We start from the raw sequence: 65,953 nt of genomic DNA, 5'->3' as shown, positions 1-65,953 counted from the left end.
CTTGCAGGACACACCAGAATCTGAAAATATGCTTGCAGTGTTGCTGGGTCAGTTCTGACACTCTGAATCTGTGTCTTGTTCTGGATCATAGGAGTCTGTAAGTGATCTGCTGTGGTATATGAGACCCCTAACCCTTTCTCCTTCTACCTCCTTTCCAAGTTCAACATTAAAGCTTTAAAAAGACCAAAAGAGATTGGCGCCCAATTTCTGATCAAAACTCTCCATTAATCGCCATTAGGGATGAGCTGAACATGCGAACAGGCAAAAGATTTGTTCCAACACGTGAACACTGTTAAAGTCTATGGGACACGAACATGAATAATCAAAAGTGCTAATTTTAAAGGCTTATATGCATGGTATTGTCATAAAAAGTGTTTGGGGACCCGGGTCCTGCCCCAGGGTACATGTATCAGTGCAAAAAATATATTTAAAATTACTCGTGGCTACAATGAATTGGCGGTCCGCAATACACATAAAAGTTCATTGATAAAAACAGCATCGGGATTTCCCCACAGGGAAACCCCGAACCAAAATTGAAAACAAAATGTGTAGGGGTCCCCCTAAATTCCATACCAGGCCCTTCAGGTCTGGTATGGATATTAAAGGGGAACCCTGTGCCAAAATTTGAAAAAATAAATGACGTGAGGGTTCCCCTCAGAATCCATACCAGGCCCTTTAGGTCTGGTATGGATTTTAAGGGGAACCCCGCACCAAAATGTTTTTTTTTTTTTTTTAAATGGCATGGGGTTGCCCCAAAAATCCATGCCAGACACTTATCCGAGCATGCAACCTGGCAGGCCACAGGAAAAGAGGAGGGAGCGAGACAGCGCACTCCCAAACCGTACCAGGGCGCATGCCCTCAACATTGGGAGGGTGCTTTGAGGTAGCCCCTCAAAGCACCTTGTCCCCATGTTGATGGGGAGAAGGGCCTCATCTCCATAACCCATGCCCAGTGGTTGTGAGGGTCTGCGGGCAGAGGGCTTATCGGAACCTGGAAGCTCCCTTTAAACAAGAGGACCCCCAGATCCCACCCCCCGTGTGATTTGGTAATGGGGTACAAATGTACCCCTACCATTTCACAAAAAAAGTGACAAAAAGGTTAAAAAAAGATTTTTGACAAATCCTTTATTAAATTCTTCTTCTTTCATCTTCATTCTTCTGGTCTTCCTTCTGTGTTCTTCTCGTTTCTCCAACTTCTTCTCCATCTTTCTCTGCTCTTCTTGTTCCGAATCTTGTTCCGGCTTCTTCTCCGTGCCATCCGAGCGATCCGCCTCTGTAGGAGTCTTCGGCCGTGTGATGCTTGGATTCTTTTGACACTTCTTAAATAATGGAGGGCGAGGCCACCCAGTGACCCCGCCCCCCTCTGACAACACGGCGAAAGCCATAGGGAAGTCCCCATGCATCAGAGGAGGAAGGGGTCACTGGGTGGTGGCAAACAGCCAATGTTTGAACATGAGTTTGACTCGAACATAAAGCTCATCCCTGATCACCATGGACTCAGCCCTGAGGTAAATGCTAGCTCGCCCCCTGCCTCTGGAGGTGTTATCCTGTCTTTAGAAGGACCAGGAGGGTGCTATATAAATAAAATATAGAACAATGATGGATGCCAATTGGCTTGGTTAGTTTCCACTTATTACATAGAAAAAAAAAAAAAACTGTTTGTTTGTGTTTTTAAGGGTACCAACAAGTTTGCTGCAGAAGGGAAGGACCTTTTTAAATATTTCAGAGCCTGTAGTGATTAAAACCCAATACCAAAGGCTGCAGTATATGCCTTCTAATAAAACTTTCAATAAAAGCTATGATGCATAAAAAAAATAAAAAATAATAATAATAAAATGCTCATTTACTATAATAATCAGCTTCATCTATTGTGTCCTCGAATATAGGGTGAGCTTTGCTTTCTGTAAAGTATGAGCTAGTTCAAAAAAAAGCAAAGCAGTCTGTAAAACATAAAATGAAAACCAGCTCCACCTGCTGACTCAAAAGAAAAATGCATCATACTGATCATAATAAACAAAAATATAATTAACCACTTTCAGACCGGACCATTTTGCTGGTAAATGACCAGAGGTCTTTTTACACTTTGGCACTGCGCTGCTTTAACTGGTAATTGCGCGGTCATGCAATGTTGTACCCAAACAAAATTTGCGTCCTTTTCTTCCCACAAATAGAGCTTTCTTTTGATGGTATTTGATTGCCTCTGCGATTTTTATTTTTTGCGATATAAACGTAAAAAGACCGCAAATTTTGAAAAAAAATGATATTTTCTACTTTTTGTTATTAGAAAAATCCAATAAACTCAATTTTAGTCATACATTTAGGCCAAAATGTATTCAGCCACATGTCTTTGGTAAAAAAAAAGTCAATAATTGTATATTTATTGGTTTGCGCAAAAGTTGTCACATCTACAAACTAAGGTACGTTTTCTGGAATTTACGCAGCTTTTAGTTTACGACTGCCTATCTCATTTCTTGAGGTGCTAAAATGGCAGGGCAGTACAAAACCCCCCCAAATGACCCCATTTTGGAAAGTAGACCCCCTAAGGAAATTGATAAGAGGCATGTTGAGCCCATTGAATATTTTATTTTTTTGCCTCAAGCGATTGAATAATGACAAAAAAAAAAATTTTTTTTTTTTTTTACACAAAGTTGTCACTAAATGATATATTGCTCACACATGCTATGGGCGTATGTGAAATGACACCCCAAAATAAATTCTGCTGCTTCTCCTGAGTATGGGGATACCACATATGTGGGACTTTTTGGGAGCCTAGCCGCGTACGGGGCCCCGAAAACCAAGCACCGCCTTCAGGCTTTCTAAGGGCGTAAATTTTTGAGTTCACTTCTCACTACCTATTACAGTTTTGAAGGCCATAAAATGCCAAGATGGCACAAAACCCCCACAAATGACCCCATTTTAGAAAGTAGACACCCCAAGCTATTTGCTGAGAGGCATGTTGAGTTCATGGAATATTTTATATTTTGCCACAAGTTGCGGGAAAATTACAAACTTTTTTTTTTTTTTTTTTTTTTTAACAAAGTTGTCACTAAATGATATATTGCTCATGCATGCCATGGGCATATGTGAAATGACACCCCAAAATAAATTCTGCTGCTTCTCCTGAGTACGGGGATACCACATATGTGGGACTTTTTGGGAGCCTAGCCGCGTACGGGGCCCCGAAAACCAAGCACCGCCTTCAGGCTTTCTAAGGGCGTAATTTTTTGATTTCACTCCTCACTACCTATTACAGTTTTGAAGGCCATAAAATGCCAAGATGGCACAAAACCCCCACAAATGACCCCATTTTAGAAAGTAGACACCCCAAGCTATTTGCTGAGAGGCATGTTGAGTCCATGGAATATTTTATATTTTGCCACAAGTTGCGGGAAAATTACAAACTTTTTTTTTTTTTTTTTCACAAAGTTGTCACTAAATGATATATTGCTCACGCATGCCATGGGCATATGTGAAATGACACCCCAAAATAAATTCTGCTGCTTCTCCTGAGTATGGGGATACCACATATGTGGGACTTTTTGGGAGCCTAGCCGCGTACGGGGCCCCGAAAACCAAGCACCGCCTTCAGGCTTTCTAAGGGCGTTACAGTTTTGAAGGCCATAAAATGCCAAGATGGCACAAACCCCCCCCAAATGACCCCATTTTGGAAAGTAGACACCCCTAAATTTAGGGGTACACTAGTGAGACTAGGTAATAAATGGCGGGTGCCCTGAAACTATAAAAAAATAACTAACCAACCAGCGTCACCTGTAACAGTTATATGGTGATCACTGGTGAAAGGGTTAACTAGGGGGCAATCAGGGGGCTTTATGCGGTAGTATATGGGGGTCCCTGGCGCTATAAAAAGCTGCAGCGAACCTAAATACCTACCTGCCTAACTAGCGTCACCTGTGACACTAATACAGCGATCAGAAAAACGATCGCTTATTAGGCTGGGTTCACACTGGAGCGATGCGGGAACGCCACGAATGCGCGGCGGGTTCCCGCATCGCATGCCTCCCGGCGGCAGTTCACACTGCCCTATGCGAACTGCTGGGAGTGTCAGTGAAATGTTACTGACACCCCCAGATCAGTTCGCATATCGCAGTGCGATCTGCAAACTCGGATCGCATGGTGTGAACACCCATGCGATCCGATTCTGCTGCGGGCCAAAAAAAGGGTCCCGTGCGAATTTGCGGCGCGTGCGGCGAATGGCTGAACTCGAATCGCACAGAGATCGGATGTGATTTGCACTGCAGTGCGGTGCGAATCACATCCGTTCTCATAAACCGCTGCAATGTGAACCCAGCCTTAGTGACACTGGCGACGGGGGGTGATCACGGGGTTAAACCTTTATTGGGGGGGTTAGGGGGGTACCTTAGAACTAAAGGGGGCTAACCCTAACTGCCCTAACAGTTATTAGTCACAAATGACACCCGCCGGGTGATCAGGGGGTTAAACCTTTATTAGGTAATAAATGGCGGGTGCCCTGAAACTATAAAAAAATAACTAACCAACCAGCGTCACCTGTAACAGTTATATGGTGATCACTGGTGAAAGGGTTAACTAGGGGGCAATCAGGGGGCTTTATGCGGTAGTATATGGGGGTCCCTGGCGCTATAAAAAGCTGCGGCGAACCTAAATACCTACCTGCCTAACTAGCGTCACCTGTGACACTAATACGGCGATCAGAAAAATGATCGCTTATTAGGCTGGGTTCACACTGGAGCGATGCGGAAACGCCGCGAATCCGCGGCGGGTTCCCGCATCGCATGCCTCCCGGCGGCAGTTCACACTGCCCTATGCGAACTGCTGGGAGTGTCAGTGAAATGTTACTGACACCTCCAGATCAGTTCGCATATCGCAGTGCGATCTGCAAACTCGGATCGCATGGTGTGAACACCCATGCGATCCGATTCTGCTGCGGGCCAAAAAAAGGGTCCCGTGCGAATTTGCGGCGGGTGCGGCGGGTGCGGCGGGTGTGGCGGGTGCGGCGAATGGCTGAACTCGAATCGCACAGAGATCGGATGTGATTTGCACTGCAGTGCGGTGCGAATCACATTCGTTCTCATAAACCGCTGCAATGTGAACCCAGCCTTAGTGACACTGGCGACGGGGGGTGATCACGGGGTTAAACCTTTATTGGGGGGGTTAGGGGGGTACATTAGAACTAAAGGGGGCTAACTCTAACTGCCCTAACAGTTATTACAGTCACAAATGACACCAATGCAAAAAAAAAAAAAAAAAAAAATGACATTGGTGTCACTGTGACTGGGGGGCAGGGGTAATTGGGGGGGTGATCGGGGGGTAAAGGGGGGGTGTGAGTGTGCCTGGCATGTTCTACTGTGTGTGTGAGTGTTGGTGCAACTTACTGATCCGCTCTCCTCCGTGTCGGAACGGAAAATACCGACACGGAGGAGAGAATACATCACTTCCTCTCCTGTGTTTACATTACAGGAGAGGAAGTGATGTCACCGGGGATTTCTATTCGTCGGGAGCGATCGCGAGGGGGTGGCCATGAATGAATGGCCGTCCCCTCGTCCGGGATCGCTCCCGTACGAATTCCGACCGCCGCAGGCACCGGGCGGGGGCCCGATCGGGCCCCCGACCCGCGGGAGGCAAGGGACGTACATGTATGTCCTTATGCCTGCCCGTGCCATTGTACCGACGTACATCGGCGTGCGGCGGTCGGCAACTGGTTAAAAAACCATAAAAAGCCATACACATTCCTTTTAAAGAACAATAATGATTTCTATTTTATATTGTCTTTATTAGATTACTAATCATGCTCCATAGTTAGACTAATATCCATCAAAGTCTGCCTCTCAAATATCCTGTAGTTCAAAGTATAAGTAAAGGCAAAACTTTTTTTTATAGTGTTGGATAGAGTGGCAATGGATTAGAACACCTGTCAATTTTTATTGCTGTCTGTGCCCCCATTAAGGATAGTCACCCTCTCTATTTGTCCTGTTTACCATTACCATTGAAAGTAAAAGAAAAACTTATGCTGGAAAAATAAACAACAAACCAAAAGTGACACATTACCACCAGAAGTCATATTATGGCCAATGTCCCAGCCTGGCAGATTTACCCTCCGTTTGTGTGCTGGTATTGTCCGTGGGGTAGAAAATGATAGAAAATCCAACTTGCAATACAGTGGAAGTTTTCCAACTTAAGACAACTACAGCTCCTCACACACAGGGCCATCTAGGAGCAATGTGCCCCTCCCAGTGTTTGTGTGTGGACAGGTGCAGCATCTAGCTCCGCTGCAGGCAACCTGTCAAAATCAAGAGCATGCTGCAACTGCAAAGGGTTAAACTCTGCAATCAGCGATACCCGTGTTTGGGGCCCTGTGCAATCAGGGCAAACACACCGAACGCAAAAGGCCTCAGACATCTCCCCTCAACTTGTGTCTTTGGGACAGGAGGGGCCCCTCCACACCAGCAGGTTTGTGTATTATGCTCTGTATAATGTATACCCACCTGCTGAGTGTTGTGTAGAGGGGGTGCGAGGCATTAGTACAACACATCACACTGCTTACCTCTTTATTTAAATTTTTATTGAACAAAATGTCATACAACTTCAAGGAATGGGTGGCATAAAAGCATGCAATCTGTCCTACTTTTTTGCAGATGAACCCCAACGCAGTACAGTGGACATAAAGCAATTTGCCTTGTCAATGCATCTGGGCTGATATGAATGAGCCCCAAAGTGAACGCTCCCCCAGGGAGCCCAGGCAGCCAAATACATGAATACATTAAAAAAAAAAAAAAAAACAACAACACCTCACTTGGATATACTTTAAAGTAACCTCCTGAGGAAAGTGCATGGGGCTACACAAGGCCTGAGGTAGTGCACAATGAGGTAACCCATGGTAACCATATTGCTGTGAAATGTGATTGGTTGCCCTAGATTACCATTACTCTGATAATGGTATAAATACAACCATATGGTACATGGGCTCTCTTAGAGAACAGTAAGGCACTTAGACATCTACCTCACTGCTCAACAATTCACCACCAAACCACACAACACACCTGGCGGATGAGAGGGAGGGCCCCAACTCTCCAGTCCTTTGTCATCAGGCTTGCTGGCCAGAATAGGCAATCAGAAAGCGGTAAAGGCATGTTCTGTTCTGGGTGCAGCGCTCAGCTTCTAGAGCTGTCCCCTACAGCGAAGAATAAAGGAACAAGTTCGGCACTAATAAGGCGCAGGGCGAGCACAAGTTAGGTGCTAATAGGATGCAAGGCAGGTGCAAGTGGGCCTCAAGTTAGGCACTAAAGGGGCACAGGACGGGGGCTAGTGGAGCCCAAGTTAGGCGTTAATAAGGCGCTGGGTGGGCACAGGATGGTTGGTAATGGGGCACCCTTTTAGCTCAGTCCAGTCTAACTTTTGCCCCTTGTTCCCCATGCTACCTCTCATATTTCCGTAGTAGCTGACAAACCCCACACCTCCACCCCCAGGACAGAATATTAGTGAGGAGTCTACCTTGCCGCTTTCCGATTCAGTGGGTGGCTAGAAGTTAGGTGCTGGTGGGTGAGAGGGAGACCAACTCTCCGGTCCAGTGTCTTCTGCTTTGCTGGCCAGAGATAGCCAATAAGGATGTGGCAAAGGCATAATTCCTGCACATGTCCTTTTCAGGGCTCAGCTGCTACAGGTGACTTGTCAGTCACAGTGAAGAGCAAAGGGACAAGTTAGGCGCTAAAGGGGTGCAGGACAGGCACGGGTGGAGCCCAAGTAAGGTGCTAATAGGACGCAGGGAAGGTGCTAGTGGACCTCAAGTTAAGACGCTAAAGGGGCGCAAGGCAGGCGCTAGTGGACCTCAAATTAGGCTGCTTCCACACTGAGTTTTTGAATTGCTGTTGCGTTAAATAAAATAAAAAAAAGGGGCAGACAAGCTGAAAAATGCTTACATTTAAAAATTCTATGTTCACACTGGAGCGCTGTGCTTCAGTTGTGGTGTAAAAAATTCTGCTTGCTGTAGTTTGCCGCAAGATTGGTGCAGTCAAAAAACCGCACGCACATCCCCAACAAAAACGTATTTTTGGAGTCACATGTTCTCTGAAAAACACTCCACAAACACTGCAAAATCGGTTTTGCTGCAGATCAGTGTGAAAGTAGGCTTAGGTGTTAATAAGGCATTGGGCAGGCACAGTGTGGGCACTCTGTTAGCTCAGTCAAGTTATGCCTGTTCCACTTTCACAGTAGGTGACAAGCCCTGCCCACTACCTCTAGCACCTCTGCCCCAGGACAGAATATGGGTGGGGATTCTGCCTTGCCACTTTCTGATTCGCTGGGTGGATAGAAGTAGTATATGGGATAGTGGACCATGATTGGAGGAGAAAAAGCATGCGACTTCTCCAGTTGTCATGTGCACAGAACTCGGCCTGTATTACAGTGTATACATATATAACATTCCCCCATAGCAGCCCTCACCTTCCCATCATATATGTGACAAGCAGCACACATGCCTCACACTTCCCTCATGTACAGACATCTACTTAATGATAATGTACTGATCATACAGATGAATGGCTTGCACATGACTATGGGAGGCAGCAGTGAAGTGTGCCTTTCCGCTCTATGGTTGATGCAGTGATGATCAGATTTCCAGCTTCATGGGGGTCCTTCAGACCAAAAAATACATTAAATATATCACCATCATCCACAGCAGTGTTTCTCAACCTTTTTTCAGTCAAGACACCCTTTAAAATTCTGCACAACCTTGGAGGTACCCCATTCTAAAAATGTAAAAAAATAAAATATTTTTACATAATACAGCAACACCCACAAGCGTAGGACACTTAACGTTAGGGATGATGCAAACATACCTTTGCACGCTGGTACTGACTAGTATTCCAGTATTTCTTTTCTCAGTTTCTCTCCCTGACTCAGCTAATGTGAGAGGGGTAAATAAGGAGATGTGCAGGGACCCAACATCTTCCTTATCAACCGATGTCAATGGTTGTTAGGACATTGGCAGCTTGAAGGTTGTAATGGTGCACAATGAAAACCTGTGGCTTTGTGTAACTAAAAGGCAGGCTTGTATTCATTTTTTGCCAATTTTTAAGCATTTTGCCGAGGAACCCCTGAAGACACACCGGGGTGTCCGAGCCCCCTGCTTGAAAAAGGAAGATCTACAGTACATATCAAAAGATGATGAGATTTGAGAAATTTCTGTGCACAAGGGAGAAGGCCAAAATACAATATTGAATGCCCAAGATCACTGCATTAAAAACAGATATGATTCTGTGATGGAAATCACTGCATGGGTTCAGAAATGGTTCCAAAAAAAATAAATAAATATAAAAAAAATCACTGCATGTGAACATAGTTCGCCAAGGAGCCATTGAAAAATGCAAAATAAAGCTCTATCATGCAAAGAAGCAATATCTGAACATGATCTTAAAACACTGCCGCTTTCTATGGGCCAAAGCTCCTTTAAAAAGGTCTGTTGCAAAGTGGAAAACTGTTCTGCGGTCAGACAAATTGAAATTTGACATTCTTTGGCAACCATGGGCTCTGCGTCCTCCGGACTAAAGAAGGGAACCTTCTGGATTGTTAACAGCGCACAGTTCAAAAGCCTGCATCGCCGGTGGTTTGGGAGTGCACTAGTTTGTATGGAACAGGCAGCTTGTACATCTGGAAAGGCACCATCAATGCTGAAAAGATATATCCAGGTTTTAGAGCAGCATATGCTCCCATCCAGACAAAGTCTTTTTCAGGGAAAGCCCGGCATATTTCAGCAGGACAATGCTAAACTGTATACTGCATCTATGACAACAGAATGGCTGCATAGTAGAAGGGTCCAGGTGCTTAACTGGCCTGCCTGAAGTCCATACCTTTCACCAACTGATTTATTTAGTTTAAATCTTGAAACAAAAAAATACAACAAAGACCACCCAGGAATGTTGAGCAGTTAGAAACCTATATGAAATAAGAATGGAACATTTTGCTTTCAAACCTTCAGCAACTGGTCTCCTCACTTCCCAGACATTTACAGAGTATTGTTTAAAAGAAGAGGGGATGGTACACCGTGGTAAACATGGTCCTGTCCCAAATTTGAGACGTGTTGCTGCCAATTTTAAAATAGATTTTTTTAAATGGTGCTTTTTCTACTAAAAATGGGTTTATGAGATTTGCAAATCATTGCATTCTGTTTTTATGTACATTTTACACAGCGTCCCAACTTTTTTGGAATTGGGGTTGTATTAAAAGCAGATGCATCGACTATTTTCTCCTTTCTCACCAGCCCTTTATATATTAAGTGTTACCTGTACATTTTTCTGAACTGTAATATAATTTAAAAGGAAAATGAAGTCTAGTTCCTTCTAGAAAATAGGAGCAAATATGAAGTTTTATGTCACTGCTGACAAAACAACTGTTGTTGAATAATTTATCCACAAGGTAGCGTGGTCATGATTGCTGTAGAAATAGGTCATACAGAGGAATAATATATATACACAAGTTGAAATTTGGTTTTCAAATATTAAAAATCACTCAAATTTGGTTGGCAAAATTAAAAGTGTAGAGTTCAGAGTTCCTTTATACACTGTCAAGCATCCAGGTGCTTGTTAAGCCTCCGTATCTTTTCCTTTTTGTTTTTATTTCCATGCTTTTTCCAAGGCTTTCCTGATATACTTTCTGTGCTGGCTGTAGTTAATGGCATAGGGCCACTACCCAGCTTGTACCCCATTACACACTGCACACCTTTGGTCAGAGCACGGACATTCGCCTGCAAATATATAAAAAAAGGAAGTCACTACAGGATAAAATGCTATAATATGAGCAAGCAACTAGCAGGCTGATTTCCAACATTTTCATATTATCCAAAGCAACTGACTTCTAGACATAAGATGATAACTGATCATTCTTTGTTCACTTTTCCTAAAATACAGTTTATGTATAGCTGACCATTTCATGACCTTTTACTTTAATGATATACACAGGATGCCATTGCTAAGCACTCCTTGCAAGAACTCTTATTGCTCATCATGCTTACTCAATATATTCAATACTTTGGGTCACTGACCCAGAACAATCATGCAGCTCCGGTGTTCAAATTTTACTGCAGTGTGCTGCAATGGTTGCTAGCAGTCACGGACTCATAGTACAGAATCCAGCGCTGGCCAAAAAGATTAGCATTAAAATCCTTCATAACTATCAGTACATGTTTGCTGGGAACCTTCTCAGTGATCACTCCTGTTCTGGTCATAGAAGCACAGCAAACTGCACAAAGGAATGCAGGATGTCAAAGTTATAACATGAAATGATCTTCTTGAGAGACACTGAACTCTGCCAACGAAGTTAGGTTTAAAGTACCTTTGAGACTTACTTTTAAATTCCTTGCGCTAACTTAAAAAAAAAAAAAAAAAAAAAGTGGTAAAGTATACCTTAGTACTGCTATTGGAAGCAAGGACTCACATACATTAAAATTAGGAATTTTGGTGAAACCAGTGCATGCAAGCCGTTGCCAGTAAGGAGGAGGTCCGGGTATGGATCAAAAGCATAGTGAGATAAAGACTGACTATGCACACAGATATCAGTGATGGAGTCAAGCCTGCTTTGCTGCTTAAGCTTATAGTGCTATTGACCTGTTGGATGTATTAAAACTACTTTACTGTAAGCATTGATAAACTCCAGCTGCATGCTGCTACTTTTTATTTTTTTTTCCCCTACCCCACCTGACACTATCCCATCTGTCTTAGGACAGTTTCCCAAAAACAGCCTGCCCAAGCATCTCAGTACACTTGATGCTCTAAAGTTTACTAGTTTAATAGAGGTTATCTATTGATCTACCTCATTGCTACACGTAATGGGACTGGACTTTCTATAATTTGAGGATTTAACATGTATTCCAGCACCATTATCTACCACTGTTAGCTCTCTAAATATCTGCCTGTGAGCAGTGCAGATGTCCATTTCCATTATTAGCCAAGTAGTTTGCTGCCTTAGTGATTATAGCTGGGGGATCGATAAGGATTTAATACAGACAGGCCGAATGTTGGGAGACATTGGTCAGTTCAATAAAAACCATCTGACATTCAGCCAGTGCGTAGGTCTGCTGGCTCCTGTCAGACAAGCAAGCTGAAAAACCAGCAGCTGACCATCTCCCGATCAACCCGCTGGGTTAAAACGGAAAGAAAAACTATTAGTGTATACTAGGCTTAAAGCTGGATATATGCAATCAAATCCTTATCAGATTAGAAAACTTGAAAACCAAGTGAGCCTCTACCCAAAGCCAGCCATAGGCAGATCGAAACTTGGCTGGTTGAGCAGGACAGTTGTACGGAAGTCAATCCATCAATCAACTGCAGTACAACCAGCCCGTTGTGTTCTTCTTGTGCGATCACTGCCGGCAGCTACAAACTCCCGCTGTCAGAATACAATAGCATACTGACTGTGTTGATGGGGGAATCAAGTAATCCAGTAATTATTTCCTTCAATCTGTGGTTGAATGAAAAAAATTAGTATACTGTATGGCTTAAGTAATCCATCTGAAATATATCCAAACAGGCACCCTTCCCTCTACACTTGTCTTGGTAAGTAGTGTTGATGCGATAATTTAGCATGTGACTAAGTGTTCAGTTTTAGTAATGTGGATCTGCAGTTGGTCCACAGTAAAGGCAATTGGTGCAGGGCTCCAGCTGTGCTACAAAAAATTATTTTAAGATAAAATATATCTTAATTTTATGGCCATCTTAATTCTTTGTAGTGATAGACGAGAGGAGGTCTGCACTATCCTAAAATTAAAAGATGGGAGGTAGGAAGTGTAATTACCACCATTATACCCAGGGTTATACAAGCCAAAGATCATGCTAAAAGCATGCAGGTTGTAAGAAGCCAGGTATACCACTGATTTAATGACAATTAAATACGGTTTAATTTTGTTTATCACTGTGCAGCAATTGAACTATTTTCACTGTAACTGCTCTGATCCCCTATCTAAAGTGCTAAACGAACATTTCTGTAAAAGTGAAGTGAAGATAGAGATTCATGAATCATACCTGATGGAAAAAGTTTTTGTCTACTACGTTTTCAATGTGTCTGACTTTCTTGCTGTTGTGAGCTCCTGTCTCAGCTCCTTCACATGCCACTTTTCTTTCCTCATACGCAGTGTGCCGAGGCTGGAAATCTGATGCTTTTATCCCAGGAGGAGAGTGACAATACAGAAGCTTGCCCTAACACAGAAATACAATGTTTAAAAATGGTCCAGAGAAATAATATTTTCCTGAATGTCTCATTTTATTTTAAGGCTTCTAATAAAAATGTGAGTAACGTACACTGACATAGTCCTTCAATATGTATCGTGCAGACCTTGGCTGATCCGGCTGTCCGTGTGCTGTCATGAATCCCCTCATATCTGCAAGAATACATTTCCATTACTAGTGTATATCAACAGAATTATCAGTTATGCCCATCTACATGAAGAAAATCTGCACTAGGAGAATGTCTATGTGGGATCTTTTGAAAGGCCATTAAAATAGCCATCCTTCAAGGCTTCCCTATCATCCAGTAGCTACATAAGCAGACATGCTCAAATAAGAGGAATGTGCCTGTTAAAACAAACAGAGATAGTATTGAAAGTAAAGCCGGCCAATAGATGGATCAAAACGTGGCCAGTTCAGCAGGGATTGCCGAATTTCAATCCATATATGGGCAGGCTGGTTGCACAGATCTCTTGATTGTCTTCTGTATAACCAGCCTGTTGGAAAAGCTTTGCTTGATCAGTGCCACCAGCTATAGCCAGCAGTGTTGAAGAGTATTCTGACAGCAAGGAAGCCTCCCCACTGTTAGAATATAATAGCTCTGTGGGAGGGATTCCCCCATCTACTTGAATGTATGGTTGGGGGAATCAATTCATTTTCTTTCGTTCAATCCACTGGTTGAACAAGAACATGAATCAAGTATGGCCTGCCTAAGGAAATAGCATGTCTTCTTATGTCCATGTGTATTTAAAGCCAATGCTTGCCAGACCTTTGGCTAGTTCCTCAACTTTATCTCACATACAAAAGATTCTTCTATTTATTCTAAACACTTTATCTGCTAGAAGAGTATAGTCCCATAGAAGTATACAGGGCCCACCCCAGTCACAGAGGTACACAGGCCCCAAAGACTTATATCGGGCTCTCCTGGAAAGGTGTAGGTAAGAGACAGATGAAGGTGTAGCCTGACAACAGAGAACTTGCAGCACTGGATGTAAACAATTCCTAGGAGGTCACACCCGTAGAATCAATGCAAGTATGCATTCTTGGAGGGGGAAGTGGGATCAGTTCAGTCAGCCTAAAAAGGGGAAACCGGATAAGTGCACTTATCCTTTAAATTAGCTTTCTTAATGAATAACCAGGGGAACCGCACATTTCAAGGCCAACAAAAAAATAATTACACACCACACTCTATACCTACATTCATATAGAGAGAGCGTGTGTGCGTGTGTGTAAAATCTCCCCTTGATTTTCCATTTATCAGGGAACAAAGAGATACTAAAGGGAATTAGATTATCTAGAAGTGTTTCAACTCCAGTCCTTAAGTTGCCCCAACAGGTCATGTTTTCAGGCTTTCCATTATTTTGCACAGGTGATTTGATCAGTTTCACTGCCTTAGTAATTACCACAGCCGTTCCATCTGAGATAAATCCTGAAAACATGACCTGTTGGGGAGCCTTGAGGACTAGAATTGAGAAACATCTAGAAAATACACTTACAGGAAATTATGATCAGCTGTAAAACACTAGATTTATGGACAGACTTCCAAAAACATTTTAGCTTGAAGAAACATTTGCAAGCAAGAGCTTTACGTAAAGCACACATCCCCTCTTTATAAAAACAGTGGCTCAGCCTGCTGAATCAAAGTTGTAACTTACACCCATAAGCAAAGAGCAGCTCTTCTGAGGTTGGAGCACGGTCCTGATCTTCATCTTCCCTAGGTCTGATAATATTGATCCCATAAATGGCCTCGAATACGTCTCGTGGGATTCGCTGAGCGATGTATGTTAGTTAAGAAATACTGGACCTCAATAAAACAGGAAGTGTATAACAAAACTAAGATTCAAAATAGTTATGGTGCAGGCATAGCTAAACAAAACAATTAGTAACTACATAACCCAAGGTACAGAGGATATAAAAAGTCTACACAACCCTGGTAAAATGTCAGGTTTTTGTAATGTAAAGGAAATGTGCCAAAGATAAATAATTTCAGAACTTTTTACACCTTTAATGTGACCTCTAAATTTTACAACTCAGTTGAACAACAAACTGAAATCTTTTAGGTAGAGGGAAATAAAAAAAAAATAATAATAATATGGCTGCATAAGTGTGCACATCCTTAACCACTGAGCCGCTTTCTGAGATTTGGGGTTTACAAATTAAAAACAAACATTTTTTATTTATTTTTTGCTAGAAAATTACATATACATACGCACAATAAAAAATAAAATAAGACAACAGTAAGGACCAGTTCACACCAGATGCAGTTCCGTTTTTTTTATGCACCAATAGTCAGTTCCAGTCAGTTTCCGCACCAGACACTAATCGGCGACAAACCTATCCTTAAAAATCTCCATAGGCGACGTTTAAAAAAGAGGAGGTCTAGGGCTAGAATTATTGCTCTCGCTCCAACGACCGTGGCGATACCTCACATGTGTGGTTTGAACACACTTTTCATATGCGACTCACGTATATGTTTGCTTTTGCATGCGATCTCGGCGGGACTTATGCAACCACAATATTTTAGTTTTTTATTTTTAAAAAGATTTCAATTTGTTTTTCAATTGAGTTATACAGTTATAGGTCACATTAAAGGTGGAAAAAGTTATGAAATTATTTATCTTTGTCTCATTCTTTTTACATCACAGAAAGGGGTGTGTAAACTTTATATCCACTGTATAATGTTATATAATAACCATAACCATATTTTTATTACTAAAAATGGAGTGAGCACCTTCGAAGAATGCAATGAAAAATATAATCGTCTTCAATGACGGCCATAAATTGAAATCTCCAATAATGAGTTTTCCTAAAAAAAGCCATAATAAAAACAGTTTCTCTTACAGGAGATGGGCCAAGGCTGCCAAAATAAAGTGCACCTGTGTTCAGACTATGGACTGTAAAGTATTTACATATTTCTTAAAGAGGAGGGCCAGTTTAAAAAACAAAACAAAAAAAAAAGTTTAAGTCAGCAGCTGCAAACACTGTAGCTGTTGACTTTTAATACCGTATATACTCGAGTATAAGCCGAGATTTTCAGCCTCTTTTTTGAGGCTGAAAGTGCCCCCTCGGCTTATACTCGAGTCACCGCTGTCTGACTGCTCGATCAGCGTATCGAGCAGACAGACAGCGGACATTCTAAAATTCAAAAGCCGCGCCTCCGCCTTCGCCTGTGATAGGCGGAACACTGAATTTCCCAGCAGTCAGTGTTCCGCCTATCACGGACATCCGCTCATCCTCGTACTACGGACGAGGATGAGACGATGTCCGTGATAGGCGGAACACAGGCTGCTGGGAAATTCAGTGTTCCGCCTATCACAGGCGAAGGCGGAGGCGCGGCTTTTGAATTTTAGAATGGCCGCCGAGAAGAGCGGCGATCCTGGAAGGACGGAGGAGGCTCGGGACACAGGCTCGGGACACAGGCTCGGGACACAGGCTCGGGACACAGGCTCGGGACACAGGCTCGGGACACAGGTAGGCTGGACACACACACAAGGCTGCACGGACACACACACACAGGGATGGATGGATGGATGGACGCACACACAGGGATGGATGGATGGATGGACGGACACACACACAGGGATGGATGGATGGATGGACGGACACACACACAGGGATGGATGGATGGATGGACACACACACAGGGATGGATGGATGGATGGATGGATGGATGGACACACACACAGGGATGGATGGATGGACACACACACAGGGATGGATGGATGGACGGACACACAGGGATGGATGGATGGACGGACACACACACAGGGATGGACGGACACACACACAGGGATGGACAGCCATATCTCACCCTCGGCTTATACATGAGTCAATAAGTTTTCCAGTTTTTTGGGGGTAAATTGGGGGCCTCGGCTTATATTCGGGTCGGCCTATACTCGAGTATATACGGTAAGCACATTTACCTGTCCAGGGCACCCACGATGTTGGCCGCCCGAGGCTGACCCGTCCCTCGGTCTCGGCGCCGCCATTTTGGCTAAGGGAAACAGGCAGTGGAGCCTTGCGGCTTCACTGCCCATTTCCTACTGCGCAGCGCTTTGTGAATGGGGCGCGCTGTGTTCTGGGACACACAGTTACACCCATTACCCAGAAGACGCCGCACGGAGGAAAGAAGACAGAAGATCTCTGCGGAGGAGGAAGAGGCAGATTAGGATGATGTGCCTAGCAACAGGCATTTCTGGCAAGTTAAAAAAAACAAAAACACATTTTGTTCATTTTTATTTTTTCAGATTTTTTTCTAAATTTTTTATGTATTTTTTTTTTCAGGGTGGCCCTCCACTTTAAGTAGCAAATATATTTAAAACAAACCATCCCTGACCTCTCTAGCTGTATAAATGTAAAGCAATTCATTCTCAAGGATCACAACAAAACTCTACATTTACGTACAAGCATTTACAGGAAATTTGGAATAGTTTTTTTCAGACATATTCAGGCTGCAACATTTTTGTTTTCGCCAATGGAAAATTAGTTACTAGGAAGAGGCGGGAATTGTTATATAGGTTTGAAAAAAACTATTTTCCAGATGTTTTTCAGGTACTCTCATTGAAGTTTATGGGGCCAAAAATGCTCGATTCTGCTTCAAAGGGTAGCTTATTCAACTTTTTGAGCTTCAAAACGTCAGAACTAAAAGGCACCTTATTTCTGATGCCTAAACAGGGACAATTTAAAAGCATTACATTTTGTTGAGCATTTTGGATCTTTAAGGCTTCATGTACACTAGCCTACACTGGCAGCTCCTAAGCTTGAGTTTAGGAGCTTTTGGCGTTTTTTTTGCCAAAGCTCCTAAGCTCAACTCCATAGAAGCCTATGTGTCAACGTACACAGTCTTTTAGCAGAGTTTAGGAGCTGCCAAATTTAGGTGCGTTTCAACCTCCCTCTTCTGAATGTGCAAATTTTGCATTCAGGATAGGAATGTTTTCACCATCGGCTGTGGCAAAATTGCGCAGCGAATTTGCATTTTCTCACGGCCGTGGTAAATTTAGGCCTGTGTGCTAGTTAGTGTACATGAAGACTAAGCCTCAATCTACAATCAGGGTTTTAAGTTTGTTCAGTTTGTAACAGCTTAGATAATGGGTGCTCAACATGTTGCCCTCCAGCTGTTGCGGAACTACAAATCTCATCATGCGTTTGTGAGTCATGCTTGTAACAGTTCAGCCTTGCAATGCCTCACGGGACTCGTAGTTCCACAAATAGCTGGAGTGCCACCCATGGCTTAGATAAACCTGCTGTGCTTACATTAGAAGGCTGGCAGCCCGACAAGATTCTGCTTGAAAGAGATAAATGGAAAAAAAGCTGCAATTTTAGCTTTGAAAATGTATTTCTACGCAATGCCTATAGCTAAAGAGGTTAATGTTTTTGTTTTTATTTTAAAGTGCTTTTAATGCTGGTTTAGGATATGCAGACGCACCTTAGTGTGAATACTCTAGGTACAGATTCACTATATTCAAGTAATCTCATCTTGACAGAATTATATAGGACGCTGTTGCTTAGCTTAATTAAAATATGCTAGCCATCTGGTTATTTATTGTGCAGCTCTTCAATTCTGTAGAATCAGTAAACTGTAGCAAGTATGCAGACCATAAGTTTTGACTTGCAGTGCATGTGTTGCTGCCGGTAAGTGAAACAGAAATTGCTGAACCCAGTGGAGAAGACTAGCATTTTCAGGGAAAGGTAAGCAATGGTAGACTAAAATATTTCTCACAAATTTGCATGAGCTAACAAAAAAAAATAAAAAAATAAATTAAAAAAAACACCTTTCTAGGAATTTTCTCTGATCAACTTCTAAAGTGGAACTACACTTCATCTGAGCACCACGAACCAAAAATGCTATTCAAATTCATATACCTTTCCTAAACTAAAACTACACTAACACACCTCAACTTCTAACTTAAACATTACAAAGGATATTACTGTGGTATGGGTGGGGGGGTTATTTGTTTTAGTTTAGTGTAGGGGCCCTTTCACACGGGCTGTCCAATCAGGTCTGCCTGTAAGTTTTTCAGGCGGACCTGATCGGATGCTCTATTCACCCCTATGGGGCAGTGGATGTCAGAGGTGACGTGTCCGCCGACACCCACTGCCATCCGATCCTGTTCGCCAAATCCAGACAGATGGCGGTCCTATTTTTCCAACCGTCTGAAGGATCGGATGAAAAACAGACAGATGGTCTATTTTCATTCGATCTCCCCATAGAGGAGAGCAGGACTCTGACATGTCCATCTCAGCACAGTGAGCAGAGACGGACCAGTCATCTGCCTGCTCAGCGGATCGATCCCCGCTGAGCAAGGGGAGTCTGTCAAACGGATCCGCTCCGTGTGAAAGGGACCTTAAAGTAAAGTGCTCCTTTCATGATTTCTCTTCAACAAGGCACCTTTGCATTGGTAAACGTCTACCAGACTACCTACAAAAAAAAAGCACTATCTCTACAGAAACAGACTACAATATGTCCAGTATTTGCACATGCACCATCACTTTCAATTAACACTGCTGATCTATACAAAGAAGAAATATGAAACACAGATTGGAACGCCACTATGACAGATATGGCTCTTAAGCACATTTAACCACTTCCCGACCAGCGCACAACGATGTACGTCGACAGAATGGCACGGGCAGGCATATTGGCGTACAGGTACGTCCAATATTCAATGCCGCCCTGCCATTGGGAGCGCGCCGCCGGCGGCGCGCTCCCGCACTGGTTGGGACCCTCGTGAGTCCGGTCGCGGGACCCACGGACTCGATCGCCGCGGGCATCCCCGCGATCGTCTCACGGAGCGGCCGAATGGAGGAAATGCTGTGTAAACAACATTTCTCCATTCTGCCTAGCAACTAGTGACGCTGATCTCTGCTCCATGTGATTGGAGCAGAGATCAGTGTTCACTAATTGAAAGCCCAACCCCCCCACAGTTAGTAACACACCCCTAGGAACACTTAACCCCTACACTGCCACCCACTGGTTAACCCTTTCACTGCCAGTGTCATTTACACAGGAATCACTGCATTTATATAGCAGTGATTACTGTATAAATGACAATGGTCCCAAAAATGTGTCAAAAATGTCCGATGGGTCCCCCACAATGTCGCAGTCACAATAAAAATCGCTGATCGCCGCCATTACTAGTAAAAAAAAATTAATAAAAATGCTATAAAACTATCCCTATTTTGTAAAAGCTATAACTTTTGCGCAAACCAATCAATCGCTTATTGCGATTTTTTTTACCAAAAATATGTAGAATACATATCGGCCTAAACTGAGGGAAAAAAATGTTTTTTTTATATATTTTTGGGGGATATTTATTATAACAAAAAGTAAAAAATAATGCGTTTTTTTCAAAATTGTCGCTCTATTTTTGTTTATAGCGCAAAAAATAAAAACTGCAGGGGTGATCAAATACCACCAAAAGAAAGCTCTATTTGTGGGAAAAAAAGGACGTCAATTTTGTTTGGGAACCACGTCGTACGACCGTGCAATTGTCAGTTAAAGCGACGCAGTGTCGAATCGCAAAAAGTGGTCTGGTCTTTGACCAGCAAAATGGTCCGGTCTGCAAGTGGTTAAGCTGGGAGGCTCTTGCTTTTACACCTGTCGCAAGCCAGAAACACAAATTTGAGGGATGTCCCAGATGGCTAGAGGAAAAAATTTACAAGTTTCTGCACACAATTTTTAAGTGACATTTACATGGTTGTATTTTTTTGAGATAAAGAGGATTTACCAATACAAATTCAGTCAGTGCCATTGGCTTATAATAGCCCCCTAATAGGGTTGGGGAATGTACATACATTACGGCACACCGTTAAAACACTACAGTGTGTTGTATTGCAAAAAATAAAAAAATAATATAGCGCACGTCAGTGTTTTCCTGAGTTTTGGTCCATTGCTAGCCCATTTATTTGAAGGAGCCGACCCCAATAATCATGTCTATGCATCTGAGGGAAATAAACTTTGCTATGGTAATGATGGTGCTGCAGGATGAACACGCTTATGTCATCAGCACTTGAGCCCACCCACATCTCAAGAGTGAATGCAACAGACTGCTGTGCCTGTTCTGAAGAGGTCTGATGTAGGCCATGAGTAATGAACAAGTGTGAGGCACAGGACAACCATATCCACATACACAGTGACCCGATGACTGCCGTAAAAAAACTTATAAACTAAGTGACAAGGTAGATATACATTATAGATATTTTTAATTTTCAAAAAAGTAAAGTAAAAAATTGGTTGGACATAAAAAAAAAAAAAAATAATAATTATCAAACTAAAAATGTCAGTTTAGTATTGCTGTGAATTGTTTGTTAAAGGATATGAGAGAGATTGGTGGGATGTAGTCTCGCATTTGGTCAATTGGCAGAATACCACTACATATCATCTCTGCTTTGGTGGAGACAAAGGATGGCATTACAAGGCCTGGGCAATCACAAAGGCAGAGGCCAGGCTCCACGTACAGCGTCTACAACAGAAGAAAATGACATTCATTTACACACACATATATCTTTGCAAGCAAAACTGCATTTCAAGGGTAGGCAAACTTTGGCCCTCCAGCTGTTGTGGAACTACAAGAACCATGAGGCATTACAAGACTGACAGCCACAAGCATGACACCCAGAGTCAAGATGGAAGACTGAAGTTTGCCTACTTTTACTGTATTAGGATTAATGTCTAAGGTTCCATTCATACCTGTGTGCAGCGATTTACTGCCATTTTTCAGTCATTTTTTTAAAAAGCGTTTTAAAAACATTTTACATCTTCAGACATTTTTGTTTAGCCAATAGAAAGTACTAGGAGAGGGAGAGGAAATTAGGGTAGGAGAGCTATTTGAGTGTTTTATGCTAAAAAACAGGTGTTTCTATTGAAGTAAAAAAACACTTGTAATCTGCCAAAAAGAAGCTCATGTACTTTTTGAGCAACAGGCGTTTTGCTTCAAGCAACAGAATGCTCATATGTGAATATGGGCCATTTAAATAAATTAGATTTAGCAAGTTGAGAATTTTTCTGCTTTTAGCTCTAACAATGCTCAGGTGTGAAAAAGGCCCTTAAAGTGGTTGTAAACCCTTACAAACCACTTTGACCTACAGGTAAGCCTAGATAAAAGGCTTACCTGTAGGTCCAAGAAATATCTCCTAAACCTAAACGGTTTAGGAGATATTTATTAAAAGACAGTCACCGAGGCACGCGATCATCGTTAGCAGCATGCCGCTGCTAACGCCGATATGGCGTTAGTGGCGGCTCCCGTACGCATGCGCGGGAGTGACGTCATTGCTGCTCCGGCGCTGTGAGTGGCCGGAGCAGCGATACCTCCGCATTACAGGGGACAGCGGTGACTTCGCTGGCTCCTGTGACAGGTAAGTGACACATAATGGACTACTATGCGATGCATAGTAGCCTATTATGCTTTACCTTTGCAGGGAGACAAAGAATAAGTAAACCCATCAGGGTTTACTTCCTCTTCAAGTTCTCTTAAATATCTGCACCAATACACTATATAAAGTAACATAAATAAGACAAATATAGACTAAGCATGTCCTACAAAGCAAGTGATTAGTTGAAGGGGAAGGGAGGGTTAAAGCTAACTGGCCATATCAAGGAAAAAATAAAAACCTAAAAGCAGAGGTTACATACAAAAAGATCAGTAGATCGATAAAGAGAGTTGAACCCAGGGCACGGGCACCCTCATTAACCAATACTGAAGGTCGGGAATAAAAAGGGGTTTGAATTAAATGCAATTTTGCTAGAAAAGGAAGTATTGGCCAATACTTCAACAGCTTCCATCTGTGGGTTAGCCAATTGTTTTACTAAAACTGGAGCTGACAGAATCTGCAGTAGTCATGCATAGAAACCAATTGCCTTCCAGCTTCAGCCTGTTCTAGCTTACTTTTTTGAAGCAACTGAAGCCGACTAGTTACCACCCACATCCATGGAGCTTCAGTTGACCAGGTTTGCGACCGGGTCACTTTAAAGTATTTTTTGCTACAGTTGCTATGATAGGAAAGGTCATGGACAGAAGTGAAAAAGACAAGAGTATCTATGCAAAGCAATTCTGTACAGCGTTCGGGAACATACAGATGGGTGCAACTAATCTTCAAGACAACAAATGGGTCTGGTGCCATTTTAAATACATAACTAAGTGTTACTCCAGCAAACAATGACTGCAAAGGCTATAGTCCAGATACCATTCATAACATAATAGCCTGAATTTGGTTCACTAGACCTGTGTGTGCAGCAGTTTGTAAGACTGCCCATAACTGGACTCACAGAACCCACCCCTTCCCATATCCAGAAGTCTGTTCTGCAGAATAAAAAGTCTCTGACAAACAGAAACAATTTCAGTGGGTTACTTCCTAAATCCCTGCGGCTTGAAAAATACAATATATCCTCTCAGGCAGAATAACCTACTTTTATATATTTCCCCATTTTATGTGGTTCCACAAGGTTTAAAGTGTAGTTTTTATGAATGTTTTGTTACAGGATTGTCACTTAAAAAGGAATTCACATCAAATACCTGAAAGTGCTTTGTATGTCCTGGAGTTGCTGAAACAGAAACTTTTTTGTTCCCCAGGATTGTGTTAATGGTTGAACTCTTGCCAACATTGGGATAACCCACCTAGCAGGAAAAAATATATATTATTTCACTGTCCCATAAAAAGTATGACTTCACTGGCTGCCTCTAAAGTTGGCAATACACTGATCAAATTTCATCTGCTTTCTTAAGAACCGGCCAAATTCACTGAGTGGGTTACCCTGTTGGCCACCTCTCGCCCTTCCATCCTTTGACTGAAGGAGCTGGGATGAAAATGTTTCGGCCAAAGAGCAGTTGCTTCCAATCCAATGCAGCAGCTGTACAGGTATTTTGATAGCTGTTGAAAATACCACAGCAGATTTGTACATCTGTGCTCTATAGCATGAATAGAGGTATTAGATTTAGCTTAGCCCACAGGCTGAATGCAAAAAAAAAAAATCTAATCAGTGTATGGCCAGCTTTCCATCAGTCTAAAGAGAAACATTAAGGTGGCAATAGGTAAGAATTTTATTAAAAGCCAGCGTAGACCCGATAATAGCTTAGCTTCTGGCCTAGGACCCTATGCTCCAGTACTTTGCGAGTGGACTGCTTCATGGTCCTGGCCATTAATTACAGTTATGTTAGAGAAAAATAAATTACTACTTCAGTAAAATTAGAGATTTTTTTCAGTTCATTGCCAAATCATGCATTAACAAAATGCATGATTTGGCAACGAACTGAAAAAAATTTGTATGCATGGCAAGGAGAAGGGTAAAAAGTGAAGGATTAGTTCTTCAAGGTTCTTGAAACCATCCGTCAACCTCTACATCCTGCTACTGTAACACAGAGTGCAAAGTTAAGCTGGCCATGCACTAGTACAAATTTTGCTTGAATATTTTTCAATTTAAGAACAAACGTTAATTTGATTTTCTAATCGTTACCATAGTCAAAAATCAATGTTAATTTTTGACTGCAGTAATGAGAGCATTCAAAAAGGATGGAATTTTTTCTCGAATGGACAAGAATGTATTTTTTGTTTGGGAAGCTCCATGCATTCCCAAATCAAAACGTTAAAAGCAAAAAGGAGCCTAAACAAAAATAGAGCATGGCAGCAGCCTTATTTAGAAAATGTATTTTCTTTTTAGTGCTGATTTTAGCTGCACAGCAAAAGTTACATGGCCAAAGAGAAAAAAAAAAGGAAGAAGACAGATTTTTTTTTTTAAATCTATAAAGACACACTACTATTCTGAAACAATATACATTGAAATATTTTCTTGTTGACCACCAGTCTAATTAGAATCAATCACAATTTAATACTGCTTACATTTACTGTGTAAAAAAATTCTCTAAACATATAGAATACTGGAAAAATAAAATTCACAAATAAAAAAAAATAAAAGACTGCTCACCAGTCCTACAGTGACCTGTTCCTCTTTAACCCTATTGCCTGTGTGAATAGATTTGAAGATCTCCAGCAGTTCATCACTTTGCACCAAGTGACTATAGTTATGGACCTGTGTTGGTTCAGTACTTCTAGGCTCTGGGTCAGGTAAGATCCTTTCATTTTCCCCCTCTGCATCTTCAGAGCAGGTCTGCCAGCCTTCATCATCTTCACAGTCCTCATACTCATCATTTGAGCTGTATTGATCAGAATCTCCAGTTTGGGCTTCGGTGTCACTTAATTTTTCTTCATCCTCACTGTCTTCCTCATCTGAAACATGGTCCTGCATCACATCTTCTGGCTCAGCACCCTGCTAAAGAGCATACAGAACATTAGCAACAATCACAAATGCAATGCATTACAACTGCCAACCGACACAGGAATAACAAGGGGGGATTTCGCAGTGGAAAAAAACAAAACAAAAAAACCCCAAATGCACTGCAACTGTGAGCTGGTTGAACTAAATGGAAAAGTATGACAGACAGTGTGGGGGTGGGAGGGTTAGAACCTTGGTTTAGCCACCTGTTTTTACTACCTCTTGGTCGCCTGTAGGAAAGAAACCCTGAAATATTTTCTGTAAACAGCATCTCCGAGACTAAATGGTTAGTAATAACTTTGAGAACAGAAAAGTATCTACAGTAACAGTGCTACAGTCTCAGTGGTGCCAATCATAAATAAGACTTAACACTTTAGATCTTCTGCTTTCTTGTGACAGGCAATGGGCTAATTTGTAGAAGTAATACATGCTAAAAAAAATAAATAAATAAATAAAAAAATAAATAAATCAAGTAACATACCGTGACAACTTCAGTAAGTCTCTGTGCTTCTACCAAGGCTGACCAGAAGACAACCTTTATTCCTTCCTTCTCAAAATACGTTGCCCAGGCTTGACGCTGCTCAGTTGTTAACAGGTCTGCCTTGTTTATAAGGATGATATTTTCTTTATGAGGACTTATTTCTTTCACGTAATGCTCCTGAAGAAATTGAGAAGAATTTTGTATTAAAAAAAAAAAAAAAAAAAAAAAAAAAAATCGGACACGGTGACCTGCTGTGCCCCTTGTGAAGGTTAATGTAGCTGTAGGGACAGACTCTGACAGAAGACATTACACAAACCAATCCAAATTGGTATAATCCCTTAACCTATATACCATGGCTCATACCTTGCCCTCACTGTACAAAGAAATATCCTATGACAATGCTGAGGTGTAGATAGTGTGGAGATCAATTTTAGAAATCTGAAGGTGTCAATACACATACTGTTAATTCAAAAATGTCCATTTCATAAGGATTAACACCACCATTCTGAGCCTTTAAAAAAAAAAAAAAAAAAAAAAAAAAAAAACACACACTCAGATTTGCTAGTACTAGTAGTTAATATCTATCATTTTCGACCTGCACAACTAGACGTGCAAAATCCGAGAAGGTATTCTGTTCTGTAACAAAGCACAGACAATTTCTAATACAGTGGAGAATATCACAGGAACATTATTTTATTGTTAATGAAACAGTATCAGTGATCTCTTAAGATAGCAGAGCACAAAGTGCACCAAGTAAATTCTAAACTCTGCAAAATTCTGATGTACACTGGAAACAAATTCAAACTACTCTTTCATTTTAGTAGAAGACTCAAAATTACACAAAGCAAGCTTGTTAGAGCTTATCTGGATCCATGCCTATTAACAAGCTGCTTAAAAAAAAACAGTAAGATGTGGCATCAAATACCAAATCATCTTTTCTTTTAGGTTCCTGCAGTGAACAGAAACAAATGAAAGATGCATGTCAAACCAGGATACAAACTCACCAAATCCTGGCACCTAAACAAAAGCGGGTTTCGGGCATCCACGATCTGTACCACAACATCACTGTTGTAGAAAGAAAAAGCAGATAGAATTTCCAGTAAGAACACTTGTACCAACACACATTTTAAAACGTATCTCATATTTAAGAAAAAGTCCTAGGGACTAGAGCCCTGTAAAAAAAAAAAAAAAAAAAAAAAAAAAAAAAGGGGGGGAACATGTTTTTGTTTTTTGCCCCCTTACCTTTTCTTAATGGTCTTAAGCACAATTCACATGCCTTTCACATACCCACCCAGCAAGTCCGGTGCTGTCCTGCTGCAATTTTCCCTGCTGCTGTTACACACTGGGGTTTGTTTGTTTTGTTTTTACGAAAGGCACATCCACTTTGCACTGCAAGCGCACTTGGAAGTGCAGTCGCTCTAAATCTAAAGGGTACATCTGAAATGAGTGGAAGCTCTGCTTATTTTATCATCCAATCATGTGCAAGCTAAAATGCTGTTTTTAATTTTCCACGCATGTCCCCCTCGGATCTACAGTGACTTTACTTCCATGTGCACTTGCAGTGCAAAGTGGATTTTCCTTTAGTAAATAACCCCCACTGGGTCCTGCGATGCCGTCTTAATTGCTTAAATAGTCAGGAGGAGAGTGCCTCTTCCAGGTTCAGGCAGTCCAACCCCTTGATGATGATGCATCAGAGGGCTTTAGCCCACTGGAGATGTCATTCTTGCTTAGGCAAAAATGGGTGCCAGGTGGAGAAGGTGAGGGGCAAGGTTGTGTAGGATTGAACCGAAAACAAACAGAAAACAAAACAACAACAAAAAAAAAAAAACAAAGAAAAAACAAACAGAATACAGTGTTTGCACCAGACCACAACCATGGCTTCCAGTGTCAAGTGAAAATCACATACTATACCAGTAATTTTTGAGTTGAAAATTATAAGCTGTCAGACCCAAATGCACCGAAAAAAAAAAAAAAAAAAATTATATATATATATATATATATATATATATATATATATATATATATATATATATATATATATATATATATATGCGCAAGCAATGGCCCACTGCTTCTCCCAGCCAGAGCATGGTAAAGAGCTCAATTCAGCCTCGGATTCCATGGAGAGAGCAGGTCATCCTCTAATGATGAACAACGTGATGAACCCCGAGAGCGAGGCTGGGATTTATTCTCTGAATAAGGACAATAAAGCTTCCCTTCTGGAGTGGAAGCAAAGGTCAGGTGCAATATTAATCTTGTACAGGTGAATGGTCAGAGGGATTATGGTGACCCTCCTGCAGACTGGGTGGGAGAAGCCCCTTCACTTGGGACAGAAATAGTTATCAACAACATCCCTCAAAAAAATCTAAGAAGATAAATGAATGACACTTTTTATGACTGCTGAAACAATGTATACGTTTTGTCTCAGACTGTTTTAGGACAGTCTGGGATCCCAGAATAATGTAAGCATTGTCTATGTGTGAATTTCCATTGTTGAGTTGAGTTAATTGAGTCACCTATTGTTTCAGTCTGTTGGCTAATCCTCTTGGAAGTTCCTACATGATGGGATTAGCCTTGTATCAACTTTAACTAGTTATCAAACCATTATGTGAAGTTTTGGGTAATATTTGGTTTCATTATTCATGTGGTGACTACCTTACTTTTGAAATGTATAAAGCCTTTATTTCTGTTCAATAAAGAGCCATTCCTTTGGTTTTACCTCAACGTTTTGTCTATGTACGATGCTTGGGGTAAAAAGGGCTTGTGTAACCTCCTGGTCTGCTAGAAGAGTTTGGAGAGCAAGCAGCACTGTTTGGCAGTAGCAACCAGGCAGGGTGCCAGTGTTCTGTCACACTGATCAAGCAAAAGTCTGTGCTCAACTGGCTTCAGCAGAGCCCAGGGATCCCATTAGGGGGTCTAATGAACTCCTGAGGTCTCCTTAAAAGAGAACCTGGCACCTGAACTAGGCTATCACACAGGAAGCTTATCAGCCCTCTATCAATTAAAGCTTAATACCTAAATGTATTTTTTTAAAGCCCCCTGCCCCTAAACACAAATGAATGCAACGAGTGTATGCATTAAACAAAAAAAACAAACAAACACACACACACACACACACACACAAACACAAACACTGGAGGGGTGTTAAGTGTCACTTTAAGCTGCAATTATATCTCTAACCACATCCCCTGGGATATGCAGACAGCTGTGACACGACTCACAGAAAGAATGTGGTTGTGATGGACAACCTGGATTCATCTTCTTTTAATTAAAGAAAGGCAAAAACTGGAGCTTGTGTACACTATTCACATACCAGCTGTAGTTCTTAATTGACAGGTGGTCTTTGGAAACATTGGCAAAGAAAATAATTGCTTTTTCTTATATTATACTTTTCTTCCTTCTACAAGAACAGGATATCAAGCACTTTTATTTCAGACTAACATTACCTCCTTTCAATAACTCTCCAGAGCTGACGCCAGAAGTCTAGATTGCGTTCAAAAGGTGTGAGAATTAACTTCTTCTCTTCTTCGAGTCTGTTATGGTAAAAATGAATAAAAGTAAAACTGCATCCTTTAGTCCATTCAAGTATCCATTAAAATCATTAAGTATATTCTAATAGCTACAAGTATAGCGGCTAGAAGATTGTTATCATATCAGTTTGGCTGGGACAGTGGAGATTTATAAATCTGTTCTATTATAGAATGTTGCCAAGCCAACATGTTTTCAGGCACAAGAAGCTGCTTAGAAAAAAAGAGCACAGGGAAGACATTTCATTTCATGTTGCTGTTTTCACAGTCCAATGACTAGGCAGGTGACAAGAAGTTACATTAGAGCACCTTCCGGGTTATGCAAGGGTTTGAATCAAAAAACTAGATGTAAAGAATTACAAATCCTTTTTGCAGGTAAAATAGTTCACATACAGTTAGGTCCATATATATTTTTGGACACAAGCACAATTTTCACACTTTTGGCTCTCTATGCCACCAAAATAAAATTAAAACAAAACAATCCAAATGAATTTAAAATGACAGGCAGCAGCTCTCCGCTCGGGTATCTGTGAGAACCGAGCCATTGGCAATGTTCAATCGCTCGGTTCTCAGTGCAGAGGTGGCAAGAAACAGATGCAGCATTGGAGTGAACTGGAACTCTACCCAAGACAGCTTCAATATACCATATTCGTATATTAGTGTTTTTTTTTTTAATTCTTCGGGCTTATGAATGGTTTGAACCTTGTGGTGAACCCTCTGTATTTGCCGTTGTGAAGGCTTCTCTTGATTGTAGACTTTGACATTTAATACACCCACCTCCTGGAGAGTGTCCTTCACTTGTCTGGATGTTGTGAATGGGTTCTCCTTTACCGTAGAGAGGATCCTGCGATCATCCAGCGCTGTTGTTTTCAATGGACGGCCAGGCCTTTTTATGTTGCTGAGCTCAAAAGTGCATTCTTCTTTCCTCAGAATGTACCAACCTGTTGATTGGGCCACTCCTAATGGTGCTGCTATCTCTCCGATAGATTTGTTTTGTTATTGAAGCCTGAAAATGGCCTGTTTCACTTGCATGGACAGCTTCTTTGAACATATGATGTAGGTTCAAAGCAACAGATTCCAAATGCAAATACCTTAACTTAGAATCAATTCCAGACCTTTTTCCTGCTTAATTGATGAAGAAATAATGAAGGAATAGCCCACACCTGGCCATGAAATAGCTTTTGATTCAACTGTCCAATTACTTTTGGTCCCTTGAAAAAGGAGGGGGGATGGTTATCCCTAAACCCTTCCTCAGATTTGGATGTACATAACTTCAAAATTAAACCTGAGAGAGAGTGCACTTTCAGTCCATATCAATTATATAACTACAGCTTGAATAGGTTTTGGTAAATACCTGAGAAAAAAAAAAAAAAAATACAATTGTGCCTGTGTCCAAATCTATATGGACCTAAATGTATATATTTAATGGTTTAGTTGAGATTCTATTTCAGAAGGATCACTACAGCCAAATACCTGCCCCTTTATACAACTACATACGTAGCGAGCTCGCGCCTCCACTTCAAGAAGTCCTCTCTTTCTGCTAGCTGTAGATCCTCTGCACTGGTATTTTCATCCCAACGTGGCCTTAAATTGTAAAATACAAAACAGCAATAGTCAACGTCATTCTTAATACTCACACAGCTATAATGTCTCCATAGCCCAACTACATAAGGATGGTACAAACCCTAAAAACCTTTACACCTACAAAATAATTTATAAATAAGGAACAAAAATGAAATGCATCGGTCTGTTGTATAAACAAACGCCAATGATTCAGATCATGTACCTACCTCCTTGGAATACATAGAAACTGTTTATACTCTTCATGGAGTTTATCGATTCTGTTAGACTCTTCAGATGTTAGCAGACCAGTTCTAGCTTCAGCTGGGACAAATTTAATATTCAATTTCTCTGGAAAAGAAATGTAAGGATAAGCTCCATTAAAAGAAGTAGAGAAAAGTGTGAATGACGGGCAACATGTCATTTTAACATTTTCTTTGTACACAAAATCTAACAAACTGACAAGATACTAGAAAATGGTCAAATATGCAAGCATAATTAAACATTTTTACAATGACTATTGGCTTATCTTCAGGCCTGACCAAAAATGTTCAGGGCTCCATCAACAGGCATGATATGATATACACCAATAGGAAGGGAGAGAAAGCGCAGTACAGTGTCTGCATATAGTCTAGGTGCTTAGGAAAAACAATACAGGTTGTACAATTTCCTATCTGAACATTTCCATGTCTCTCATTTTGTGAGATTCTTTATCACTTTTGGTTGTTTGTACAGCACAGGGAACAAGGGGAAATCTCCCCAATAGAAAACAAATTGCATATAAAAAAAAATAAAACACTTGTATTGGACTTTTTAATATCACAAATTCAGATGATCAATTTATTGTTTGCACCTTTAGCGCAAGAAAAGCTCAAGAAAAATGCACACCTTTAAAAATTCGAATCATGTCTTCACACCGGTCAATTGCGCTTCTGTTGCGGTGTTAAAAAAAAAAAATCTTGCTCGTTTGGTAAAGAAAGCACCAAAAATACACCTCCTGGGAAAATGAATTGGAAATGCAGCAAGAACACAATAACACACCCGTGTTACGTTTTTGAGTCACATGACCCACAAAAAAAAAAAACAAGCACAGAAAACTGCAAATATCATGTGCGTTTTTGGCACCCTTTTCTCCATTGGCAAAATGCCGAAAACACAATTTTTAGACGATAGGTTTCAGTCACAACGAAATTTTAGTGGATCTCAATAACAAAGTATTGCCTACCCTTACTACCCACAATCCTCTAATTATAGAAGCCGTACCATAGCTTTTCCAAATGAAAATCTCTCTATTAACCTCCCTGGCGGTATGATTCAGTCTGGAATAAGGTGCTGAAAGCGGTACAATTATTTTGCATGGAAATCTGGCGTTTTATTTTGTAGTCCTGTAATTCTTAGGAATAACGCTCTTAAATCTCTTCAAACCAGAGTCTAGCAGACATCCCGGGTATGATAAAGTTTATAGAACAATAAAAATTATTCAATTTATTATGTAATCGAACCCTAAAACACTGAAAAAGGGACACTTTTTGGTTGCTATGGACAATCTCCAAATTCCAGGCAGGAAAAACAGTATTTATAATATACAAGTGCATGCAGGGCACTGCACAGACCACTAGGGACAAAGGGGGTGTGTATTTTTTAATACAGCACTGTAATCTGTAAGATTACAGTGCTGTGTGTGTTTTGTGTCTTACTTTTTTGAATTTTCCGCCGTTCTCTGCTCCTGTGCGCCGTAACGTCGCAGGGAACGGAGCTCGGCGGCATTCGGCACTGTGAACCGAGCGGAGGACAGCTCGATCCCACAGCGCGGCGGACATCGCTGTATCCAGGGGACAAGGTAAGTAAGTCTCACTGTGTCCTCCCCTGCATCCAGCAAAGTGATCCCGGGTCTGGTTCAGGGTTACCGCTCCTGCTAGTAAATTCCCAACCCGAGCCAGACTCGGGATTACCGCTAGGGGGGTTAATGGAGAATAGGTAGATGGATGAAAGGTTTACCTTCTTCCATTCCTAGAGTGTTTCTCATTAAAACAAATGCACACTTTCACATAACTTCAAACAGATCTTCTTTATCTCAACTATACACTATAACAGACAGAAGATCAAAAGATCCCTAGTTTCCAGATCCTGCATCAACAAAAAAATAAAACACAACCCACCACACACCCACTGCCAGCTATAAATTACAGGCACATACTATACCTGTAGTAGCAGTGTCTCTGGCCCATTCTAATGGACTTGCGCTTCCCTTCCTGATATCTGAAAATCCCTACTGGTCATTGAGGCTGCCCAGCATAGAAAGTGGCTAATAGGAATGCATTGGGAGCAGGACGGAGCCCAATCCACACTATCAGGTAGCTAATCCAAGCATGTACTTTATACCCAACAGCTTAATTGTTTTATCATTGATTTAGTGACAGAATCAGTTTAAGCATATTTCACTGAAGGGTTGTATGTATGGAACAAAAATCTAAGCACTTTAGAAATACTGTTTTCATGTCTCATCTTTATTAAATTTAATTTACATATGTCTAGTCTTTTTTTCTGTGCTATACAAGGACATCAGTGTACATTAATGGAAAGAATGTTAGAACTGCTTTGCTCACCTGCAACAAATTCTGTCCCTGCCAACTCCGCTGTGGCAAGAAAGTCATCAAGAGAGCTTTGTTCTGTCACTGACTGCAGATTAAGCCTGCCCCAGTCATAGCCATCGTTCAGCTCACTCGTGTGCAGCTGCAAAAGGACACAATGTGGGTTAGAAAGAAAAATGCAACCTGTAAATGCATCCTATTACAGTACATAAAGAATTATCCCTGACCCCAAGCATATAATGCCTCCGCATTAATATAAAATACTATTCTATACTTTGTGCACAACTGTCTAGTTACTCAAATTCACTCAGCTGTGAAACATGTCAGTACATTGCTTCTAGTAACACGGTTTTGGTATCTAAAATTCTATTACATTGTTCCATTAAAAAAAAAAATCCCTGGAGATCATTGGAGTTATGGATTAATAAGCAACCCCAATAAACAAATTGAAATAAATCAGTGAACTGCTACTGAAGACTCAGTTCACCTGTGCTAAAGGCAAAAATCTGCTTTACTTCTTGTAAACATGGCCCAAGGTAGCATATTTTCAGATGCACTCAGGTTATATCTGACTTTATGAGGTCATTCTAAATGACTCTGCATGTGCTGCTTGTGCATTCACATCAACTTATACAAGGAGAAAAGCAGTTGTGATGAAAATAAAGGCAGCTATTTCCTCAATGGTAGCCATGCATGGCTAGTCAATTATGAGTTACAGTTAAATTACAGGAAATGAGCTTCCTTGTAATAAAAAAATATATATGAAGGCACACTAAGGCTGGATTCACACTTCTGCAAAAAGCACTAAAACTGCATATTTGCACTACAGTCCATTTAACATGGTTTCCTATGGAACACGTTCAGTAGTGCAAATCTGCAAAAAGCTTTAAAAATGCATAGGTGTGAATCCAGCCTAAGTCCAGCGAGGTGCATGACACCTTCTGGGCATAGCTCTATTATTTTATATCTGACAGCTTTATAGTACTCCTGGAAGACATCCACCGCTGTAGATCCGAGAGTTCAAAGCTGATCCTACCAAGCTCTGCATCTTGAACAGGAGAGTCTCTGCAGCTGCTGTGCCCTCCCCACCTCCTGCCCATTTACAGAAGCTTTTGTATTATGTGAACACATTTACTTGACTTCTCTGAGTGGACAGCAGAGGGGCAGGGGTTGGCAAGCTGTGTGCCCGTCTCCTCTCTCATAGCCCCAAGTGTCTCAAAGTGTATTTTCCAGCAAAAAAAATAAATAAGTCAAATAAAAATAATAGAGATAAGCCCTGGAGATATCTTGCCGCTATTTGGACTTAACTCATAGTGTGCCTTCACTTTTCACAAAGTGGCCGAAATCCTGGAATTCAGCTTTAAGGCTTTCAAGCATTGTTTGCATATATATCTGTCTTTTTCTAAACACTAAAGAGTATTATAGGCATCTCTGCAGACAGAGGAACGTGTCACAAAAAGTGACATCCTAACTCACTGGAGAGTTTTCCCCTCTGCAGGGGCCTGGAGCTTGTTGACATGTCTGTTGAGCTGCATTTTTCTGCACCCCACTACAAACAATGTTACCGAATATTTAAAATGTACATTCTATATAAAAACCACACACTTCAGAAAAGCAAGCAAAGAGTAGACAATACTTTGATCTCAACCTAGGTTATTTTCAGGGACATGCCGCAGCTGTAATGTGGAATAAGAAGCTCATAGGGAAGGCACACCTGATGAGGGACTAGTCCCCACAGCATCTGTTGGGTGGGCAAAGCCTGAGAGACTAGTTCCCCAATCAGATGTCTTGTTTTTGATTGGCAGTGGGTGGATTTAAAAGTCATGAATGGACTGAATGGCATCCATACATTCGCTCACTGCCATAAAGAGATAGGTCTAGACATGTTCGAACACGGGTTCAAACCTATCCAGTCAGGAAGATGTAAAAGCTGACAGCCAATCATAGCCATTGGAGGCATTCCCCACCCCACAGCTATACACACCTCTTGCAGATGTGCGGCTGCAGGGTATGCATCTGCCAGCTATGATTTCAGGTGGAAAAGCTTGGTCAAGTTTGGACTTGTGTCAGAACATGCCTGAGCTCATCCCTAACCACGTAAACCAAAAGAAAAGCAGACCTGATGGGGAACCAATCTTTCAGGTCCCACCAGGCTCCGTCCACCTCAGTACAAAACTACTTAGCCATGTGCCTGTGTGTTGGGCGCATTGACCAGGGAGCACACTTACAAAGGGGGGCCCCCCCCAATATGCACATTGACACATACATGAATTGAGTGCAAGTACCAACAATTTCAACATGCAAGCTCAAGATAATTCTAAAGGGTTTCTACGATACCATTTATGAAGTTTGTCCATAATATTTCAGCTTCAATACATTTGATTATATGCAATTTTTCTTTTTTTAACATTGACTGTGGTAAATACACAGTTATTTATAATGTAGCTTGGCATTAGTAAGACAAAGGGACTGTGCAGGGAAACAATACATAAATAGGGACTGTCCCCGCAAAGGAGGATCAGTTAGTAAAATAAAGATCCACAGAGGATGAGCCTAGCTATAAAAAGGGGCGTCATGTTCTATATGCTCCCATCAGAAGCATATCAGAAAATGACAACCCCAGAGAGGATGAAGCACCCTAAATATAAAAAAGGGATGTCATGCTCTGTCTGCTCCCATCAGATGCATATCAGAGAGTGACAACCTCACAGAGGATGAAGCACCCTAAATATAAAAAGGATGTCACGTTCTATATGCTTATATCAGAGTGAAAACCCCACAGAAGATGGGGTACCCTAAATATGAAAAAGGCATCATGGTCTCTCTGCTTCCATCAGATGCACATCAGAGAGTGACAACCCCACAGAGGATGAGGCAGCCTAGATAAAATGGGGTGCCATAATGTTATCAGCTCCCATCACATATAGGGTTGCCACCTCTACGGGAATGACCCAGACAGCCAAAGTTTTGACAGCTGTGCCCAGTTTCTCTCCTCCTGAAACCCAGACACAGCAGTATAGGCTCCAGCCAGTGTGGGAAGTGGCCCCGCCAGCGCCGTCAACACACCCCCCCCGCTCCTGTAACTGACTGCTCTCTCTCCCGAGTTCCACCAGCAGCGTGACCCCCACCCCCCCTGTTCCTGTCGCTCGATGCACACTCTCCCGCCCACCTACCACCCCTGACGGCTCCTGTCCTGTGACTTCAGTGGTGAGCGTTCCCGCCCATCCACCTCGCCCCCCCGTCAAATGTGCCAATGCCGATTGGCAAATGCAGCCTGCCCTGAATACGCTCTCTCCCGCCAGCAGCATGCTCCCCCCCACCTTCCCCCGCTCCAGCAGGGCTAATTATTTTTGGCAGCTTCACTGTCACATGGCAACATTGGTGAGTCGGTCTCAGTCTGGTCCCCCCTGTCAACGCAGCGCTAGGCTAATGAAGCCTGAATGCTGCAGCTCACTGTGCTCTCTCTCCCACCAGCACCAAGCCCCTAATCTGGCCGTCGGCAGACAGAAAATTGACATCTTTGCGGTTTGCAGGCATTGGTTACTAGGACCACAGGTGTCCTAGCAACTTGGATGCTTTTGTATGTGTAGCGTTACCAGGAAGGTAAGGGGTTTTTGTCTCACTCTAACGATAGAGTGAGACAAAACTTACTGATATAAAGGGACTCAGAGCTAATGGGGTCTCTAAAGGGAGGGGGGGGGGTGCTTCTAATATAAAATGGACTATAATCTAATGGGGTTCACTCTGTAAGAAAAGGTGCTGATCAGTGACGTCACTACAAGGGTGGGCCTCATTCACACCATAGTTGCCACTGGTGCTGATATAAGGTGACTCTGAACTAATGGGGGAGGCTGACTGCTGATGTTACCACCATTATATCAGTCACCTTATATCAGTCACCTTATATCAGTCACCTTATATCAGTCACCTTATATCAGTCACCTTATATCAGTCACCTTATATCAGTCACCTTATATCAGCACCAACCCCCCCCCACCCCCCCTTACAGACCCTTATTAGATTAGAGTAGGGAAGTTTTTGTTTGGGGTTTTAATAGAAAGCTCTATTTATATGAAAAAAAAAAAAAGAAGATAAAAATATATTTTGGGTACACTGTTGAATGACACCCAGCATCATTCGACCCACTGAGCCCAGACTGTCAAAAGGTACAACATAAAAGAAAAACAAACAAATGCTCCTGCGCTTGAGAAATTGTTGTGTGGCGATTTGGAAATTAATGTCTTCCCAGTTCTAGCCACCACATTGGCTGTGCTGCCACTCTGAACGGGTCAGGGAAACCCAAGCATAACTCTGAAAAGGAACAGAGGGCGCACCAGCCTAGTGCATTCATTAATTAGAAGATGTATAAATATACTCACAAAGCTCTAAGGAAGAGAGGGACCCCCACGAAACACGTCAGTTTCTTTTGGACTCTCCATCTCACGATTGTGTCTGGCCAGCGGATCATGCTGGACCTTACATTTTGCTTGATTTTATTATTCACTTGTGAGTGTGTTTTATACATATTTTAAGCAATAAATGAACACAAAAAAGGTAATGCGCCCTCTGTTCCCTTTCACTGTCAAAAGGTACAACCCGAGGCCAGTTGTAGCTTTTGCCGTCCGCTGGTTTGTGCGTCCGCCGGTTTGTTCTTGGGGTCTGTGCGTTGTGATTTCATCACAAAATATACACACAGTGTTATACTACAGAAAAAAAAAAAGGTGGCAACCCTAATGACATATCATTGGGTGACAACCCTGCAATGAATGATGCAGCCTACAAATAAAAGTGGTGTCATGTTCTATCAGCCCCCCCCCAACCTGGCACACATGTCAGAGGGAACACTTACCCATGAGTCTTTCACCCGCTGCCCTCTCTGGCTCTGAGTTCGGTCTCGGATCAGGGCTCTTCCTAAACCACATGCTGCTTTTTTCTTCCCCATCCCTATCACATAGGATTTGCGAAAGGAAACACGTGCCCGGAATCAAATTGGAAACACACACACAAGAAGCCACAAGGGTGTAACAGGAAAAGCGCTCCCCGTGTTTTGGTACATGAGCTCTGAGTTCCCCCTAGCTTCCAGGATGCCGCGGGTTCACCCAATCAGGAGAGGGCGGGGGTGTGGTTAGGTCGTGCTGATGTGTGGTGACTGTGCTCTATAGGAAGAAATGTGTGCAGTCACCTGGAAACTAGTCTCCATAGAAAAGCCCTTTGACTGCCATGCTGTTCCAATGACATGAACACTTTTTGAGTGACTGATGTGGAACAAGTAGCAGCCCACAAGTTGTGACTTTAGCTGCTGCAGACTTGTTGGTCAGTGACAACAGACATTAGGACTCAATCACACCAGTAATGTGTCCCATACACAAGAACAAGATATTAGCTGTATGTCCTATGCCTTCAATTCACAGCAATGTGCTGAAAACAGACCATGCTGCATTCTCACACAGGCTATTCTAAGGCGCTGTAACGTGTAATAACAACACACAAGGTGTGCAGAATATAGAGGAACACAGCAATGGCTGGTGTGACTGCGCCCACTTCAATACCAGGCACTTCCCCCCTTCCTGCCAGGACAATTATCAGCTTTCAGCGCTGTCATACTTTGACTGACAATTGCGCGGACGTGCAACACTGTACCCAAACTACATTTTTATCATTTTGTTCCCACAAATAGAGCTTTATTTTGGTGGTATTTGATCACCTCTGCGGTTTTTAACCACTTGCTTACTGGGCACTTAAACACCCTTCCTGCCCAGACCAATTTTCAGCTTTCGGTGCTCTCACACTTTGAATGACAATTACTCAGTCATGCAACACTGTACCCAAATGAATTTTTTGTCCTTTTTTTCCCACAAATAGAGCTTTCTTTTGGTGGTATTTGATCACCTCTGGGGTTTTTATTTTTTGCACTATAAATGGAAAAAGACTGAAAATTTTGAAAAAAAACGCATATTTCTTTGTTTCTGTGACAGAATTATGCAAATTATTAATTTTTCTTCATAAATTTTGGCCACAATTTATACTGCTACATATCTTTGGTAAAAAATAACCCAAATTAGTGGATATTATTTGGTCTTTGTGAAAGAGAGTCTACAAGCTGTGGTGCGAATCGCACAAAATTTATCACATCTGATGTACTGGTGGCCTATCTCACTTCTTGCGACCCGAACAAGTCAGGAAAGTACAAATACCCCCCAAATTACCCCTTTTTGGAAAGTAGACATTCCAAGGTATTTAGTAAGAGGCATGGTGAGCTTTTTGATGTTGTCATTTTTTTCCCACAATTCTTTGCAAAATTAAGATTTTTCATTTATTTTTTTCTCCACAAAATTGTCATTGTAATAGGTTATTTCTCTCACGTGGCATGTGTATACCACAAATGACACCTCCCAAAAAAATTCTGCTACTCCTCCTGAGTATTACAATACCACATGTGTTGGACTTTTTCATAGCCTGGCCACATAGAGAGGCCCAACATGCAGGGAGCGCCGTCACATGTTCTAGGAACATAAATTACACATCTAACTTGTTGACTATTTATTACACTTTTGAAGCACCAGGACAATGACACGTGACACTGATGACAGATGGCACTGATACGTGGCAATGATGACACTTATACGTGGCACTGATGACACGTGGCACTGATGACAGATGGCACTAATATGTGGCACTGATGACAGATGGCACTAATATGTGGCACTGATGACAGATGGCACTTATACATGGCACTGATGACACGTGGCACTGATGACACGTGGCACTAATACGTGGCACTGAAGACACGTGGCACTAATACGTGGCACTGATGACAGATGGCACTAATACGTGGCACTAATACGTGCCACCGATGACAGATGGCACTAATACATGGCACCGATGACGCGTGACACTGATGACAGATGGCACTGATAAGTGGCATTGATGACACGTGACACTGACAACAGATGGCACGTGACACTGACAGGTGGCACTGATGACAAATGGCACTGATACGTGGCACTGATTACAGATGGCACTAATACGTGGCACTGATGACAGATGGCACTATGTGGCACTGATGACACGTGGCACTGATGACAGATGGCACTGGGGACAAATGGCACTGACAACAGGTGGCACTGGGGGCAGGTGGCACTGGGGGCAGGTAGCACTGGGGGCAGGTAGAACTGGGGGCAGGTAGAACTGGGGTGGATGGCACTGGGGCAGGATGGCACTGGGGGAGGATGGCACTGCTGGGGGAGGATGGCACTGCTGGGGGAGGATGGATGGCACTGCTGGGGGAGGATGGATGGCACTGCTGGGGGAGGATGGATGGCACTGCTGGGGGAGGAGGGCACTTTTTTTTTTAACTTTTTTTTCTTTCACTTTTACAAAGGAAAGCAGAACGGCTGCCGCTGCAGCCATTCATCTCTCCCCTCTCACACGCTGTCTGTGTGAGGAGGGAGAGCGGCGCTGAGAGATGATCTCATATGTTTACATATGAGATTATCTCCCATTGGACACGCCGATCGCGCTGTAAACGGCCGCTGTGATTGGCCGTTTACAGCGATCTGTGTTTGCCTGTCCCCGGGGGACACGGCGAACACAGAACTTCCGCGATGCGCGCCCGCGGCGGCGCGCATTGCGGAAGTAAACATTAGGACGTCCAGGGACGCCTCCCGGACGAACGTGCCTGCCCTACGGCCGTCATTCGGCTATAGAGCGGGCGCGAGGTGGTTAATTTTTGCTCTATAAACTAAAAAATACCAACAATTTTGAAAAAAAAAACCTGACGGGCACTAATGGTACTGGCACTGATAGGCAGCACTGATGGGCATTGCTAGGTGGCACTGGATAGGCAGCACTGATGAGGAGCTACTGACAGACATTACTGAGTGCCACAGATTGGCACTTTGATGAGGTTTTTATTTTTTGTTAAAACTAAAAATGTGAAATTTGTGAAAAAAAGAGTTTTTCTTAGTTTCTGTTATAAAATTTAGTTTTCTCCTTCACTGATGGGCACTGGTGAGTTGGCACAGATGAGGAGGCACTAATATGTAGAATTGATGGGCACTGATATGCAGCACTGATGGGCACTGATAGGCAGAACTGACAGGCAGCACTGATGGGCACTAATAGATGGCACTGATGGGCACTAATAGATGGCACTGATGATGAGGTACTGATAGTCATTACTGATGGGTACTGACTGGCACTTTGAGCACCGACTGGCACTTTGGTGGGCACTGATTGGCAGCTGTGATGGGCACCTCCGAAGTGGGTTGAGCTGATAAGCAATGCACTGATTATCAGTGCACACCCCTCTCCCCCGACAGGAGAGCCGCCGATCGGCTTTCCCTGTCAGCGCGAACCGAGGAAAGCCGTTTACCAACACTTTCTTGTTACACGCTGTGATTGGTCACAGCTGATCACATGGTAAAGATCCTACGTCATAGGCTCTTTACCACAATCGGAGTTGCGGAGTGTCTGAGTGACACACAGCACCACCGGTCGCCGCAATGCGAACCCCCGCAGGCACGGCTTATCCTGATGGATGTCATATGATGCCCAGTGAGGATAACGCAACTTCCCGCCCGGCCTATAGCAGAATGACGGCTGGGCAGGAAGTGGTCAAAGGGTAATTTTACCATTACCAGAGAATTGTCTATGTAGGTAAGAGGTGACTGTAGATAAAAGCAAACTGTTCTTTTTTGACTAATGCCCTTGCTACAGGTGTAGGCCAGTGGTCTCTAAACTGCGGCCCTTTCCTTGCCTTTACCCGGCCCTTATTCCTGCCACTGACACCAACAATGGGGCATATTCCTTCTGCTGACACCAACTATTTCTTCCCCTAATACCAAAGATTGGGCATTTTTTACTCCTACTGGGAACATTCTGGCCCCCCTAAAGCCTGAAGGACAGTAAACTGGCCCTGGCTCTAGAAAGCCTGGTTGAAAAACTCCCAGAGAAGGCATTAGTTATATTCCTGAGCTTCCTTGCTGCAGGCTTCATACAGGCTACACACAAAACAATACAGCACTAGAGCCGCTGGCTTTGCACACACTATCTAATTTGCATTATTGAATACGGTTACCACTTCTTGTTCTTCTGAAAAGAGCAGCTTTATTTTTAATTTATCACACACATTTTTAATAGGTTTGGAGGGTTACCTGCTAAGTAATGGAAGTAACAAATAAAAGCAAACTACAGACACACTTTAATTAATTTTAAACCCTATTAATTCATGTAGAGTAGGTGCCCCCGCAGTTCCCCAAATTAGCCACTAGGTGTCACCATAGTTAGTGGAAGGAACCCTTTGAGCTTCAGTTCACACCATGAACTGCATGTGATCGCAGAGGAACGGCACCTATTCAATTCACATGCGAATCAGTGCACTGCCATTTGAGCCCATTTATTTTGAATGGCTTCAAATCGCACTGTATCACAGAAAAGTTGTGCATGCACCAATAACGGAACTGCTCTGCAACTGGATTGCATGGTAATTATGGCTTTTGTGACCTGCATTTGTGGTTTGGCTAAGATTGCACTGAGACCCACTGCAGATCACAAGGGCAGTGCAATTGGAATGTGGTGCAGGAAACACGCATGGATCACTGGGTTCCCTACACCACATTGATGTGAACCCAGGCTTAGTGTGTGTAGGCAATGTAGTTGCTTAGGTAGCTTCTACAGGTCCCCAGAGTAATCAGTGAAGTGTTACCATGTACAACAAGACTTTGTCAGCCCTGCCCCTGCCAATGTGGGACATCCTTCGTTCTTCTCAAGACCTTCTGCTTTCTAGCTCCCTGGTCACCTCCTCCCATGCTCGCCTCCAGGACTTTTCCAGAGCCTCTCCAATCCTATGGAACTCCTTACCCCAATCTGTCTGAATATTTCCTACTCTATTAGCTTTCAGCCAATCCTTGAAAACCCTCCTCTTCAGAGAAGCCTATCCTACCCACGCCTAACAACTGTTTTTTCTCCATCTGATCATCCCCCAGTGATTACCTTTTGTTCCACTCGACCATCCCACCTAGATTGTAAGCTCTAACAAGCAGGGTTCTCTGATTCCTCCTGTATTGAATTGTATTGTAACTGTATTGTCTGCCCCCATGTTGCAAAGCACTGCGCAAATGCGCTATATAAATCCTGTATAATAATAATAATAATAATCTTGAGAAAGAGGGCTCTGTAAGTGTAAATTGCAAAAGGGGGTGCCCTAGGGGATTTTATGGGCAAAGGATGTTAACCAGAAAAGGGAGCAACAAGCATATAAAAATATACAAAACGTATTAAATACAAAACACTAGTAAAGTATGTACATAGGGTATATTAACCTAAAAACAAATTAGTCAGACTGAATAGTTACATAACAGCTATATGCCAAAACACACAGTTGACCTCACAAATTGATCTCACAAGTGTAAGAACAACTACTGTGTTCTTACATTTGTACAATTGTTCATTTTCTCATCTTTTTGATATCTTTGCTATTTCATTATCAGACAAAAAACAGCTTGTTTGTAATCAGCCCCTGAAGAAAGAATTTATTACTCATACCTGTATTCTGAAACATGTTGTGACTTCTATGCACACGCACTCCATTTGACCTCTGACCGTGAGATCATCTGTGTGGAACTCTGATGCAAGGGGGGGTTGGGGGCTCTCTGGGGACCCTGATGTAAAGAGGGGGCTTTCTGGGGTCCCTGATCTAAGGGAGGGCTCTCTGGGGACCCTGATGTAAGGGGGGGGCTCTCTGGGGACCCTGATGTAAGGGGGTTCGGGGGCTCTCTGGGGACCCTGATGTAAGAGAAGGTTCTCTGGGGACCCTGATGTATGGGGGGGCTCTCTGGGGACCCTCATGTAAGGGGGGCTCTCTGGGGACCCTGATGCAAGGGGGGTCGGGGGCTCTCTGGGGACCCTGATGTAAGGAGAGGGCTTTATGGTGTCCCTGATGTAAGGGGGGGCTCTCTGGGGACCCTGTTGTAAGGGGGGGCTCTCTGGGGACTCTGATGTAAGGGGGGGTCGAGGGCTCCCTGGGGACCCTGATGTAAGAGGAGGTTCTCTGGGGACCCTGATGTAAGGGGAGACTCTCTGGGGACTTGTTTACATCGGCAGACCACCGTTCTGCCTCTGTTGGAAATGATTGTCGGGGCGGGTCCGCCAGACCCACTGATTAGCTCTCGGTGTGTCCAATCACAGCGGCAGCGAGTCAAACAGCATGCAGATCCGCAAGTGCAGGATCAAATACCTGAATGTGATTCTGCACACAGGAGACACAGGCCCCCAGTAAATGTACGTGGTTAATGTGAGTTTATTTTTTATTTTGAACATACAGAGAAATTCTGTGACCAATGCATCTAATGTAGCAGTTCACTATATATTCCTGGGGCTTTGTGAGCGTGTGGCTTGTGTGTGGGTGGGGACAAAGGGGGCCCCATGATCCCCTATTGCCCGGGGGCCCCATGAGTTGTCAGTCCGCCCCTATACATACTAGGTGGAGTACAACTGGGGGAATCAATGGTGGAGAAGGATCTGGAGGTTTTGGTAGATCATAAGCTTAATAATAGCATGCAATGCCAAGCTGTGGTTTCCAAAGCGAGCAAAGTCCTTTTTTGTAATAAGAGAGGTATGGACTCCAGGGAGAGATCATTTTGCCCCTGTACACATCATTAGTAAGACTTCATCTGGAATATGCAGTTCAGTTTTGGACACCAGTTCTCAAAAAGGATATCAGGGAACTGGAGAAAATGCAGAGACGGGCAACCAAACTGATCAGAGGCATGGAGGAGCTCAGCTATGAGGAAAGATTAGAGGGACTGAATTTATTCACTCTTGAGAAGAGGAGATTAAGGGGAGATATGATCAACATGTACAAATATATAAGGGGTCCATATAGTGAACTTGGTGTTGAGTTATTCACTTTACAGTCAACACAGAGGACAAGGGGTCACTAGAGGAAAAGAGATTTAATCTCCAAATATGGAAAGGTTTCTTCATAGTAAGAGCTGTGAAAATGTGGAATAGACTCCCTCCAGAGGTGGTTCTGGCCTGCTCAGTAGATTGCTTTAAGAAAGGCCTGGATTCTTTCCTAATTGTACATAATGTAACTGGGTACTAACATTTACAGGTAAAGTTATTCCAGGGAAAATATCATTGCCTCTTGGGGTCAGGAAGGATTTTTTCCCCTGCTGTAGCAAATTGGATCATGCTGTGCTGGGGTTTTTCGTCTTCTTCTGGATCAACTGTGTGTATAGGATTGGGTATATGGGACTGTTTGATATTTTTATTTAATTATTTATTTTTATGGTTGAACTAGATGGACTTGTGTCTTTTTTCAACCTGACTATGTAACTGGCACAGTGGTCCAGGGAATTGAAAGCCTGGCTCTTTTCCACTTCTTTCCTTAGGTTTGCGTGACAGATCTGAGTGAAATTTTGATTAGTGACCACTTTGACCAATACAAATTACTCTGATGTATCCTGAAAGCCCTAAGGAAAGAAGTGGAAGAAGATCAGGGCTTCACTGGCTGCATGAGCAGTGCCAGCTAATTACCCATCAAGGTAAGTTCAGCATAAATGTGTGTGTGTGTGTGTGTGGGGGGGGTAGGGTGTTAGTTCACAATTTTTTGTGAAAGGGTGAACCTATAAGCCATACCATTCTTAATAAAACTTGCAATAAGTAAGCACACTTTAAATTTTATTTTAAAACACAGTCATTAGGATTTATAACATATAAAAAGCACACTGCCGATTTCGTGACTTCATTTAGAATAACTTAAATTAAAAAAAAAAAAAATAAATAAAAAAAAAAATCTAACGCGCATTTAGGAACCCAAAATAAATTTTCCTTAATGAGAAAACTGGATAAAGAACCTAGCAAAATTGATGAGTGGGTGGTAAGCATAAGCAAGGTGATTGCTAAAAAAAAAGAACATGACCTGGAACACTCATGAGTGGGCACACATTTGCAAGTTAAACTAAAGTCACATTTTGAAAATGGGTTTGATACATTATTCTGTATGGTGTCTGTAACAGCTGCTAAACAAACTGTGTGTTGAGCGGCCCACCCTTTAGATGATTTGCTCTGGATCCACTAATGTCTTGAACCTTAGGTTCACCAATAAGTTTTTTAGTGCGTTTTACAGTTTGCAGAAATGCAATGCAGTCCATTTACCATGGTTTCCTATGGTGCAAGTTCACATCTATGCGTTTTGCAGCTTGGGCATTTTTGGAAAGGGTCGGGGACTTTTTTTCCAGTGATTTTCAGGTAGTAGACTTCAATAAAACCACACCAGAAATGCAAATGTTGTGTTTGTGGTGCAATGTTTTATGTGTTTTGCGTTTTTTGTTTTAACACTGTATACAGCTGGTTGCTATAGCCAGCTGCCGCATTCTTAACAGCTGTTGAGTCATCAGCTGCCGGCAAAAAAAAATTGGTGTATACATATAGTATGGATCCGGAGGGTGATAGTCCCCCCCCCCCCTCCAAGCCAACATTTTTTAAAAATGCCCCCCCCCAATCCATTCAGACCCGTATCCAAGCATACTGCCCAATGGGTCAGGAAAGGGAGGGGACGAGCGAGCACCCCCCCTCCTAAACCATACTAGGCCTCCTCCCCTCAATATGGTGGGCTGCTTTCTTGATGATGACAAGGGCCTCTTCCTGACAACCCTGGCCGGTGGTTGTCAGGGTCTACTAGCGGGGTGCTTATCAGAATATGGAAGCCCCCATTACCAAGGGGGCCCCCAGATCCCGCCCCCCCATGTGAATGGGTATCGGGTACATCGTACCCCTACCCATTCACCAAAAATATGTGAAATGTTAACAAACTACAAGAGCCGGTTTTTGACAAGTGCTTTATTAAATAAGAAGCCCAGAGACATCTTCTGCCAGAGCTGTCATCTCCTGGTTTCGTCATCTCCCGCTGCCATCTTCTTCTTGTGCTGTCTTCTCCCTGTCTTCTTCCCCGCTGCATCATCTTCTTCCTTGCTGCTGCCTACTTCTTCTTCCTCCTCCTTACCACCGCCCTCTTCTTCATCGCCGCTAGTTACCTGCTAAAAAACAAAACAAATCTGGTCTTGTCCTGAAGCTGTCTTTCTCGGGGGCTCGGGGCGCAGAGTCCACCCTTTTTTGAATCCTATTAGAGCCTCTGGATCTAATCAAATGCTTCAAAAAAAAAAAAGAACCCACACTGGAATACATATGTCCAGGTGCCCCACATGTATATTAGGTGGCCAGACGCATGGATTAGGGGGGCGACGCCCCTGAGCCCTGAATGGACAGGCCTCCACTGACTGCATTCCTGCTGTGAGACGCATCTGTATTAGGTGTGAACCCAGCCTTAGGCTTTCTTTCTTCTATTTTCATCTGGCGATCCAGCCAGTAAGTCTATTGCTTTACAAAAGAACAAGCTCTCCTGCAAATGTAGAGGGTTGAGAGAGACCATTTACCGCTGGCAGGGGTAATTACAATGATTAGTTATTTATTTATGTAAAACCTTTATCCAAAAGAAAAAAATAGTTTCTGTAATTGCTTGCGCAACTGCAGTGTGAGCTGGAGTTTGGCTTCACCTTGTTAGTGTACCTAAATCTGTTAGTATCACCTAACACTCCCCTTCCCACTAAAATGATAATGCTGCTGCCCAAAGGTGTCCTTGTGCTCCTTCATCCAGAGTGTAGACACTGTAATACAGAAAAAGTGTTACTGACCAGATCTCCAGCTGAAAACAGAGAGAGAAAAAAAGAAAAGGAATGAGGCCATCACATCTAACGATTGGTAAGCTGCAATATATTACTGTATTATTGTTTTAGTTTTAAAGCGGCTGTAAACTTTTTTTTTATAAAAAAAAAATTAGACACTTACCTGCTCTGTGCAATGGTTTCGCATTAATGATTGGCCCAGAGCCTACTCTTCTAGGGTGCCCTGCCAGTGCTCTCTGCTTTTCTCTTCTGAGTGCCTCCATAGCAAGCCGCTTGCAATGAGGGTTCTTGAGCGGGCACACCTACGAGCCAGGCTGTGTGCATCTATTGACACACATCACAGCTTGGATCTGTCCCTCCTCACAAGATTTGATTTACAGTATCAGGAGCCAATGGAGCTTGCTGCTATCAGCAAAGCATGCAAAGCCAGGAAGAGGGGAGAAGAGCTGCTACAGATGGGACAGCGCTGGATTGAGAGAAGACTCGGGTAAGTGTTAAAGAAGGAGTGATGGCAGAACTGAATTGAAAGCTTTTTTTACCTTAATGCAATGAATGCATTAAGGTAAAACACCTTTTGCCTTTAGAATTACTTTCATACTATTTTAAAGCTGAATTCCAGGAATTCAGCTCCTTTGTAAAAAGTGAAAGCACACCAGTGGCGGCCGGTCCAAAAGGAGTGCAGAGGCACCACCCCCTCCAAAGTTCCCAAAGTCAGTTTGCTTATAAAGAAAGCTAACTATAGAACAATTTATTTTTAAATAAATGATAATATGACTAACATTTTTTAACATCTTAAAGATAAAAAATGTTAGTCATATGATTTATTTTAAATGAAATCGTTCTATGTGTGTGCCCTCACTGCACTGTGCGAGGCACCAGACTAATGTGCTTCTATGATGTCCTGCAAATTTTGACAAACATGTGATTAGAGCCTGAGGCTATAATTAGCTTGTATTATGTTGTCCCACTTTGGATTTGTGTGAATCAATATACGCCATTGTGTCACTTCCAGTTTCCAGCTTCTCATCTCGGCCAATCAGGAGGCTGAAGAGGGACAGAAGCCGCCGGTTATCAGGGGAGCCATGACAGCCCAGTGTCCTCTAGGTGAGTGCGGACCTGGAGGGGTTTATTTGCGTCCCCCAACAACTTATAGCTCCAGCCACCACTGAAGCACACTAGTTAAGCCAAAGGATCTGCATGACTTCGCCTGGACTAATCTCTATTATTTATATCTGACAGGTTTATGGTACTCCCAGAACCTATCACTGTATTTCCAGGAGTCCAACGTTGATCCTCGTGATCTCTGCATTTTCAACAGTAAAGTTGCTGCAGCTGTTATGTCTGCCCCTATCCTCTTCCTGCCCAGTCACAGAAACACATTCACAAAATACAAAGGCTTCTGTGAATAGGCAGTAGAGGGGAGGGACAGGCATAACTGCTTATCGCCTCACAGATCCTGGATTGTCTCTTTGACATAGCAATAATTCAGAGGTAAATAATAGAAATAAGTCCAGGAGATGTCATGCACCTCCTTGGACTTAAAGACGACGTAAACCCTGATGAGTTTACTTCCTCTTTGATTCCCTGCAAAGGTAAAGCATAATGGGCTACTATGCATCGCATAGTAGTCCATTATGTGTCACTTACCTGACACAGGAGCCAGCGATGTCACCACTGTCCCCTGTAGTCCGGAGCCTCCATCTTCTCGGTGGGTCTCGCTGCTCCGCCGCTGTCATTCAATGAAGCCGCAATGACGTCACTCCCGCGTATACGCACAGGAGCCGCCACTCGCGGCATATCGCCATTGACAGTGGTGCGCTCAGTGTGCTTGCTCGCCGCTGTCTACGGTCTGCGTTTTGGCAAATATCTCCTAAACCGTGTAGGTTTAGGAGATATTTCTTGGACCTACAGGTAAGCCTTAATCTAGGCTTACCTGTAGGTCAAAGTGGTTTGTAAGGGTTTACAACCACTTTAATTCATAGTGTGCCAAGTGCAAAAACAGTGAGAAAAGAGTGGTAGTTTGCTAGCCACTTTAAACATACAAAAAGGTGCTGGTGCTAGTAAACCTTAAATGACAAGCAGTAGAAGTTCTCATAACATTTGGACAACTGACAGGTAATGTGAATACATTGATTATCTCATGACAATGGCACCTGAAAGTAGATGGGGTATATCAGGCAGCAAGGGAACATGTTGTCCCTGAAGTCGATGTGTTGAAAGTAGAAAAATGGGCAAGCCTAAGGATTTAAGCATCTCTAAAACTGCAGCTCTTGTAGGATGTTCCCAGTCTGCTGTGGTGAGGGCCTACCAAATGTGGTTCAAGGAATGAAACCGGTGAACCAGCAACAGGGTCATGGGCAGCCAAGGTTCATTGATGCACGTGATAAGTGAAGGCTGGCCTATGTAGTCTGATCCAATACAAGAGACACTGTAACTCAAATTGTTGAAAAAGCTAAAGCTGGTACTGAAAGAAAGGTGTCAGAGCATACAGTGTTTTGTGTATGGGATTGCATAGCTGCAGACCAGTCAGGGTACCCATGCTGACCCGTGTCCACAGTCAAAAGTGACTACAATGAGCACGTGAGCATTAGAACTGGACCACAGAGCAATGGAAGAAGGTGGCCTAGTCTTATGAATTCAAGAATGGTTTGAGAAACACAATGAGTTTGAGATGTTGACTTGGCCTCCGATTTCTCCAGGTCTTGGTCTATTTGAGCATCTGAGAGATGTCCTGAAAAACCAGGTCTGATATGTAGGCCTCACCTCAGAACAGACATGACAACAGCTTGGTGCCAGATACCAAAGATGAGGGCTGTTTAGTTTAGTTTAGGTTTAGTGGAGTCCATAACTCTATGGCTGTTTTGGTGGCAAAAGGGGGACCTATTCAATATTAGGTGGGTGGTCAAAATTTTATAAGTCATCAGTGTAAATGCCAATGAACCTTTCAAACAAATCAATATAAAGTTCTTTTTTTTGTGTGTCAGTCCACAACCAGAAAAACAATCCTATATAAAGTGTATAAAGTGCAAATTATGTGTCCAAAGAAATTCATCTTCTAGATCTGAATCACAAATTCCAAAATGTTTGTGTCACTGTGAATCTACTCTTCCTCCTGTATTCCTCCTCTTAGGTATAAACACTCACCAAATGAGTAGACCCCTTAAAGGAAAAGTTCACCTTTTGTAATAAAATTATAAATGCACATCATTTTGCAGGTAAAAAAGAGTGCAATTATAATTTTTTGTACACTGCAACCTGTAAAGCATTGCGCCTGTAATCAATGCCAGGGGCCTGCAGACTCTCAGTCGGCTGTCTGCCCATACCTCCCGACGGGCAGACAGTTACTGAAGAGTAGGGATGAGCTTGGTGTTTGTCCATTCGGCAAATTCAGAACTTTGTGGACCATTCGCACCATATTTGTGTGGCGCGAACGGCCCACAATGCACTACGCCATCGCAGTGCATTGCTGGCTCATGATTGGCAAAGCATACACTGTGACCCTGCATGCTTGGCCAATCACAGTGCCGGCAGCGAGGAGAGCCATAATTGGCCACAGGCAGTTAAAGTGGGTGTTGTGTGCCTCCAACACAGTATACACCTGAAGATACCCCTTATTGCTGGTGTTCTGTAATACAGGCATCTGCAGCAGTTAAAGTGGGTGTTGTGTGCCTCCAGCACAGTATACACCTGAAGATACCCCTTATTGCTGGTGTTCTGTAATACAGGCATCTGCAGCAGTTAAAGTGGGTGTTGTGTGCCTCCAGCACAGTATACACCTGAAGATACTCCTTATTGCTGGTGTTGTCTGTTGCATAGCTTGCATATTAGCCTTTAAAATTAGCACTTTTGATTTTGAACATTCGAGTCCCATAGACTTTAATAGGGTTCTAAAGTTTGTACGAATTTTAGGTCCGTTCGAAGGTTCTGGTACGAACCGAACAGGGGGGGGGGTGTTCGGCTCATCCCTACTAAGAATTGGTAAGCTGCAATATAATAAATGTTTGCTTTTAGGGTTAATACTGCTTTAAGGCTTCCGGCCACATGACGAGGAGGTAAGCACGTTAAAGTGGGTGTTGTGTGCCTCCAGCACAGTATACACCTGAAGATACCCTTTATTGCTGGTGTTCTGTAATACAGGCATCTGCAGCAGTTAAAGTGGGTGTTGTGTGCCTCCAACACAGTATACACCTGAAGATACCCCTTATTGCTGGTGTTCTGTAATACAGGCATCTGCAGCAGTTAAAGTGGGTGTTGTGTGCCTCCAGCACAGTATACACCTGAAGATACCCCTTATTGCTGGTGTTCTGTAATACAGGCATCTGCAGCAGTTAAAGTGGGTGTTGTGTGCCTCCAGCACAGTATACACCTGAAGATACTCCTTATTGCTGGTGTTGTCTGTTGCATAGCTTGCATATTAGCCTTTAAAATTAGCACTTTTGATTTTGAACATTCGAGTCCCATAGACTTTAATAGGGTTCTAAAGTTTGTACGAATTTTAGGTCCGTTCGAAGGTTCTGGTACGAACCGAACCGGGGGGGGTGTTCGGCTCATCCCTACTAAGAATTGGTAAGCTGCAATATAATAAATGTTTGCTTTTAGGGTTAATACTGCTTTAAGGCTTCCGGCCACATGACGAGGAGGTAAGCACGTTAAAGTGGGTGTTGTGTGCCTCCAGCACAGTATACACCTGAAGATACCCTTTATTGCTGGTGTTCTATAATACAGGCATCTGCAGGAGTTAAAGTGGGTGTTGTGTGCCTCCAGCACAGTATACACCTGAAGATACCCCTCATTGCTGGTGTTCTGTAATACAGGCATCTGCAGGAGTTAAAGTGGGTGTTGTGTGCCTCCAGCACAGTATACACCAGTGCCAAAGGCCCGATTTTCAGCCCCTGTTTAACAGGGGCATGTAATTACAATTTTTGATGCAATGCTTTGCAGCAGGGCTCATTCCTGCACTACAACTAGAGTATCTGGGAGAGGTTGCAGTGTCGTGGCACCAGCACCAGTGCCTAAGGTCCAATTTTTCAGCCCCTGTTTAACAGGGGCATGTAATTACAATTCTTGATATAATATTTCACAGCAGGGCCCGTTCCTGCGCCCACCTAGAGTAACTGTGAGGACTTATAATGTTGTGGCACCAGCACCACCACCACAACCACCAAAGGCCCAATTTTTCTACCACTGTTCAACAATGGCATGTATTAAAAATTTTGATATAAGCGTTCACAGCAGGGCGCTCCAGCACCCACCAAGAGTCAATTTGAGGGCTTACAGTGTTGTGGCAACACCAACACCTTAGGCCCACATTTCTGCAGTGCATAAAGGGTAGGCCCCTACTTTCAAACATCCAACTTACAAACGTCTCCTACTTGCAAATGGAAGGAGACAACAGGAAGGGAGATGAAAAAAGATGGACGGCCCAAAATATTATACAGGGGTGATAACCCTTTCCTATGTTTTCCAAAAAGCTTAAAAATAGATTTTTTGACTGGAGCTACACTTTAAAAATGTACCAGTTCAAATTACAAACAGATTCTACTTAACACAACAACTGTCTTGTTTGCACCGCCTGTATACTGCTGTTCTGATTATATAGGGCCTGGGGGCCCCATGACTTTCCTTTTTTTAATTTGGGTATGGAGTTCCCCTTAATATCCATACAAGACCCAAAGGGGCTGGTAATGGGCAGGGGGGCTACCCATGCCAATTTTTCTAAATGATTTTCATCCGTATTGCCGGAACCAGACAAACCGCAAGCAGTTTTAAATTACCTTTTTTGCGTTAAATGTCATTTTGTGCAGGGACTGTTCTAAACATGGGAAACACGTTCCACTTCACAGGCATACTATAGACACCCCCCAGGCATGATATTTAAAGGATTTTCACTTTAATCTTCATTAAAATCAGTGCTCCCGAAAAAACAGGCATTTAAAAAAAATTTTTTTAGCATTGATCCATGTCCCCTGGGGCAGGAGCCTGGTCCCCAAACCCTTTTTAGGACAATATCTTGCATATTAGCCATTCAAATTAGCACTTTTTATTTTGAACGTTCGAGTCCCATAGACTTCAATGGGGTTCATAAAGTTCGTATGAATTTCCGGTCTGTTCGAAAGTTCTGAACTGGGGGTGTTCGGCTCATCCCTACTGAAGAGCAGAAAGAATCAATGAACTACTAGAGTGCTCACCAACTCCCCCACAGTTCGGTATTTATAGTTAATTCATTCACTCTTGGAATGAATGATGCGGCTGTGTGGATGGAGCCCAGCACAGCCACACTGTTTTCAAATAGTGACAGTGGATGTGGGGAGGGTTCTTCCAGGTCATATGTGTTTTTTTTTGTTGTCTTTTTTAACAAGAAGTCTCCCTTTTGCACATTCTCCACATCTTTGCGCAAGGGATCATAAAAATCCAAAAGCAGAAAGAACATTCATCCCAAAAAAATGCTTTAGGTCTTGTGCACACGAGATGTTTGCTTAGATCCTCTTAATGCCTTTTCTCCTGGCAGGAGAAAAGCTGTTGAAAAAATTTGCCCAAGTCCACGTTTTGCACACGGGTTTAGATGCGTCAAGTGTTTGAGTGTTAATGAATTCCATTGGCCAGAATATTAGTTATTATGGCCATTAAAACAAAGGAACGCTGAAGCACTAAACATGTTTTTTCTGCTCAAGCGCTTCTATCCTATGCGCATTGGTGATGTTTTTTTCTTAGCTTGTAACTGCGCCTCTTCTAATATGTCTGTAAAGGACTATGTGTACATGGCTAACATAGAGTTGATGGAAAAAAAGTCAAACGCCTGTAAAAGCGGCGTTTTTTTTTTAAACCCTGTGTGCATGAGGCCTAACAGTTATGCCACGTACACACAACCGGACTTTACGGCAGACTAGGTCCGACAGTCTTGCCGGCGGAGTTCTGACGGACTTTCCGAATGAACGGACTTGGCCACACACGAACAGATTAAGTCCATTTAAAAGTCCATTAGTTTTGAACGTGATGACGTAAACGGGACTAAAGAAGGAAGTTCAATAGCCAGTAGCCAATAGCTTCCCTTGCATCGTATTTGGTCCGTTGGACTAGCACACAGACGAATGGTTTTCCCAATTTTAGTCCGTCGGAATTGAGTCCGTCGGATCGATTTGAAACATGTTCTATTTCTAGGTCCGTTGGATTTATTTTTCAAAGAACTAGCCCACACACGATCGGATTGTCCAACGGACTAATCCCTTCAGACCTAGTCTGCTGGAAAGTCCGTCGTGTGTACGCGGCATTACATTTTCTGCATAACTTTTCAGGGTGTCTCCTTCTTCTCAATTCAAGCAGTACTGGTACACAATGAAGCAAAAATATGCAGTGACAACAATCTTTGAAAAACACATAAAAGCAATAAAGTTAGGTAGATAAGAATAGCGAAGTGGGGGCTAGTGCAAAAAAAAAGTATAATGGACAGCACTTATCTGTGTTCCTACGTATCGCAACATGCACAAACATCTTATCTGTAATTTCAAGTATCACCATTAGAGGGTAGCATGCCATTATTTACGAATATGCGCAGTTACCTTTTTTCTCCTTCAATCCTTCCAACTTGTGACACACTGCAAACACAAACTCCTGGACTGGGAAATTCTATGCAACATTCCAGTAAATTAATTTTGTTCATTGTTTACAAATCCATTACATCCATCTGTCAAAATAGTGCATTGCTCAGTTGGTTCACAAAGTTAACTATTTATTTAACATATGACAAAATGATTTACCCTGTGTATGGCAGTAAATAGTAGTGCTAGTGTCTCAAACTTACACAATAACCACCTCGTGATATGTGTGAATAACAAATTAAGTTATATATTTTAAATCATAGTCCGTGAATAAACAGTCCATAAATAAGCCATAATGGCACATGTAGATTATAGTCTTCAAAATCTTCCACCACACCGCGTGCACTTGGTGATGCCACTCCCTCTTAGCCCTTGTACACACGGTCGGAAATTCCGACGGAAAATGTCCGATCTATGCCAGTTTTCGGATAATCCGACCATGTGAAAGAAATGACAGAGTATCTGACATCTGATGCACCATTGAATATCGGTGAATGATTTTAACCCTGGGAGGGTTGATGTTTATTTGCCAATCATGAGAATGCGAGGCATCTTCATCTGGTGAGTACATTTCTTAGAGGGAGTGGCATCACCAAGTGCACGCAGTGTGGTGGAATATTTTGAAGACTATGATCTACATCTGCCATTATGGTTTATTTATGGACTGTTTAATTACGGACTTCGATTTAAAATATAGAACTTTATTTGTTATTCACACATATCACGAGGTGGTTATTGTGTACGTTTGAGACACTAGCGCTACTATTTACTGCAATACACAGGGTGTTCGTATCTTGTGGATCATCTGTTTTTATTAATTTAATATATGTATAAAAATGCATTGACTTCCTTAAAGAGGAATTGAACTATGGAAGCTGTGCCCCCCAAAAAAAGGTGCCAGAGGAAAAAGCAATAGTCACAAATCTTGCCTGTGGTCTCTCTCTGCAGCTGAATGTTTCTCCATTACTGGAGGCCACTTTGGTAGTGTTTTTCTTCCAGAGCCTCCAGCAAGGAGAACAGCAAGCAACACAGTAGTGGCATTACCAGATCTAACTCCAAATCTCATGAAAATAGCAGTCAGCGCTAGCAAAACCTTAACCTCAACTATAAGGGCCTGTTCACACCACAGGCAATGCAGTGCTTTTTTTCAGCATAAAAAATGCATAAAAATGGTGTGAACTATGCCACATGGGTTCCAATGGCATAGTTCACACCAGTGCAGTGTTTTCCAGTGCTTTTCAGTTTCAGAAAATAGTACAATATGCTGCTTTTTTCCTGCAACTATACTGAAACGTGGCAATAGCCACCTGCACCCTGACAAAGAATGGCCCTGGGTGGCAACAGCCACTTACATCCTAGCATGGAAGAATGATGGGCAGGAATCACTGCTTGTGTCCTAACAAGAAAGGTTGCTTAAGGGGGAGGAGTCACCTGTGTCATAGTGACAAAGGGCACTATTGGCAATAGCCATCTGCGTCCTGGCAATAAAGGACTTTAGGTGGCAATTGCTGCCTATCTCCTAGCAATTAAAAACACAAAGGGAAGATAGACAGCAGGAGCTACCAGGGCCCTAGCAGCAAAGGACGCTAGCTCACAGGTACTGCTTATATCCATGCGACAAAGAATTCTACATCCTAACAATGAAGGAATTTAGGTGACAGGAACTATCTGCATCCTAGCTACAATGTAAACTAAACTGCCGGAGCCGCCTGAGTCCTAGTGACAAAGGATGCTAGGCAGCAATAGATTTTTTGGCACACAGACAAAGGACACTAAATGGCAGGATCCACCTATGTCAAAGGGACGCTGGAAGGCAATGGTTGCCCAAGTCCTGACAGTGAATGACTCTACGTGACAGCAGCCACCTACATCCTTGGAGGTAAAGACACCTCTATCGACAAAAAATAATAGGCGGCAATAGCTACTTGTGTCCTAGTGATGAAGAACACTAGGTGACAAAAGCTGTCAGAGTCCTGTTGACAAAGAAAAGAAAATGGCATATACTATACGTGACATATACTGGCTATACTCTGGGGACAGAAACTGCTTACCTCATTATGTCCACTAGCTGGTGTTCCACCAGCGACTCCTGGATTTAGCCTCAAGCTACCCTTAGGTTGACCAATAGCAGTAGCAATGGAGGAAGCTAGGTGACTGGAGTTGCCTAGGTCCTAGTAGTAAAGGACACTAAGCAACAGAAACCACCTCTTGTCCTAGTGACATAAATACTAATGGCTACCTGTATCCTGGCAACATATATTTCTAGTTTTCAACAGCCACCACCGTTCTTGCAATGAAGAACCCTAGGTGGTAATTGCTGCCTATGTCCTAGCAACACAACACTGGGTGGCAAAATAGACAAAGAACGGTAGGCAACAGTGCCTGGGTCATAGTGGCAAAGTCACTAGGCTGCAAGAATTACCTATGTTCCTAGTGACAAAAAATATTAGGAAGCACCACCTACATTCTAGCTATGAAGGAATTTAAGCACCGGGGGCTGGCTGACTCCTAACGATGAAGAAGGTAGAAAACAGGGGCTGCCTACATCCTAGTAACGAAGGACGCTAATAGGGAGGATCTGCCTCTGTCCTAGCAACAAAGCAATCTAAGCAGCAGGAGTCTAGGGATGAGCTTCGTGTTCGATCGGCTGTTCGCCCGTTCGGCGAATTCCGAACGTTATGGGCCGTTCGCGACAAATTCATGTGGCGCTCACGGCCCACAATGCACTGCGTCATCGCAGTGCATTGCTGGCTCATGATTGGCCAAGCATGCACTGTGATGCCGCATGCTTGGCCAATCACAGCGCCAGCAGCGAGGAGAGCCATGATTGGCCACAGGCAGGATGGCCTGGAACTCAACGTTGGCCATGCTGCAGCGGCTGCACACACAGCAGAGGGCCATCAATGAATACCTGTGCGACTACGGCACCAGGACAGGGTCAGGGGAGCTCGGTTTTTTCTCACCACGCCAGTGGGGCATGATCAGGGATGCATGCACTGTCCTGTCACCGTTTGAGGAGGCCACAAGGATGGTGAGCAGTGACAGTGTATGCATCAGTGACACTGTACCTCTTGTCCACCTCTTGGAGCATATGCTGCGTGGAATAATGGACAGGGCACTTGAGGCAGAACAGAGGCAGGAAGAGGAGGACTTCCTTGCCTCTCAAGGCCCCCTTTATCCAGACAGTGTTCCTGCTGTGCCACCCATCACACAGGAAGAGGATGAGGAGGAGGAAGAGGAGGAGGAGGATGATTGTGTCAGCATGGAGGTGGAGGCTGGCACTCAGCATCAGCAGCAGCAGCAGTCTTGTAGGGATGATTTACAGTCCCAAGAAACACGTGGACTTGTACGTGGCTGGGAGGAGGTAGCTGCGGATCATGTTGTCCTTAGTGACCCAGAGGACTCCGGACCGAATGCCTCAGCTAACCTACGCTGCATGGCCTCCCTGATCCTGCAAAGCCTGCGGAAGGATCCTCGTATTCTTCGGATCAAGGAGAGGGACCATTACTGGCTGGCCACTCTCCTTGATCCACGGTACAAGGGTAAGGTTGCCGACCTTATCTTGCCATCGCAGAGGGAGCAGAGGATGAGACATCTCCGGGAGGCCTTGCAGAAAGGTCTGTGCAACACGTTCCCAGAGACTGGGAGGTTACAAACTCCTGGTCTTGGACAACGTGTTGCTGAGGCATCGGTCAGAAGGAGCGGTGGAGAAGGTGGCCGTCTGACTGATGCTTTCAGACAATTTTTTAGTCCGCAGCCCCAAGGTATGATCGGTTCCAGCAACCATCGCCAGCGTCTGATTTACATGGTGCAGGAATACCTAGGGGCAAGGTCAGACTTGGACACCTTTCCCACCAAAAATCCTCTGGCTTACTGGGTCTTGAGGATGGATCACTGGCCAGAGCTTGCACAGTATGCAATTGAGCTACTGGCCTGTCCTGCATCCAGCGTTCTTTCGGAACGCACCTTCAGTGCTGCTGGTGGCTTTGTTACCGATCACAGGGTGCGCCTGTCCACCGAATCAGTTGATCGACTGACCTTCATCAAGATGAATCAGTCTTGGATCACACACAGCTACCAAGCACCTGAAGCTGATGTAACCGAATAAATTTTTTTTAAATATCACATCCCTTCAAGACTGCCTATGCTGATGCTGAGTGACTGTCCTGTTATGTTGATTGTCTATCCTCTTCCTCCTCCGCTGATATGTTGGAAGAACATTTCTGGCTCTGGGTGATGCCATCAGCCCAATTTTTCTGCCCCTGTTTAACAGGGGCGTTTAATTACAATTTTTGATGCAATGCTTTGCAGCAGGGCTAATTCCTGCAATAAAACTAGAGTATATGGGAGAGGTTGCAGTGTGGTGGCACCAGCACCAGTGCCTAAGGCCCAATTTTTCTGCCCCTGTTTAACAGGGGCGTTTAATTACAATTTTTGATGCAATGCTTTGCAGCAGGGCTAATTCCTGCAATAAAACTAGAGTATATGGGAGAGGTTGCAGTGTGGTGGCACCAGCACCAGTGCCTAAGGCCCAATTTTTCTGCCCCTGTTTAACAGGGGCGTTTAATTACAATTTTTGATGCAATGTTTTGCAGCAGGGCTAATTCCTGCAATAAAACTAGAGTATATGGGAGAGGTTGCAGTGTGGTGGCACCAGCACCAGTGCCTAAGGCCCAATTTTTCTGCCCCTGTTTAACAGGGACATGTAATTACAATTCTTGATATAATATTTTACATGAGGGCCCGTTCCTGTGCCCACCCAGAGTAACTGTGAGGACTTATAGTGTTGTGGCACCAGCACCACAACCACCAAAATCAATTTTTCTACCACTGTTCAACAATGGCATGTAATTACAATGCTTGATATAATCGTTCACAGCAGGGCACTCCAGCGCCCACCAAGAGTCACTTTCAGGGCTTACAATGTTGTGGCAAAACCAACACCTTGTTCCGCCATTTCTGCAGAGCATATAGGGCAGGCCCCTACTTTCAAACATCCAACTTACAAACATCTCCTACTTGCAAACGGAAGGAGACAACAGCAAGTGAGATGAAAAAAGATGGACGACAAAACAAATTATACAGGGATGATAACCCTTCCCTATGTTTTCCAAAAAGCTTAAAAATAGTTTTTTTGACTGGAGCTACACTTTAAAAATGTACCAGTTGAAAATTACAAACAGATTCAACTTAACACAACAAACCTACACAGTCCCTGTCTTGTTTGCACCGCCTGTATACTGCTGTTCTGAGTATATAGGGCCTGGGGGCCACACGCATTTCCTTTTTTTAATATGGGTACTGGGTTCCCCTTAATATGCGTACAAGACCCAAAGGGGCTGGTATTGGGCAGGGAGGGCTACCCATGCCATGTTTCTCAATGATTTTCAACCATATTGCAGGAACCAGATATAACATTAAAACCGCAAGCAGTTTTAAATGGTGTTATTTCCGTTTAATGTCATTTTGTGCAGGGACTGTTCTAAACACGGGAAACACGTGGCACTTCACAGGCATACTACAGACACCCCCCAGGCACCATATTTAAAGGAATATTTCACTTATTTTTTTTTCACTTTAATCGTCATTAAAATCAGTGCTCCCCCCAAAACGGCCATTTTTAAAAACATTTTAGGCATTGACCCATGTCCCCTGGGGCAGGAGCCAGGTCCCCAAACCCTTTTTAGGACAGTATATTGCATATTAGCCGTTAAAATTAGCACTTTTAATTTCGAACGTTCGAGTCCCATAGACTTCAATGGGGTTCTAAAGTTCGTATGAATTTGGGATCCGTTCGAAAGTTCTGGTGCGAACCGAACCGGGGGGTGTTCGGCTCATCCCTACAGGAGTCAATAGCATCCTAACAACGATGGATGCTAGGCAGGCAGGACCAGGCTGCATTTGGGTTATGAAGGAAGCCAGGCGACAGGTACCGCCTGTGTCCTAGTAACAATGTGTCCTGAGGCAATTTAGTTTGCATATGTAGCGCTATACAAGTCATTCATTCATTCATTCATTGCTAGTAACAAAGGACACTAGGCAGCAACAACCTTTTGTGCCCTGTAGACAAATTACTCTATCCTAGCAATGATGGATTACCTGTGTCCTGACAGCGAATGATTCTAGATGGCAAGAGCCACTTATATCTTAGTGGGGAAGGACACTAAGCGGCAGAAGCAGCATTAGCTACTTGTGTCCTAGTAACAAAGAATGCTAGACTTCAAAAGCTGCCTGCGGTCTATCAGAAAAGAACACTAAGAAGGAACAGCTGCCTGCGTCTTGGCAACAACGAACACCAGGCAACAGAAAGCTACCAGTGTCCTAGCAAAGTAGGATGCTAGGGGGCAATAGTCACCTGCATTGTTTCAATGAAGAAGTTTAGGTGGGAAGAGTCGCCTCTGTCCCAGCGGACGCTAGCGGCAATAGCCACCTGCCTCCTGGCAATGAAGAACTCTAGGTGGTATTAGCTGCCTACATCCTAACAGCGAAAAGCTCTAGGTGGCAAAACAGACAAAGGAAGGTAGGCAACAGGAGCTGACTGAATACTAGTAGGGAATCACATTAGACCACATGAACTGCTTAGCGACAAAGAATCCTATATCCTAGCAAAGAAGAAATCTAGGGGGCAAGAGTGGCCTGCATCCTAGTGATGAGGGATGATCTTTGGGCAGGATCTGCTTATCAATAACTCAATTTACCTGCACTCAGCTCTACTTTCCCAAGCTGTTAGTAAAATAACAACCCTGGTGTTTCAACATTCAAAAACCAGAGATTTAAATATAAAAACAACTTTACACTTCTCTTATCATGAAATAAATGGTGTCTAAATAAGTGAAATACAATAATAATCAAATCCCATAAAATGTTAGTTCAAATCCAAAAGAGAATGCCCCCTATCAGTCACAATGGAATGTATCATAAAAAGAAATGGGACCTCATAGTGTAGTAATTTGATTTTCAAATAAATGCAAATGAGATTACAATTTACTTTACAAGCATAGGTCATTCACCACTTTCAACCCCTATAAACCCAAAAATGCTCACCAAAAAGAAAACTGATTGACTAGACATACATAGGTCGTATGAAATTGCCTTACGCATGTCTAGTGGGTGAATTTTCTCAGCGGAGTTGCCACTTGGTAGTAACAGTGGTTATACTTGTTTATGCTGCACCTTAACGATATCTAGCTAGTGAGTTGTTTTGAGTTTTACATACATTGGGGCTTTGAAGTGGTTTACCAGGATTATGGCTGAATATATCAGCCATAACCCCAGTATAGTTTTTTACAGCTCATGAGCCACAGAAAGGCTTTCAGAAGCGGCGGGAGGGGACGTGCCCCCCTCCCATCTATTGCTTGTGTCTCTCGGGCTTACCGTTTCCACCTGTTTGCCCAAGCGACAATCGGACAGTGTGGCCAGCTGCTCCCACTGGCAATCAAAGCGTAGATCCTGTTTGATCGCCTCTATGGCTTTGGAGGACCTGAGCGACGTCACTTCCAGTCCAGGCTGGAAGTAAATCTTTTTTGTTTTTGTTTTGTTTTTTTAAACAGAAGGTCAAAAAAAATTTTTGGGATCTTTTGCTTTTTGAGGCAAAGAAGAGTAATTTTGACCCCAGATCTCTCCATAAAGTGGACCTGTCATCATTATTTATATTACAAGGCAGGCACGCAAGGCAGGCACGCATATCTAAATGATATTCGCACCACACATATGTGGTATTGCTGTGAACATTAACTGTGACCTGTGAAAGGAATAATTCTAGTGCTAGACCTCCTCTGTAACTCTAAACAGGTAACCTGTAAAGGTGTTTAAAGCATCACCTATGGAGATTTTTAAGTACCATAGTTTGTCGCTGTTCCTCAAGCATGCGCACTTTTAAAGCATGATATGTTAGGTATCTATTTACTAGGCATAACATCATCTTTCACATTTTATAAACAAATTGGGGTATACATTGTGTTTTTTTTTTTTAATTCATGAAAGTGTATTTTTTCCCCCCCCAAAAAAAAACGCTTGTAAAACCGCTGCGCAAATACCGTGTGACATTAAAAAAAAAATCACCACTTTATTCCCCAGTGTCTCTGCTTAAAATAAAATGTATAATGTTTGGGGGTTATAAGTAATTTTCTAAGAAAAAAATACTGATTTAAACTTGCAAATAAAAAGTGCCAGAAAAGGCCTGGTCTTTTAATAAATGTTTTCCATGATTTACTACTCTATGTGGGCATTTTCTCTTTGATGCAGAGATATGAGATTGAGAGAGAGGAGCTGTGGGTGGAAGCCTACAGGGCTGGCCGTGTCCTCCTTGGATTCAGGGTGATGACATTATTGAGGGAACAGTGTTGCAAAGCCTGTTTTGCCTTTCTTGAATAAAGTGGCAAATAAATCCGGTAAATGCGGTGTGCTCAGGGGGGTGGGACAGCCCGGTTGGAAGATGTTGTTTTTTTTTTCCCCATCTTTTAGTGGATGAACATTGTGTGACTTTACACAAGAGCTGTCAGTCATATATCATTATGGACATTATTTGTTTAAGTTACATAGACACTTAGTTTATATTTGTTTCAAAACAGTTTTACTTTTATATTTACTTTCTAACATTGCTTTCACTTATGATTTGTTGTGTCTACACACAGTGGTTGTATGAGCATAGCTTGGCACTGAGGTGTTGTCTACCTTACATATGCACATTATTGAAGGGATTTAATAAGCACAGCAGCATAGCATTATTTTGTATACCTCCACTGTTTTTTATATATTTTTTTTGTTCCTGAAATCTTTAAATAATATGCGTTTAGATTCACTTTATTGTGATTCCTTAGCACGGCGTGGGTTAGTTCATTTTTTAATCTAGGGAGGAAGGATGTTTGGTGGCAATAGCCATCTGCATCTAAGGATGCTCAGTGGCAGCAGCAACCTGAGTGCTAGTGTTGAGGGATGGTAGGTGGCAATAGTTGCCTGTGTCCTAGTGACAAAGGAAACTAGAAAGCAGGACCTGCCTGTGTCCTAGCAACAAAGGATGCTAAGGGACAGGAACCTGAGGCTCATGAACACCTCATGTACATGCCCAAGGAGTGATGTCAGGCAGTGGCTGGTTTCTACAAGACATAGTGGGATGGCAGGCTTTTCCCCAATCAAATTTCAGTCAGATTCCACAGTGTTCTTATGAACTTGGAGTACTTTACATCTTGTTCCCCTAGCCAGGGCATGAGATTGGTCTCAGCCCACTCTGATATGACAGCAAGAGACATGCACACATTTCCCAACTTGTTCTATTATCCTTGTGAGTGGATTTTTATATTTTTAATAAATTGTTATTCATGCTTTCAATAAAACACTATGGGGGTTATTTACTAAAGGAAACTCCACTTTGCACTGCAAGTGCACTTGGAAGTAAAGTCGCTGTAGATCCGAGGTGGACATGCAAGGAAAATAAAAAACAGCATTTTAGCTTGCACATGATTGGATGATAAAATCGCAGAGCTTCCACTCATTTCAGATCTACCCCTTACATTTAGAGCGACTGCACTTCCAAGTGCACTTTCAGTGCAAAGTGGATTTGCCTTTCGTAAATAATCCCCTATATGTTTTTTTTGTGCTGTGTGTCAGGGCTGGACTCTCAGCTCTCCCTTCTCAGTGCTCAGGCTGCTCTGCTGTTGGTTAATTGCCAGCACTCATCGTTTCACAGTGGCTCGTCTGGTGATCATTTCCTGCTCGTCAAGTCCATCCCACAGCCAGTCCCTTCTGGCTATTTAAACTGCCTGGTACATATCTTCCTTGCCTTCACCTTGATCAACATATCTGAAGATTCTCTGCTGTGTTCCTGTTGAGGACTTGCCTGGCTGATGTCCCTTCTGGCTCCTGAACCTTTCTGCTGCCTCTGACTACGCTGATTGCAGGCTTTCTGGTTGACTGGTTTGTTCTGATTACACGATTTGGCTACCGTACCCTAGCTATTTTTTGACTATGTTTACTATTTGTACTATTTTTTACCATTTTATTAAAAGGTGTGATTTTTACTGTATTTTCTGTCGACGCTTGA

General features: G+C 42.9%; 1 protein-coding gene across 1 annotated transcript; it reads right to left on the bottom strand.

Moving 5' to 3' along the window:
- Positions 1-6,537: 6,537 nt before the first annotated feature.
- Positions 6,538-38,673, bottom strand: LSG1 (large 60S subunit nuclear export GTPase 1). The gene is made up of 14 exons (XM_077487467.1): positions 38,482-38,673; positions 33,648-33,774; positions 31,272-31,392; positions 30,979-31,065; positions 29,401-29,487; positions 26,959-27,019; positions 25,955-26,131; positions 25,126-25,467; positions 23,720-23,821; positions 21,527-21,670; positions 14,864-14,987; positions 13,284-13,363; positions 13,008-13,181; positions 6,538-10,735 (listed from the first exon to the last, which is right to left on the bottom strand). Exons 1-14 carry the CDS (start codon positions 38,572-38,574, stop codon positions 10,556-10,558), a joined length of 1,899 nt encoding a protein of 632 aa, XP_077343593.1. The 5' UTR covers positions 38,575-38,673; the 3' UTR covers positions 6,538-10,555.
- Positions 38,674-65,953: the final 27,280 nt, after the last annotated feature.

Source organism: Lithobates pipiens, unplaced genomic scaffold (assembly GCF_037356315.1).
Source record: "Lithobates pipiens isolate NorthernLeopardFrog02 unplaced genomic scaffold, aLitPip1_a1.2 Scaffold_18, whole genome shotgun sequence".
Lineage (NCBI taxonomy): Eukaryota > Metazoa > Chordata > Amphibia > Anura > Ranidae > Lithobates > Lithobates pipiens.
The sequence above is the reverse complement of the archived record's forward strand: the minus strand, read 5'-3'. Positions and strand labels throughout refer to the sequence as shown.

Excerpts from the sequence above, each read along its gene's own strand:
- LSG1 (XM_077487467.1), bottom strand. The coding sequence starts at position 38,574 with ATGGGGAAGAAAAAAGCAGCATGTGGTTTAGGAAGAGCCCTGATCCGA. Across the intron at positions 27,020-29,400 it reads TGGAGAGTTATTGAAAGGAG|TGATGTTGTGGTACAGATCG; the intron begins GTAATGTTAGTC and ends TTTCTACAACAG. Across the intron at positions 13,364-14,863 it reads GCTGCTCTTTGCTTATGGGT|ATATGAGGGGATTCATGACA; the intron begins GTAAGTTACAAC and ends GTATTCTTGCAG.